General features: G+C 38.6%; 2 protein-coding genes and 1 pseudogene across 2 annotated transcripts; 2 read left to right on the forward strand and 1 right to left on the reverse strand.

Moving 5' to 3' along the window:
- Positions 1-24,579: 24,579 nt before the first annotated feature.
- On the forward strand, positions 24,580-28,487 carry LOC140007212 (uncharacterized). The gene is made up of 5 exons (XM_072049909.1): positions 24,580-25,518; positions 25,610-26,077; positions 26,287-26,470; positions 26,671-27,331; positions 28,076-28,487. Exons 1-5 carry the CDS (start codon positions 24,580-24,582, stop codon positions 28,485-28,487), a joined length of 2,664 nt encoding a protein of 887 aa, XP_071906010.1.
- A 284-nt stretch (positions 28,488-28,771) lies between these two features.
- LOC113689189 (acetylserotonin O-methyltransferase-like) lies at positions 28,772-33,999 on the forward strand (annotated as a pseudogene).
- A 12,722-nt stretch (positions 34,000-46,721) lies between these two features.
- LOC140007213 (uncharacterized) lies at positions 46,722-49,603 on the reverse strand. Its single transcript, XM_072049910.1, has 5 exons — positions 49,480-49,603; positions 49,095-49,261; positions 47,937-48,221; positions 47,606-47,864; positions 46,722-47,008 (listed from the first exon to the last, which is right to left on the reverse strand). Exons 1-5 carry the CDS (start codon positions 49,601-49,603, stop codon positions 46,722-46,724), a joined length of 1,122 nt encoding a protein of 373 aa, XP_071906011.1.
- Positions 49,604-72,089: the final 22,486 nt, after the last annotated feature.

Below are 72,089 nucleotides of genomic sequence, written 5' to 3' on the forward strand. Positions count from 1 at the left end.
GCTTTCTGTGTTAGTTTTTGAGACCAAGACCAAAAACAACTAACATTCAATTCCTAGGATTTTTTTTTTCTTTTGCGTTAATTGAGATGTTCAATTGTGATTTGACCTGCCATATATAAATTTCAGGTAAAGTAAGTGGAGACAAATTTGTACCTTACACCCCATTTTATAGTAAGCAACCTTACCTTTTTTTTTGTCTTAGTACATAACTTTTCACGGAACATAAGACCTGCCAAACAATGCACGAATTTTGCACTTGTTTATTTTTATTAATGGCATGCCATGTACTTCGTATTGCATGTTGTTTAAAACTATCTATACAAGCAGCTGTTTCAAACTATCTACACAAGCAATTGTGTCGTCCCTCTAGAAATCCATAAATTGCTATAGGAGTGTGCCACACATCAATCACGTAATCTAAGGTCAAGACTAGAGAAAATCCATGATTGAGTGTCTCTACAAAATGAAAAAGAATAATTGCTGTTTTTAAACCTGCTGTTTAAATGTATACTCTTCCACCATATTGTTTACTAATAATTGTGGGAACCCGCGATCCGATTCCCTACCCTTCAATACTGATTATAGGTGATAAGCAAATTCATTTAACTAAATTTATCCATGTCTGCCCATGAATCGATGGACATGGGTATTTTAAATTTTTGTATATGGATATAAATGAGTTACCCAATAATATCCATTTAATCCATTTAAAATTGTCTCCCCCAAACCTCCTCTCTCCCCCCACTCATTTAGAAGAAATCTGAGGCCTACGTTTAATTATTGAACTCATTGTTGGAGACTTTCATGCATTAATATTGCTGAAACCTTGTATATAGTAGAATGTTTTATTTTTTTAAACATTTGATGTATTTTTGACGCAGATAGATATCCTTCTTTTTTTCAAATTATTTATTATGCCACGATGTTAACCACTTTGTTTCATTATTATTATTATTTGTTCATTTTATCTTATCATTTTATTTTCTCATAACTTGTTAACTTGTTCATTTTTCATCATTACCAATCTATGAGAAGTTTTAGCCTCCTTTGCTACATTTCCAAAATGAATTTCAAATTTACATACGAAAAAATGCTAGGACTTCAAAGTTTTTAGATTAAGTTTTTATATTAACTTTCATAGTACTTAGCTCAAATATTTATATTCTTATTGTTCAATTATTAAATAGTATGTAATTTGTGACATAGAACACAGAAGGGAAAAAATTGGTAAATAGACTTATTAAACATTATGAGTAAATATTTAAAACTAATGATGAGTACAAAGGGTGGTACAAATTGATAATTTAATTTGCAAAAAATGAATTTAAATGAGTTTACAAAAAGTTAAAATAAATGGGTTATAAATGGGTAATTGGGTTATTCAACTCATTTTTTGACTTACATATTTATACGCATCTAATTAAATGAATATAAATAGATTGACTCACCTATACCCAATACCCATTTCAACCCACCTAAACTCGCCCTTACACCCCATTTGGCACCTCTAATACTGATTAAGCCAGTTCATTTCTGGTCCCACACTTGACGACAAAGTCTTAGGTGGTATTAATATTGGTTTATTATTTTTGGCTGCTACCTTCACAACAACTGATGAATTATGCATCCGTGCATGATAAATGACAGGAAATATCCAGCTCAAGACCATTAAAGATCCAGTAATTTGATATTGCTGTTAGTGTTGGAGAAACGTGATTATCGTGTTAATCAGCCTTTGTTTGATCGTTGTAATAAACATGAAATTAGCAATTTAATGGTAGAAGACGCAGTGTCAAATCATAGGCTCGTCTTTGGTGGTTGTCGAGCCAAATTACGTATGAAATGACACTTAAAGAAGTCTGTATTAGTCTATTCAACAACCATACCATTTTAAAAGGATTAATTTAACTTTGCAGCCTTTTATATTAGAATTTTCACTTTAGTCCCTCAGCTTTAAAATGTGGCACTTTAATCCTCAAAATATAAAATTTGTCCCATTTAAATACAATTAATGGGCAAATTGAGACAAATTTTACACTTAAATAGAACAAATTTTATACTTTAAGAACTAAAGTGAGACAGATTTTAAATTTTAGTGGTGGAAGTGAAATAAATTTTATGCCCTGTGCATTAGAGTGTATGAATTATTACTTTAAAAACTAAAACATCCCATTTTAAAATTTAAATACCACAATAAAAATTGGGGTATATCACAAGGGTACAAAGTTGAATTAACTCATTTTAAAATCCCAGTCCAACAATTTAGCAGTAGGCTAGCTACTGATTTCTTTGCTGTTATACTAGTCTTGATAATAGTATATAGAGACAATTGATTAGTGCTAAATCCTGGGAAACAAAAAAGCAATTTCAAAATTGCAGTTTTCTCCATGCATCCAAACAAATCTTCAGGCCCGGACGGTATGTCCCCTATTTTCTTTCAAAGATTCTGGAATATCATTAAAATAGATGTAGCTAGTGAACACTACACAAAGCTTCTTGCATACTGGCTTCCTTTCAAAAGCTATCAATGAGACCCTGGTCACACTCATTCCTAAAATAGACACCCCCTTGAACCTTGGCCATTTTAGGCCCATCAGCTTATGCAATGTTTTATATAAAATCATCTCGAATATTCTTGTGAATAGGCTCAAACCCCTTCTTAGCTCCTGCATTAGTTATTCCCAAGCAGCCTTTGTTCCCAATAGGCAAATCTTAGACAATGTCATGGTGGCTCATGAGTACATGCATTGGCTAAAATCAAAAAAAGAGGGGGGGGATGGATACATGGCTATAAAACTTGATTTGTCCAAAGCCTATGATAGAGTCGAATGGAAATTTCTTTATGCCATCCTCTGTAAAATGGGATTTGCCCATCTATGGATTAGATGGATTCATGGCTGTCTTTCCACTGTGTCTTATGCTTTCAATCTTACTGGAGTCAAACATGGATATGTAAGACCAGCTAGAGGGATTAGACAAGGAAATCCCCTTTCCCCTTACCTTTATTTGTTCTGTGCTGAAGGCCTTTCTAATCCCTAAATAACGCAGTCAGAAACAACCAAATTACAGGTGTAAAAATCTCAAGGCAAGGCCCCTATGTTTCTCATCTATTCTTCGCTGATGATTCTCTAATCTTCTGTAAAGCTAATGGTAATGAAGTAGGACACATAAAGGAAATTTTGGATTGCTACGGAAAAGCTTCTGGATAACAACTTAACATCAATAAATTAGCTGTCTTCTTCAGCAAAAATTCAAGTGAGAGAGAAAAGGTTGAGGTGCTGCAGAAACTAGGAGGAATCCAATAGGTTTCGCAAGGGAAGTACTTGGGCCTACCATTAGTTATTGGAAGGTCCAAAAATAGTGTGTTCAGATTCATTAAAGAAAATATGATGTCAAGGATTCAGAACTGAAAGGCAAACTACTGAGTAATGCAGGGAAAGAGGTGCTACTCAAATATGTTGCTTTGGCACTCCCCTCTTATGCTATGTCAGTTTTCAGACTGTCAAAGAGTCTCTGCAAAGAGTTAAGCAGGATGATGGCCAGATTCTGGTGGGGAAGTGACCAAGGGGAAAAAAGAATGCACTGGAAGAAATGGACAGATATAGCAGAAAGGAAAAAGAACGAGGGACTTGGGTTTAGGGATTTACTTTGTTTTAATGAAGCCTTGCTAGCCAAACAAGCATGGAGGCTCCTCACTTTTCCCGACTTGTTGGTGAGTAAGGTAATGAAAAACAAGTATTTTCCTAAATCTAATATTTTTTAGTCCAAAGTAAAGGCTGGAGCTTCTTGGATATGGCAAAGCTTGCATAGCTCACTAGAGTTACTTGAAAGTGGGGTTTGCAAGCATGTGGGGGATGGTGCATCAGTGGATATCTGGGAGGATAGGTGGGTAGAATGCTCAAAGATTGGGAAAGTCAACTCTCCCAAACCAGCTGGATGTCAAACGACCAAGGTCTGCAATTTGATCAAGGGGAAGCAATGGAACAAGTACCTCATCACAGCTTTGTTCTCAAAGGAGGAAGCAGAGGCGATTTTGCAAATACCTCTAAGCCTATTTCAAAAAAAAGACAGAAACAAATGGAGACACACTGAAAATGGGTCCTACTCCACTAAATCCGAGTATGCTAGGGCCAAAGACAGAATCAAGGAGTTGACTGAGATGAATAGACCGCAAGTAAACTCCAGCACAAACAAAGAAAGGTCCAAGGTATGGAATCAATTGTGGGGACTGAACATCAAACATAAAATCAAACACTTCCTGTGGAAATGTCTCCATTGCATCCTCCCCCACTAACGAGGAAATTTTTAAAAGGACTGGCAAGGGGAATCCATTATGTAAGTTGTAAGGATCGAAAACAACCTAAGAGGAGGGTGAATTAGGTTATAAAAAAAAAACTAGCCAAGATATGAGTCACTTCTAGAACTTGCTTTCTTTTTCTAAAGGACCTCACAAAGAAACAATTAATGGACTAGCACAAGTAGTTTGTGAGTAGAAGAAATAAACAATATATATTGCAAGACAGTAAGTAAAGGGATAGAATAGCAGACCAAGTTTCAAACTTAACTTAAGTTTGAATATCACTTTATATACCAAACTTCTTCAAGTTGATCAACTTACAACCAATCTCTTGTGTACAAAGGAAGGATCATTTCCTCCTTGCCTCAAGTCTCACTCGATCAAGCAAGGAAGTTTTACAATCACTCGGATAACTCTCACAAAACTACACTATTGAAAAAACTGAATCACACTTGAAAAGCTAAAAGAAGATTACACAACTAAGTGTACAAATCTTCTTTTTGGAGTATTCTTACACTTGAATCACTCAAGATCTAATGTAGACTTAATGTGTAAAAATTGAATTGAAACAGTTGACTATTCTCTATTTATAGGAGACCAAAAAATTTTTTAATTAATGCTGTCAACGGATAGAAAGCAGTTGAAGAGTCAACTAGCCGTTGGTGATGTCGAACGTCCGATACTCTGATTTTCTGAGTCCGAACGAAGACAGTGAGTTCAAGACATTTTCTTGAGATTCTTAGGACGTCCGGTCCTTTCATAATATGCTTCCGAATGTAAACTTGCAAATCCTTTTTCATTTCTTTCGGATGTCCGGTGCTCTCAGTGCATTGCGTCCGAAGTACCGCAACGTTCATCGGACGTCCGGTGCTGAGGTATTGTGTGTCCGATCGAGGTCAGTGATCATAGAAGATTTGGCTTATTATCTTCGAACATCCGAGTGTGAGTTCTTCATGCGTCCGAAGTTACTCGATGGTTGTCGGCCGTCCGATAGCTATTTCAGCAATTTATCAAACTTTGATCCTGTTTTGGCTCCAAGTCTTTGACCTTGTTTTTGTTCCAATTCCTGAACACAATTTCTTCAAAGATTATTAGTAACATCCAATTGTTTTGTAATCATCAAAAGTTATGGACTGACATATACAATCTCTCCCTTTTTGATGATGACAAAACATTGGATGGAGCAAAAAGAAATTTAGAATTTTGATTGCAGCTCCCCCTTTGCATAATGCGAGAGTATACGAACTCCCCCTCAAACCGACTCCCCCTTACTTATAGATTTCATATCAAGAGTACTCGCAACTCCCCCTCACTTATAAGTTCCATATCCATTTTCTCCCCCCTTTCTGTCATCATAAAACAGCCATATGATCAATAGTTGTACCAAACAGATTTGTCAACATTCAATAGGAATTAGCATCTATCCAGAATCAGCAAAATCCAAACAGGCAGTAATCAGCAAAAATCAACCAGAATCATTCACAGCAAAGGATAAAGACATTCATTCATAGAAGAAACATAAAAAAAAACAGTTAACAAAGTAGCACTAGTTTTACAAACCAATAGAGAAATATGATCCTTAATACATAGCATACTAAAGGTTTTTCAGTGCAAAAGATGAACTATTGTCCTAATGATGAAGTGCAGTGTCCTAGCAGTGCCTAGATGGTGATTTAGACGATCCAGGCCTTCTCCTGGTTAGACGAAACTGCTCAGGATCCACTAGGTCTTCTTCCTCAGTCTCTTCATCATCATCTTCAGTTGCCTCCTTAGTTACTGGAGCCTTGCCTTTATCTTTGAACTGAGAGCTGGAAGCATGTGCTTCTGAAGTGGCTTCAGTACCAGGAGTATGCTCTGTGGGCTGAGATCTTGGCTCTTTTTGATGAGCGTTTTCATTGAATTCTGGGATTGGAGGCACAAGGAGATTCATTTTTTCAATAAAAATAGACTGTTGGGCAGGGGACATGGTCATCATGAGACCATCTTCAATGAGCAGAACATGCTGTCTGAGGTTCTCAAGCAAGGAGATGACCTCAGAATTGGAAGAGAGGAACTTACTGGCTGATTTTCTAGGGTGGATGGTGAATGGAGAGACATACATGGGCTGATCACGAGGAGTCCTAGGAGAGACAGGGGTTTCGTGAAGATTCTTTCTCCTAGTCTCTGCAACTGTCTCCTTATAACACCAATGGCCCTCAAAAAATTTTAGATTCTTTCTTTCAAAATATGCTTGTGAGATAACTGTTGAGGCACTGTTTTTGGATAATTTTCTAGTAAAAGGGTTTTTAAAAAAGGCAAAGATAGGAGTCAGAAATTTTCCATAAGAGAGCTTCCTACGACTATCAGTGCTAATCTTGAGCAGAAATTTGCACATCACAAACCCAAAGTCAATTCTGATTTTTTCAATAAAATAGTAAAATAGATAAACGTCCATTTTGTTCTCATCAGTTCTGTGGCCATCAGTGGGCACCAACAGATTTGAAATGATGGTAAAAGTGATCAAGTTCTGAGAGTTAAGATCTTCTAATCTTGCCTCAGCAGGAGTGTTGAAGTGTGATCGAAAATAGGTCATGAGTTTATCAACGTGAAAATGATGATAAGCGGAAGGATATTTCTCATATGAAAAAAAATTTGTAACTTTTCCTTTAAAACCATCTTCAATACTTGTTTTCAGAATAGAGTTCATAATGTCAGGAGTTAACGTGATGTCTACAGAGTTGACTCTAGAGATGAGTTCTGTGTGTGAATAACCATTTCTGAGATTTGCAAAGAATTGATGAAGCATATCAGGGTAAAAAGTATTGGGGATGGACAGAAAATGAACCCATTTTTGGAACTCAAAAAATTTAATGATAGGTTCGAGGTCAAACTTACGAAATTCAAAAGGAGAAATAGTCCTTTGAGTGATGAATCCCTTTTGTGAGACCAATTCAAATCTGTCTCTGGCCTCATCATTAATGAATTTTGGCAGAGAAGTAGGTTCCTTGGCAGGCTGAGTCTTTGATTCCTTTGCAGAACGTTTCCTTTTTGCAGTTTGCTTAGCAGACGACTCAGTATTCTAAACCTCAGGCCTTGTCCGTGGAGATTTTATGGTAGATGGTTCAGGGGTGTGCTTATCCTCAGCATTTGATTGAGCAGTGCTTCTCTTCTGGGCAGATCTTTTTCTTCCCCCAGGTGATTTCGTGACAATTACTTCAGCATGGGTGGGTTCTTCCATTTCTTCTGCATTCCTACTAATTGGATTTTCTTTAAAGTGATGCTCTTCCATCTGCTCATCAGATGGCTTAACAGTTGGAGCATCTCGCTTCCTTTGAGCAGTTTGCTTCACCTTTCCACCACGATTTGCAGTTTTCTTTTTGGATGATTTGGTGGAGGGTTCCACAATATCAATATTCTCATCTCTAAGTCTAAAAGAGCGTCCGACCCCCGCAGAACCACCTCTAATTCTAACCATGATGTAATGTAATTGGATGTTGATGTAAGGAGTGGTGCGGAGTGTATGAGATAGATGAAGAATGCAATATGAACTAATGTTGATACACAAACCAACCACAAGGAGCAAGTTTTGAGGGTTTAGGGTTTTGGATGCGAATTGGGAATTATGAGGCAGTTGGAAGTTTGAAGAGGTTATTATGTCCGGATAACGGGCAATATGAGTGTAATGGTGTCGATTGAATCAATTTCTTGGAACTTGATTAGAGGAGAGAGTAATTTGAAATTTGAATTTTGAGAGAAAACTGAAGGGTTGCGTCCGAGACTAAGAGAGTAAATGAACTTAATGAGGTAGGTGAGTTCCTTATATGAAGCAATTTTTTAGTGTCGGACGGCCGAACGAGTGACGCATCCGTCGCAACCGTTCGAACCTGAATTTTTCTGAAAAGGGATGGAGAACACTGTCGGACATCCGTTCTAATCCATCGAACGTCCGATAAAGAGTGACCAAAGAGAAACTTAGAGAATTTTTTCTGAAACGCCTAGTTTTGTTCTCAAATACATAAATTGATCCAGTGGAAGGGCTTTGGTGAGGATATCTGCAATTTGATCTTTAGAACAGATATATTGAACAAATTTCACCCTTGTGGACAAGATCGCGAATGAAGTGATGCTTACTGTCTATGTGCTTGGTCCTAGAATATTAAATGAGATTTTGTGTCAAATTGATGGCACTTGTGTTGTCACAAAACATAGGCACACAATTATACACTAAACCAAAATCATTCAATGTGTTTTTTATCCACAACAATTAAGCACAGTAAGCACCAGCAGCAACATATTCTGTTTCGATTGTAGACAATGAAATAGCATTCTGTTTTTTGCTGAACCAGGATACTAAGCAATTTCCTAGGAAGTTACATACACCAGTTGTACCTTTTCTATCTACTCTACAGCCACCAAAATCAGCATCAGAGAATCAACACAAGCGAAGTTCATGACACTTAGGATACCAAAAGCCAAAATTCAAGATTCATTTTAAGTATCTAAAGATTCTTTTTACCGCATTTAAATGTGATTCCTTTGGACAAGACTGAAAACGAGCACACAAGCACACAACAAACATGATATCAGGCCTACTAGCTGTTAAGTAAAGCAAGCTACCAATCATACCTCTATATTTCTTTTCATCAACTTTTGTACCTTCTTCATCTTTGTCAAGCTTGGTAGATGTGCATATGGGTGTTCCAACTTGTTTTGAATCCTCCATTCCAAATCTTTTTAGCAGTTCCTTGGTGTATTTGGTTTGATTGATGAATGTTCCATCTTGGATTTATGTCACTTGAAGTCCAAGGAAGAAATTTAATTCTCCTATCATGCTCATTTCAAACTCTTTTTGCATGATTTTGGAAAAGTCCTTGCATAAACTTTCATTAGTAGCATCAAATATAATATCATCCACGTATATTTGTAGAATTAGAAGATCATGTGAACTTTGTTTAGTGAAAAGAGTGGTATCTATTATGCCTCTTTCGAAGCCATTTTCAATCAAAAAACTACTCAAACGTTCATACCATACTCTTGGAGCTTGTTTTAATCCATATAAGGCTTTTGAGAGTTTAAAAACATGATTTGGATAAATTTCATTTTCAAAATCAGGAGGTTGATCAACATAAACTTCTTGATCTATAAAGCCATTTAAGAAAGCACTTTTAACATCCATTTGAAATAATTAAAAATTCTTGAAACATGCAAAAGCCAAAAACATTCTAATAGATTCTAACCTAGCTATAGGTGCAAATGATTCATCAAAATCTATTTCTTCTTCTTAAGTATATCCCTTAACTACCAATCTGGCCTTATTTCTAACTACCTCACATTTGTCATTCATTTTGTTTCTAAAAACCCACTTAGTGCCAGTGATAGGATGATCTTGTGATCTAGCAACTAATGTCCAAATCTTGTTTCTTTCAAATTGATTTAACTCCTCTTCCATGACTAAAATCCAGATCTCATCTTTCAATGCATCAACAACATTTTTAGGCTCAAAATGTGAAACCAATGCAAAGTTATCTATTAGTTGTCTAGAAGAGGAACGTGTTCTGACCTTTTCAGATGATCACTAATGATAAGTTCCTTAGGATGGTCTTAAACAAATTTCCAAGCTCTTGGAAGATCATTAGGAATGGTAGTGTCTCTGTCATTGTCTTCCCTAGCAGGATTGTCTTGATTTTCATCTTCCTTTGAATCATTTTCTGATGAAGTTGTGCCTTGATTACTGATTGTTAGCTTCTTTAGTTTTTCTAGAACACCTGCATCATCATCTTCACCACAACTCATGGAAATGTCACCATTAGATTCATTGAAAGTAATATGTATAGTTTCCTCTATAACTAGAGTTCTACGATTATAAACTCTAAAGCCTCTCTTATTTTCACAATATCCCTAGAAGATCCCATTATCAGATTTTTTATCAAACTTATCAAAATGCTCCTTGATGTTTAGAATGAAGCATTTGTAACCAAAGACTTTAAAATAACCAACAACAGGCTTTTTATCAAACAACAGCTCATACGAAGTTTTATTCAAAATTGGTCTTAAATGGTATAGCAGGCAGTGTTTATAGTTTCAGCCCAAAAGTACTTTGATAAATTGCATTCACTAAGTATGGTTCTAGTAGCCTCTTGAAGAGTTCTATTTTTCCTTTCAACCACTCTATTTTGTTGGGGAACTCTAGTAATAGAAAACTCATGTGTAATGCCATTGTTGTCACAAAATTCTGGAAAGTCACAAAAATGAAATTCTGTGCCATTGTCACTTCGGATTTTTATGATTTTCAAACCAATCAGATTCTGAACCTTAGTGTAACGGCCCCACTTCTCCCTAGGGCGTACCCCAGGGTATCGGCGGACCGCCTGCCCAGCTCTCGCCGGGACTCAGTCAGTCACTATAAGAAAAGATAAGAAAATCCACAAAACAATCGAAATAACAATAATTCCAAACTTAAACGTAAACTTATATACATTACTGTCTCAATGGAAGTACAACTGTCAAAATATAGGTTCTCAATTCACCATACAACCAGCCCGTGCCAAGCACTAGGGCGAGAACCTTTACAAAAGAAACCAAAGTACTAAAACGGCTAATCTATTCGTAGCTTCCGTCCTCGCACGTCTTGCCCTGCTAAGGAAAACAAAAACTAAAGGGATGAGCTGGAAAGCTCAGTGAGGTTCCGTACACATAGGCAACAAGAGAAACAAATGCATGTAAACAACAATTCACGATACAAGTACAATAAAGCAATAAACACATTCATTAAAAGGATACGGGCTCACAAGGAGCCAATCATTCATTCATTCATTCATTCATTCTCCTTCCATTCTCCTTCCTTCAATCATTTGAAAATGCATTTTGTATAAGTAAAACCCCTCGTTCATTCATTCATTCATTTCATTCACCCCGTCCCTGGCTTTTGGCCAGGCTCCACCAACCGACAGGGTAATACTCGAGTATACCGGATCGTTCACCCAAGTTCCTAATCGCTCGACCGAGTCCGACTGGCTCGAGACGACCGGTAACAAGGGGCAATGGCCAGTTCAGCCCGAAGGCCTACATTCATGCACAATTAACATTTCAATCGCTCAATCATTAAAATTTCGCAATCATTTAGGCTAAGTGCGGTAAAGTACACACTCGTCTCGAAAATCATTTTAGCAATCATTGAAAGCGTTTAACACGTTATCAATCATTCAAACAAGCCATAAAATTAGGAAACATAACAAACAAGGAACACTCACCTATAACCGCAAAACAACGCCCAATTCTCAATCACCAATGAAACCTAAAATTCCACAAAGATCACATTACAATCCATCTAACATGATTTAGAGGAAATCAACCAAAACCCGACTACTCGCGAGTAAACGTATAAAAGACTTTCAAAGTGTAAAGAGGCATTTGGATCCGTAAACAAGAATAATCCTAATGCAACCCAAACCAAGAAGGTTATAAAATCTCTAAGAGGAAACACTCACTCCAAACAATTCGAAATTCCAATAGAGCTAAGAAAACATTCTTTCGGAATTACGTATGTGATTCAAAAGCATATATATACAAGTGGTCAATAACTAACCAATGCCTTGATAAAAATCGTGTGAAAAGGAGGACAAAATACTTTAACTTCCACACTTAAAACCTTGCTTAGAAACAATGCACTTATGGCCGATAAAACCCGAACTCATACCTCTATCGGTTGGAAAGGCTTAAGGACCATTTGAAGTTTGAAACGAAAAGGTATCATGTTTTCAAAAGATAAAACGGTCACATTATTTGCCAAAGACAATATACGAGTTCGAATAGAAATTTAGTCTTCGATCCTTTATTCAAAAACCCGAAGACGCTTCCAAGGAAATACGTTCAATATGATACAAAATACATTTTCGAAAACCACTTTAACTTATTCATTTTACAAGAAAATAAACGGACGGCATGTCCCTTGTGTTTACCTATTTTTCCAACCATTAATGGCTTCATTATTTTTATCAAATCAGTCCCAACATGTCATATAATATAATCTCATGTCCAAAAGCCGTTCACTAGGCTTACAATCATATAAATACCACAATAAATACAAAAGCAGGCTAGAAACATTTTTAGATAAAACAATACTTGACAACATTTTACGGAAATGGCACTAAAGGCACTACGATAATCGGATAGAGGTGTAAAATACACCGTTTTGAAGCTAAGAGATAGGGCTACAACAATGTAGAAGATCACTCAGTCCAGTTTGTAGTGCAACTAGGTCAAAAATACAAGATACCAGATCAGAGCCGCAAAAACAGGTGGACAAACCACGTTCTGGTTAACGAACTACAATTCAGTCTACCTAGGTCCAAATCCATTGATTCCAAAGCCAAAAGACAGCTAGGACATCAGGCTACATTTCATTAGAAGACCTCTACAACCAGTTCAGAATTTTTCCTAGCCAAAACAGCTAATTACAGAAGCAAGTCCCAAGTTCGGGTGAAACCAGGGCAGCAGGGGTATTTTTGACTTTTCTCACTCTACACTACTCCGATTGACCTGAAATTTTACAGGCACCTCAAACACATCAATACCTACAACTTTCATGTTTTAAGCCAAGGCCAATTCGGCCTCTAACTAGGGTGAACAGTGCCGGACAGAATTGAAGGGCGTGACACCCTAACTTTTCCAAATTTCCTTCCAAACAACATTTTCTTGCAATTAACCATCATTTACACCAAATAGCCTCATTCTATAACATTCCCCTTCATCATACATGGCCACATAGACAAAATCAAATGCAAACAGAAAAATCATAATTAAATATAAAACCTCACCATAAATTCCTTAAACCCATGAAATACTTCACAATATAGCATGTATAACCGCCACAAATCACTGCTATACCATAATCAAAGCAAGAAAGAACTTTCTTAATCATCTTACCTCACAATCTCAAGAAGACTAGCAATTCCAAGCTCCCCTTTAAAATCACTCCACCCAAAAGGTTTAACCTTCCAAGAAGCTCACTTATATCGAGGGAATTAAAAATCTATTGGTGGAGTTTCAAGATTGAAGCAAAAATCAAAGATGAAGATTGAAGAGTTTTCCTCTCTTTGCTCTCAAAGCTCACGGCTGGACAGGGAAGAAATGAGATATTTTGGACCAAAAAGGTGGGATAAGAATGAAAGAAACAGCCGGTCAAAGCCTCTGACCGGCTGTGACACGTCACAATCCGGCCAGAATCTGGCCGGATTTCCGGCCGGATTCTTGGCCGGATATGAGGCAGAGGCTAAAAATTTTTTTTTTTCAAAACTGCAGGGCAATCCGGCCAGCTATCCGGCCGGATTGGGCCACTTCATTTTTCCAAAATTTTCTCTTCTTTTTTCGAATTGGATTGCTGCGTTCAACCGCACTTCTAACACATACACATATACACATATCTCACACACAAATGCACATAACAATGAACCTTCCATTGTTTAAACAAAAGGGTTAACAAATTCTCACTAAAAATGGGAAAAGAAAATAAGCAAAAAGGCCAAGAAAGTTATGGTAGGTTAGGGTTCTCACACTCTCCCCCCCTTTGGAAATTTCGTCCTCGAAATTTTTACCTTCATTAGCCTCAGGCGAGTCTGGAACCGTTCGGTTATCTAATGCATATGCTTTGGCCGGTACATTGGTTCGGTTCCCTCTTTCTTTCACTGGTTTTGATTTCGTTCCATCTGGTGACTGAGTACTACTCTCACGTGGATGCCTCCTCGGACAATTGCTCACTTGATGCTCACTACTTCCACTAATTAAACATTTCCGCCCTTTCCGCCAACAAGCATCTTCGGTGTGGTTGGCCTTTCCACAGTAACCGCAAATCAAGGGAGAGGTCATCTTTTGACTATCTTGACAAATCTCTTTGGGTCCAATTTGACTTCCTTTAGTAGACCTCTCATCCATTGCCCTTATTGTCCATGGCGGATAGGATAACTGGCTCCCCTTTTGTACTTTAGACGGCGCCATCGTTTCACTAAACTCTTCCAATCCACTGCCCGATGCATCTCTTTTCCGAGTTTGGGAGGCCTTTATTTGTGCCTTGGCTCTCTCGATTCGTTGAGTCTTCTCAAGGGCCTCCGTAAACGTATTCACTTGCGCTGCTGCCAACGCCTCCTGAATGTCCAAGTTCAATCCCTGTATGTACCGCCTTACTCTTCTCGGTTCCGTGGCTACTAGTTCTGAGGCAAACTTAGATAGTTTGGTGAATCTCGTTTCGTATTCAGCCACACTTAATGTCCCCTGGCGTAGTCCAATAAATTCGTCCTCCCTCCTTTCTTGGACTAAAGGTGGGAGGTACTTCTCATTAAATTCTCTGGTAAAGTTCGTCCAGGTCCATATGGTCCGTTCCCTTTCCCATTTTGCTCTAATTACGTTCCACCATGATCGAGCCGGTCCTTCAAATTGAAATACTGCGAAGTTCACTTACCTTTGCTCGGTGTAGTTTAAGGCCATAAATATATTCACCATGGCCTCTAACCATTGCTCAGCGATATCCGGATCAGGCCCTCCAGCGAATTTTGGAGGTGCAAACTTCTGAAACCTCTCCAGAGCCTTATCTTCACCCATCTCAAGGTTCCGGGGTTGATTTACAGGTATTGGACCTTGTTGCTCTACTAATCTCGCCAAAATATCCGTCATTTGTTGCATTACCGTCGCCATTTGGTCTCCAGTTGCATTTCTCGGTCCTTGGTCTTGCTCGGCAGACGTTTCCCTTTCTGCTCTTGGTTCTGAGGTCCGTTTAGTTCCACGGCCTTGACCACATCCACGACTACGTCTCCCGTCCATAGATATATATTTCCCTTCTCTTTTTTTTCCAAAAGTTAATTTAATGAATAAATGCGATAAGATGACTAAAACAACAATATCGATGTACCAAGTACACAAATAACATTTACGCACATAACACCCCACATATCGAGTAAATAGAGGATCAATTTCACAAGTACATATCAAGTTAGGAAAATATTCATACGCACAATCACATCAATAGACGTCATTTAATAAGAATATACTGGCGAATCAAACGAGGAGGTAATGGTCGCCCCAGTCTCAGCTAAGGTAGCCCCGTCCGGTCTCTCACGTCACTTACTGTTCACACTGGATATCCCTTAACCTCTGGTACTCATTCTAGTTGGACAAAGCCTGTTCATGGTCCCAAAATATAAATCTCATATACTTAACATCATCTCAACTCTGGAGTACTCGGGTACGAGAATTCGAAATAAGATAATTCACCTCTCGAGCTGGCCAGTCCCAAGAGTAAACCATCTACAATCGGAATTCCTCCCAGACATACCTATCTATTGTCCTTAGATACCCCGAGAAAGATTTAAGGCCTATAACATTCACCGTTCAAAGCTTATGCTCAAACGAGCACTTAGTCCGTCATACCTATTCATCACTTAGTCCAGGCTCACTCCGCGCAGAGACCACGCGAACCTGGCTCTGATACCAACTGTAACGGCCCCACTTCTCCCTAGGGCGTACCCCAGGGTATCGGCGGACCGCCTGCCCAGCTCTCGCCGGGACTCAGTCAGTCACTATAAGAAAAGATAAGAAAATCCACAAAACAATCGAAATAACAATAATTCCAAACTTAAACGTAAACTTATATACATTACTGTCTCAATGGAAGTACAACTGTCAAAATATAGGTTCTCAATTCACCATACAACCAGCCCGTGCCAAGCACTAGGGCGAGAACCTTTACAAAAGAAACCAAAGTACTAAAACGGCTAATCTATTCGTAGCTTCCGTCCTCGCACGTCTTCCCCTGCTAAGGAAAACAAAAACTAAAGGGATGAGCTGGAAAGCTCAGTGAGGTTCCGTACACATAGGCAACAAGAGAAACAAATGCATGTAAACAACAATTCACGATACAAGTACAATAAAGCAATAAACACATTCATTAAAAGGATACGGGCTCACAAGGAGCCAATCGTTCATTCATTCATTCATTCATTCTCCTTCCATTCTCCTTCTTTCAATCATTTGAAAATGCATTTTGTATAAGTAAAACCCCTCGTTCATTCATTCATTCATTTCATTCACCCCGTCCCTGGCTTTTGGCCAGGCTCCACCAACCGACAGGGTAATACTCGAGTATACCGGATCGTTCACCCAAGTTCCTAATCGCTCGACCGAGTCCGACTGGCTCGAGACGACCGGTAACAAGGGGCAATGGCCAGTTCAGCCCAAAGGCCTACATTCATGCACAATTAACATTTCAATCGCCCAATCATTAAAATTTCGCAATCATTTAGGCTAAGTGCGGTAAAGTACACACTCGTCTCGAAAATCATTTTAGCAATCATTGAAAGCGTTTAACACGTTATCAATCATTCAAACAAGCCATAAAATCAGGAAACATAACAAACAAGGAACACTCACCTATAACCGCAAAACAACGCCCAATTCTCAATCACCAATGAAACCTAAAATTCCACAAAGATCACATTACAATCCATCTAACATGATTTAGAGGAAATCAACCAAAACCCGACTACTCGCGAGTAAACGTATAAAAGACTTTCAAAGTGTAAAGAGGCATTTGGATCCGTAAACAAGAATAATCCTAATGCAACCCAAACCAAGAAGGTTATAAAATCTCTAAGAGGAAACACTCACTCCAAACAATTCGAAATTCCAATAGAGCTAAGAAAACATTCTTTCGGAATTACGTATGTGATTCAAAAGCATATATATACAAGTGGTCAATAACTAACCAATGCCTTGATAAAAATCGTGTGAAAAGGAGGACAAAATACTTTAACTTCCACACTTAAAACCTTGCTTAGAAACAATGCACTTATGGCCGATAAAACCCGAACTCATACCTCTATCGGTTGGAAAGGCTTAAGGACCATTTGAAGTTTGAAACGAAAAGGTATCATGTTTTCAAAAGATAAAACGGTCACATTATTTGCCAAAGACAATATACGAGTTCGAATAGAAATTTAGTCTTCGATCCTTTATTCAAAAACCCGAAGACGCTTCCAAGGAAATACGTTCAATATGATACAAAATACATTTTCGAAAACCACTTTAACTTATTCATTTTACAAGAAAATAAACGGACGGCATGTCCCTTGTGTTTACCTATTTTTCCAGCCATTAATGGCTTCATTATTTTTCTCAAATCAGTCCCAACATGTCATATAATATAATCTCATGTCCAAAAGCCGTTCACTAGGCTTACAATCATATAAATACCACAATAAATACAAAAGCAGGCTAGAAACATTTTTAGATAAAACAATACTTGACAACATTTTACGGAAATGGCACTAAAGGCACTACGATTATCGGATAGAGGTGCAAAATACACCGTTTTGAAGCTAAGAGATAGGGCTACAACAATGTAGAAGATCACTCAGTCCAGTTTGTAGTGCAACTAGGTCAAAAATACAAGATACCAGATCAGAGCCGCAAAAACAGGTGGACAAACCACGTTCTGGTTAACGAACTACAATTCAGTCTACCTAGGTCCAAATCCATTGATTCCAAAGCCAAAAGACAGCTAGGACATCAGGCTACATTTCATTAGAAGACCTCTACAACCAGTTCAGAATTTTTCCTAGCCAAAACAGCTAATTACAGAAGCAAGTCCCAAGTTCGGGTGAAACCAGGGCAGCAGGGGTATTTTTGACTTTTCTCACTCTACACTACTCCGATTGACCTGAAATTTTACAGGCACCTCAAACACATCAATACCTACAACTTTCATGTTTTAAGCCAAGGCCAATTCGGCCTCTAACTAGGGTGAACAGTGCCGGACAGAATTGAAGGGCGTGACACCCTAACTTTTCCAAATTTCCTTCCAAACAACATTTTCTTGCAATTAACCATCATTTACACCAAATAGCCTCATTCTATAACATTCCCCTTCATCATACATGGCCACATAGACAAAATCAAATGCAAACAGAAAAATCATAATTAAATATAAAACCTCACCATAAATTCCTTAAACCCATGAAATACTTCACAATATAGCATGTATAACCGCCACAAATCACTGCTATACCATAATCAAAGCAAGAAAGAACTTTCTTAATCATCTTACCTCACAATCTCAAGAAGACTAGCAATTCCAAGCTCCCCTTTAAAATCACTCCACCCAAAAGCTTTAACCTTCCAAGAAGCTCACTTATATCGAGGGAATTAAAAATCTATTGGTGGAGTTTCAAGATTGAAGCAAAAATCAAAGATGAAGATTGAAGAGTTTTCCTCTCTTTGCTCTCAAAGCTCACGGCTGGACAGGGAAGAAATGAGATATTTTGGACCAAAAAGGTGGGATAAGAATGAAAGAAACAGCCGGTCAAAGCCTCTGACCGGCTGTGACACGTCACAATCCGGCCAGATTCTGGCCGGATTTCCGGCCAGATTCTTGGCCGGATATGAGGCAGAGGCTAAAAAAATTTTTTTTTTTCAAAACTGCAGGGCAATCCGGCCAGCTATCCGTCCAGAAACTAGCCGGATTTGGCCACTTCATTTTTCCAAAATTTTCTCTTCTTTTTCCGAATTGGATTGCCGCGTTCAACCGCACTTCTAACACATACACATATACACATATCTCACACACAAATGCACATAACAATGAACCTTCCATTGTTTAAACAAAAGGGTTAACAAATTCTCACTAAAAATGGGAAAAGAAAATAAGCAAAAAGGCCAAGAAAGTTATGGTAGGTTAGGGTTCTCACACTTAGCAAACAGAAAAACAAAGTTTTTGAAAGCATTATCTTTATGTGCAAGAAACATCACCCAAGTATATCTAGAATAGTCATCAACAATAACAAAACAAAATCTTTTGCCACCTAAGCTTGTGGTTTAAGTAGGACCAAAAAGATCAAAATGTAAGAGTTCTAAGGGCTTTGCAGTAGAAACATATTTCTTGGGTTTAAAAGATATCTTGACTTGTTTTCCAAATTGGCAAGCATCACAGATACGATTTTTACTAAATTTGAGTTTTGGAAGCCCTCTAACCCGTTCCTTTTTGAAAATCTCTTTAGCAAATCTATATTGAAATGACAAACCCTTCTGTGCCACAACTAGGGATCCTCATTTGCTACTTTGAGACAACTAAGGCTGGAAGAATCAACATTTTCAAGAATAACTACATAAATATTATTAGCTCTTTTTCCTTTGAAAACAATGTTGAACTTTGAGTCAAGAACAAGGCATTCATGTTTTTTAAATAATGCAAACAGGTTTCTATCACATAATTGACTAACACTTAGTAAGTTATAACTCAAGTTGTCAACTAAAAGGACATTATGAACAAAAGTTTGATCATTCTTACCAACATCACCAATTTCAATAGTTTTGGCTTTATTATCATCTCCAAAAGTTATCTTTCCATTTGCTTTTGGCTTGAGCTTGATGAATTGAGATGCATCACCGGTCATAATCCTTGAGCATCCACTATCAATGAACCATTTTGATTCTTTAACAATATTTACCAAGTTCGCCTACACAAAAATCCACAAGATAATATTTGGTACCCATTACTTTTTGGGTTCTTGAGAGTTAGCATTATGTCTAACTATCCACATGCATCTCATACCATTTCTCATGTTTTTCTAAACATAGCAGTTGTTATTCATATGACCAAATTGACAACAAAAGCTGCACATAGTTGATGGATCATTCAAATGAACAGATTTAATAAAACTGACTTGACTTCTCCTATAGATGGTAAAATCATTTGCATGATAATTTAACTTATTCTGATGAGTGCTAAAGTGAGATTTTTTAACATTCCTTTGAAAGTAATTCTGTTTCTGATGTTGAAGCTACTGGCCAAGATCATTCATTCTTCTTTTCAAACAATTTTGTTCATTTTTGAGTATGTCACAGAAATTTGTTTTTCTGTCGAGTTTAGCATGCAAATCTAATTCAATCCTTTTTAGATTCTCATTTTCATTTTTCAAGTGTTTGTTTTGTCGATAAAGATTTGCATTGTCTTGAATTAAAAAGCTGATCTTCTGTTTTAGTTCCTTGTTTCTAACATAGGATTCTTTCAAACTATTGTGTATTTTTTCTAAAATCGAATTAACATTATCATCAAATTCACTGTCACTATCAGTTAGAGAGTTACACATAGTTACTTTTTCATCACCAATGACCATGAAGGCCACTTGGGCAGATTCCTCTTCTTCTTCGACTTCACCTTCTGAATTGCAGTCATTCCAGGTGATCTGAAAATTGTTGAACTTTGGTTTTCGTTCAACCTTGCTCTCCTTCTTCCTTTTTATTGGACACTCATTTGCATACTGTCTAGGTTGGCCGCATTCAAAACACTTATCAGTTTACTTTTTGTTAACCTCTAGTTTCCCTTTATTTTTCAAGTTGTTGGACTGATTCGGGAAGGAATTCTCAGACCACCTTTTCTGAATCTCCTCTTGTTGAGTATTCTTTTGAAGTCTCTTGTGATGAGTTCAATGTCACTGTCATCACCTTCCATGTCTTCTCTATCCAGGGAGGCTGTATCCTCTTCATCTTGTGAAGCTTTCAAAGCAATACTCCTCCTCATCTTTGTGTCTTCTTTTTCCTGCACCTTGGATTTGAGTTTTGCCTCATAAGAGGTTAGAGAGTTAATAAGAGATTCAATAGGTAGGATATTTGGATCTTTAGCTTCCTCTATGGCAGTCACTTTACTCTCACAATCCTTTGATATGGCATTCAAAATTTTTCTGTTTTTCTCACCTAGAGAGTAATTCTTCTCAAGCACTTCTAAATCCTTGATAAGATCATTGAATTTGCAGTACATCTTGTCAATGTTTTCATGAGGTTCCATCATAAAGGATTCATACTTAGTGACTAGGATGGACTTCTTTTGTTCTCTCATATTCTCGCTTCCTTCATGGATTTCTCTAAATTTATCCCAAATTTCTTTTGCAGATATGCAGCCTTTGACTTTAATGGATTCATTTGAATCTAGAACACTATATAATACATTCATAGCCTTGGCATTTAGAGTAAGATGAGTTCTATTTTCAGCAGTCAACTCACTTCTTGTTTTTTGTTTCGGCCTATGAGTATTATTAGCAACAATAGAAGCATCATATGGACCCTCATTAACAATAAATCATAACTCAATATCAATAGATTGCAAGAAAATGATCATCCTCTTCTTCCAACTCACATAGTTTGACCCATTAAATATTGGAGGTCTAGTGACAGATTGTCCCTCAAAGAACATGGCATTGTTGGTTGTCATTTTTACTCCCAAGTCGATTGAACTTAATCTCTAGGAGACCAAACTCTGATACCAATTGTAAGGATCGAAGACAACTTAAGAGAGGGGTGAATTAGGTTATCAAAAAAAAATTAGCCAAGATATGAGTCACTTTTTCTAAAACTTGCTTTCTTTTTCTAAAGGACCTCACAAAGAAACAATTAATGGACTAGCACAAGTAATTTGTGAGTAGAAGAAATAAACAACATATATTGCAAGACAGTAAGTAAAGGGATAAAATAACAGACCAAGTTTCAAACTTAACTTAAGTTTGAATATCACTCTATATACCAAGCTTCTTCAAGTTGATCAACTTACAATCAATCTCTTGTGTACAAAAGAAGGATCACTTCCTCCTTGCCTCAAGTCTCACTCGATCAAGCAAGGAAGTTTTACAATCACTCGGATAACCCTCACAAAACTACACTATTGAAGAAACTGAATCATACTTGAAAAGCTAAAAGAAGATTACACAACTAAAAGTACAAATCTTCTTTTTAGAGTATTCTTACACTTGAATTACTCAAAATCTGATGTAGACTTAATGTGTAAAAATTAAATTGAGGCAATTGACTATTCTCCATTTATAGAAAATCAAAAAATTCTTCAATTAATGCTGTCAATGGATAGAAAGCAGCTGAAGAGTCAACTAGCCGTTGGTGATGTCGGACATCCAGTACTCTGATTTTCTGCGTCCGAACGAAAACAGTGAGTTCAAGACATTTTCTTGAGATTCTTAGGACGTCCGGTCCTTCCACAATATGCGTCTGAATGTAAACTTGCAAATTCTTTTTCATTTCTTTCGGACGTCCGGTGCTCTCAGTGCATTGCGTTCGAAGTATCGCAACGTTTATCGAACGTCTGGTACTGAGATATTGTGTGTCCGATCGAGATCAATGATCATAAAAGATTTGGCTTATTATCTTCGAACGTCCGAGTGTGAGTTCTTCATGCGTCCGAAGTTATTCGATGGTTGTCGGCCGTCCGATATGGTCCTTTTGTGCGTCCGACAGCTATTTCAGCAATTTGTCAAACTTTGATCCTGTTTTGGCTTCAAATCTTTGACCTTGTTTTTGTTCCAATTCCTGAAACAATCTTTTCAAAGATTATTAGCAACATCCAATTATTTTTTAATCATCAAAAGTTATGAACTGAGATACAATTGAACATGCCTTGCTGAAGTGCAAGGCAAGAGAGCAGGCTTGGGCAACCTTTCCTATTTCATGGGATGGCATCAGAGATCATAATTGGAACTTTTGGAAATGGTGGGAACAGATGTAGGAAGCTAGATCAAGGAATGATGGGAATAAACACTTGAAATCACAGCCAACTTCCTCTGGCAAATTCGAAAAACAAGGAATGTGTGAAATTTTAACCAGGCACTGAAGGAGGGGCACCAAGTATCCAAAAAAGCTATGGAGGAATGGATGGAATATGATGAGGTTGGAAGAGATATTAAGAGGGCTAATGAAGAGATTTCTCAGCCAGGAGATAGACATTGCATGCTAGTTGGACTGATGGAACAACATAGCAATATCATGTACACGGATGCTGGAATGAGCCAGGGCAAGGCTAAAGCACGAGTGGAAATTATTGCTAAAGCTAACAATGATAAGATACGTGTAACTTGGTCCATCCCACATCCAGGAGCCAAAGATGCTGCAGAAATGGAGGCTATAGCCATTCGAACAGCCTTGGGCAAGGCCATAGAGCAAAACATGACATCCTTATTGATTCTTTCTGATTGCAAAGCTGTTATGGATAGAATCAATACAGGATGTCAAGGCCTAACCTCATTGGACATGCTAATTGATGACATCAGATAGTTGAGTCACTCTTTTGGAAATGTACTTTCTTTTTCATTAGGAGAGAAATGAACACGTGTAGCCATGGTTTAGCTAAGTTAGCTATTAACCTGATTCAAGAAACTAGGTGGAAGCAATCCTTCCCTGTGTGGCTTAATAGAGAAGCCCGCATGACGTCCTGGCAGTTGCCAGTCTTCTGTAAATCTGCTGTGCAGACATAACCGTAATTATTTCTTATATATACAAGTTGACATTTGGAAAAAAAAAGGCAAAGAAGAATTAGGAATCAAGAAGTCGAGAGATGGTGGAAGAGAAAATAAAAAAAGAAGCAGAGAAAGACGCTCAGGCTGAAGTGGATATATGGAAATACGTTTTCAACTTTACTGAAATGGTTGTTGTATGTTTAACCAGCCTGAGACTACAGTAAAAAGAGTTTCTCTCTTCACTATTCTCTCACGAGTAGGGGCTGGTCTCTCTCTTGGGATGAGAGCTTCTTTCTCTTGGTGGGATCTTCATGCTTTCTGCAAAATCTTAAACAACAACAAGATCTTCAAAAAGGTTGAATCGGAGCTCAAATCCCAATTCCAATAATGTCTGGAAGATGGCCTTTCTAAATAATGTAATTAGCATTCATATGAACGCATTTATAGAAGGTGCATTTAAAGCAAGCTTGATAGTGAAGCTGGTCGGTTGGTGAAGTAGAACAATCCTTTTATAACACGGCTAGGAGAAAGGATGGGGTAGAAGGAAAGAAGGAAATTCCAGGCTAGGAATGGATCAAATTAGAGAGGGAGAGGGTAATAGTGCTAAGATTACAATCCTTTTAGGAGATGAGGTTTGCACTGAGGGGCTAGGAGTGCATAGTAGGGAGTCAGATCAGCAGGATGGGGGATGGGAGGAATACAACACGGGATGCTAGGAAGGTCTCTTGACGGTGAGGAGGGTATCAGTATGGAAACTGATGATACAAATAACAAAGCCAATCTAGGAGAGCTTAAACAACAGGGTAAGCATTTTAAGAGAGTTAAAGCAGCACCTAGGGAGTTGAGAGCTCTTCTGAAGGAGGGTAATGGAGCTAAAAGGAAGATGCATCTTAGAGACGAAGTCATGGAAGAAGGGGAGGTACAGGCCTCTTTAGGCAAAACATGTAAGGGGGTAGCGTCTGGGGGGTATAGCACTGAGCTGAATAGGGGGGAAGGGATCAGCCCTTATTGGTCCCCACTGGATCCATGAGAGCTCTGGTGTGGATTTACCAAGGTACAGGGAGCCCCTTGACAATTCCCCACCTGAAGGAGGTTCACAGCCTTCTCTCCCTAAACTTGATGTTTCTGAGCGAGACTAAGAACAAAACTAAGTATATGGAAAAGATAAAGAGTATTTTGAATTTTGATCATTGCTATGTGGTAGATGATATGAATAGATATGGGGGTATGGCCCTGTTGTGGAATGAGGAGACTAAAGTTAAGGACATTAAACACTCAGCTTTTACTATTGAGGTGTTGATTGAAGATGCTGAAGTGAAACAGGAGTGGTGGCTAGTAGGAATTTATGCAAGTTGTGACAATCAAGTGAGGAAAAATCAGTGGGAAGTCATTAGTAGAAGGAAGTCGTTGTGGGGTGATAACCAGATAATTATGGGGGACTTTAATGATGTTTGTTCAAATGAGGAGAAATGGGGTGGCAGAATGAGGGAGGAGTGGAGTTTCCATGATTTCAGGAGATTCATTCAGGAGAATCAGTTGATAGATGTTGGATTCGAAGGCAATCCCTGGACTTGGAGTAATCAGTGGCAAACTGGTGAGATAAAGCAAAGGTTGGATAGGGGTCTTAGCAGTGGAGGTTGGCATAATCTGTTTGAACATACTAGGTGTACTCATATAGAAAGCTTAGGATCTGATCATAGTATGTTGATTTTGGATACAATGCCAGGTGCTCGTACGAAGAGGAAAAAATTCTTTTTTGACAAAAGGTGGATTCAAAGAGAAGGGATTAAGGAGGTGGTAAAGAAAACCTGGGAGGAGGATGTTAGAGGATCTAGGATGTTTAGGGTGGTCAATAAGATCAAGAGGTGTAGAGTTGCTTTGCTGAAGTGGAGAAATGGCTTCATTGAGAATTCAAAAAAAAAAAAGGATTTCAGACCTGAAGCAACGATTGATGGTGGAGAAAAGGTCAGGAAATGAAGGTAGGAAAGGGAGAGTTGCAGTTCTGAAAAATAAATTGGTGGGAGCTTACAAAGATGAGTAGCAATATTGGAGCCAGAAATCTAGGCTTAGCTGGCTTAGGAAAGGAGACAAGAATACTAAATACTTCCATGCAGTGGTGAAAGGGAGGAGAAAAAGAAATAAAATAGGACACTTGCAGCGAGAGGATGGTTCTTGGGCTACAACTGATGAAGAGATTATCACTGAGGTAGATAATTATTATAAGCATCTCTTTAATTCCACTAGGATAGAATGCTTGGCGGATATTTTGGATGGCTTGCCTAGTACTATTACTGACCACATGAACGGTAATCTGACTAGACCTGTGGAGGATAACGAAATTAAGCTAGCACTCTTTTCCATGAATCCTACTAAGGCACCAGGGCCTGATGGGATGACACCACTCTTTTTTCAACATTTCTGGCCTACCATTAAGGATGAGGTGGTAAAAGCTATCAAGTCTTTCTTTCAGTCTGGTCATATGCTTAAATCATTGAACTATACCACTATTTCTCTCATCCTTAAGGTAGAACTCCCTATTGACTTGAAACTCTATAGGCCAATTCACCTCTGCAATGTTCTATATAAAGTCATCTCCAAAATCCTTGCCAACAGATTGAAACCTGTCCTTGACCATTGTATTAGCAAAAACCAGTCTGCCTTCGTTCCTAACAGACAGATTTTGGATAACAAAATTATATCACATGAATGCCTACATTTTTTTAAAAAAATAAGAGGCAAGGCAAGGATGGATATACTGCTATTAAACTGGACATGTCCAAAGCTTATGATAGGGTGGAGTGGGGTTATCTAAGAGCTGTGATGGAAAAAATGGGGTTTTGTAAGCTATGGGTGGAGTGGATAATGGAGTGTATTACTTCAGTGTCTTATTCCTTCAATATAATAGAGAGAACAAGGAGTATGTGCTACCGCCTCGAGGTATTAGGCAAGGTGACCCACTGTCACCTTACTTGTTCCTTTTATGCTCTGAAGGTCTCTCGAATATGCTTAGGAAAGCAGCTCGGCAGGGACTACTAAGTGGGCTAAGGATTAGCCGATAAGGGCCAGCTATCACACATCTTTTCTTTGCTGATGATACATTGGTATTTTGTAAAGCAGTGAAAGAGGAAACAAGGCAGCTAAGAAAAATTCTGGATCAATACAAAAGAGGGTCTGGCCAGGTAATCAATCTGGACAAATCCTCTATATACTTCAGCAACAACACTAAGGGGAAAGATAAGGTGGAAGCCTGTGAAGCACTACCAGGTGTTAGAACAGTCAATCAAGGGAAATATTTGGGACTGCCCATGGTGGTTACAAGGGCAAAAAGTCAGCTCTTTGGATTTATAAAGGACAACATCACAACTAGACTAACTAGTTGGAAGAACAAGTTTTTGAGCGCAGCAGGCAAGGAGGTGATGCTTAAAGCTGTAACATTGGTTATGCCCACTTATGCTATGTCTTGCTTTAAGTTGCCAGTTAGTGTTTGCAAGGAAATCACACGGTTGATGGCTAAGTTTTGGTGGGGTGAATCAGAAGGAAAAAAACAAGGTACACTGGTGTTCTTGGAACAAAATAATGAAGGCAAAACAGGATGGAGCTTGGGGTTCAGGAATTTGCAATGCTTCAACAAAGCATTATTGGGAAAGCATCTTTGGAGGATGATACGTTTCCCTAATCTGTTGGTCAGTAAAATTTTGAAGGCCAAATATTATCCCAAGGCACATATACTGAACTGTGAGATCCCCAAAAATTCCTCATGGTTCTGGCAAAGCATAATGTCAGCGAGAGATACAGTTGAAGGGGGCATTTGGAAGAGAGTTGGGTTGGGGACAACCATAAGCATATGGAAGGATCACTAGATACCAAACAATCCAAATGGACAACCAACAACTCCAATTCCAGCCAATGCGGATGAGCAGAAAGTTGAAGAGTTGATCTCAAACTTTAGGTGGAACAAGAGTGTCATTTCAGAAGATTTAACAGAGAGGATGCTGAGAACATTGTAAAGATACCTATTAGCCTTTCAAGGACTGGAGACCAACACTTTTGGATACATAGTAAGCATGGAGAGTACTCAGTTAAGTCTTGCTATCAAATTTTGTTGAAGGAAGAGAGGAGGGCGGAAGTAGGAGTAAGAGGGGATTTAGGTTCTAGTTATGATGACTCTAGCACCCAAATTTGGAGAACTCTTTGGGGTCTGAATATCAAGCATAAGATTAAGCTATTCATTTGGAGATGTATTACTAACACATTAACAACAAGGGAAACAATATTCAGGAGAACGAAACAAGGCTCACCATGCTGCTTGAGATGTGGAGACAAGATAGAAACGGTGGAACACATTCTGTTTCATTGTGCACAGGCTTAGAAGGTATGGAAGCTTGCACCAGTTCAATGGGACGGCATTCAAACTCAAACTAGTTGTTTTAAGCAGTGGTGGGCAGCTTTAACTCAAGCTAGGAGTAGGAAGGAAGGCAAACAGCATTTAGCTTTGACTGCTAACATACTTTGGGAAGGATAGGAATGAGCTGGAATTTGAAGGGAAAGAGAATGATGGAATTAAAGTAGTGCAAAAGGCAAGTATTGAATGGATGGAGTTTGAGGAAGCTGGTACAGGAAAGGAAACTAGGAGTACATCAGAAACAGATGCAGCAGATGCAAGGCAAAGGGAGGAAGGAATGGAGGTAAAGGACTTGGTGGAACTTCACATTGCAACACAGAAAGCAACCGAGGGACACAAGATGGGAATTGGCGTTGTGGCCAAGCTGAATGGAACAAGAATTATAGCTGACTGGGCGCTAGTGGACAGAACTTCGCAACTGGCAATACAAGATGAAGCTGCAGCAATGCGATTGGCACTCATCAAAGTATTGCAGCTTCGTTGGCACAGGATAAAGTCATACACGCCAATCACCATCTTATTGCTATGCTGAAAAGTGGGAAAGGAAACAATCCGAACACAGTCACGTTAGTGGATGATATACTTGCTCTGGCTAATCTGTTTTAAATGTGCTTTTTTGAAGTAGGAAAAAATAGTAATATGTCTTTATGTCAAAGCATTAGTCGTTATGCTCTAAGCATATTTTTGGATGAAGAGAGAATTTTTGTCTCTTCTTAGTGTCATAGTACACTTTGTATAGGTGGTTGATCCGTTGCTTATATATTGTAAAGTTTGATTTGCTATAAAATTCATCTATCATTTCCGAAAAAAAAAGAAATGGCTGTTGTGAAATGTGTCATTGAGCTTGGGATTCCGGACTTGCTGGAAGGCTAGGATGGCCAAGCCATGACACTTGATGGGCTGTCTGCTGCCCTTGGTTGTTCGCCTTCTTCCCTTTAGCGAATCATAAGGTTCTTAACCAACCGTGGCATCTTTAGACAAGTTAATCAAGGACATGGCTGCTCCTCACAAAATAGTACTAGCAATGCTATTGCTAGTAGTAGTATTACCTATGTACAGATGCCACTCTCTCGTCTTTTGGCTAGAAATGGAGAGAAAAGCTACTATTCTGCTACTGGAAAGCAGCCCTGTGATGCTTTCGCCATGGCTTGGCTTGGGGCGACGTGTCTTGGCAAATAGCCCTCCACCATTTGACACTTATCACGGCCACGACATATGGCGTTACGCACAAAACAATCCTGCTCATAGCAAGCTGATCAACGATGCCATGGCTTGCGATGCTCGAGTTGCAGTTTTGGCCATGATCTACAGGTGCCCGCAGGTGTTCGAGGGGATTTCTTCGTTGGTGGATGTCGGCAGAGGCGACGAAACGGCTCTCCGCACATTGCTCAAGGCTTGCCCTTGGATCCACGGGATCAATTTTGATCTTCCACATGTTGTCTCTATTGCCCCTCGTTCTGATGGCGTGAAGCATGTTGGAGGCGACATGTTTCACAGCTTTCCAAATGCTGACACTGCTTTTATCATGGTTAGTACGGTAAGGTAACTGTAAAAAGCTATCAATTACATGAAAGTATTAACTAATAACTATTTAGACTGTTGGCCACCACCAAAGACTTTAAGGGTGGGAGATCAAGAGTTTAAATTTTATCTTTCATCATTTATCGTAATATGTGATTTCCTCAAACGCGAGTAGAAGTAGGGTTGATTCCCCTGTAGGCTCAGTTGAGCCTTATAGTACGAGTAGAAATAGGATTGATAAGAGACGAATAACCAAAAAAAAAAAGTATTACCCATTGTGGATGCAGGGCCTCACAAGTTGTCAAGTTCCATTTTACTCCATGTCAAGGTAAATGGACATTTCAACTTTTAATACACACAATATTTTTACCTAGTTACATCATATCTAAATTTTTGTTACACTATTTTTCAATTATGTTATACTCAAGGGTAAACTTATCAGAAATAAAACTTATATGGGCCTGTCCACGGACTGCAAAGACTATCATAGCATCACAGGATCATTGTTTTGAAAAAGAAAGTGACATTCACATAGACTGTTCCCTCACACATTTTGGTAGCATTTTATTGAGTGAGTAGGCTGGAGTATGAGAGGCAGATGTAGGAGTACAAATATAACTAACCTTTTGAAAATCACATATCCTTGATATAAAAGACTATGTGAATGTCAATATATAGGGGTGAAAATTTAAGGATAATTTCTATTTTCCTGCCTATAGGTATGTCATAGAAATATGATGCAATGTCCAAGTGCCAGGCTAATTTGCAAATATTTATCTTATAAATTTAGTTAAATACTGAGCGACTAGAGACTTGAGAGTGCATGCATCAAGTTAACAATTTGGCAATTGGGAAAATATATTGACTTTAGTGTGTCTAATTAAGCTACCTAGATAATTGGCTGCTGAGCTTACCATAATTCTAGTAACTCCTTAATTTATGCCTAAAAATTGTAGCACTGTTGTAACAGCCCCACTTTCCCCTAAGGCGAACCAAAGAGGTTAGCGGACTGCCTGCCCAGCTCTCGCCAGGACTACGGATCGGTTTACATCGATCTATTACGTTCCGGAGCATACCGAAGCACGCAAACAAGTCAAAATCGCAAAATAAAAAAAATGAAAATCAAAGCCGAAGATGAACAGTAACGGACACGTCAGAATCCGGCCGGAATCTGGCCGGATACAAGGCCGAGAGCAATCCAAAATTTTTCCAAAATCCTTCCCAATCCGGCCGGCAATCCGGCCAGTTTCTGGCCGGATTCCTGGCCGGATTCGGTCCTGTTCATTCCCGCCAAATTTTTTCCTTCTCCGTTTGAAATGCGTCTAGATCCGAAATCATCCAATCATCAACCAAACATATATATACATTGAAATTCAACTTTTACAACCATAGTGTCATGCCAAAAACCCTCTATCATGAATATACATACTCGGTTTGCCAATCAAAGAAAATGAACCCAATACACAATAGGGTTTCATTCGACAAGCTAAACAAAAGCCATTTACACTAGCTCAACTTGGCAATCGACTATCCAAATCAGTCCCAAAAGTAATTATATCCCTGTAAGGAAAACAAATGGAACGGGATGAGCTAAAGCCCAGTGAGTTACTACCACATAAGCAACTAAAAGCATATAGCATAACCTTTCATTTCAAGTACACAATTAAGGAATGAAACACATCGATAAAAGGATACGGACGGCTCTCAAGAGCCCATTTCCACGCTTCCATTCTTGATCCAACCACATTGACCCTCCGTCAATGTTGAAGAGTAACCAACCGTAGACTCCTCTTCTCTCCCATTCCTTCCACCAAACATCCCCCTACCGGGCCCGCACTCCAAACACTTGCACTGTGGTATTACTCGAGTATACCGGAATCAAGAGTCTCTCATACTACAAGATTCCTTATAACTTTACCCAAGGCTCATTAATTGTCACGACCAAACCCTTGTCGGCTCGATTCAATCAACTACCAATGGGGTTGAGCTCAATGATAACATTTGTAGTCGTTGGATACTTGTCCAATCGATACCAAGTCATGTATTTCATTTCATATAACAGTTCATATAACTTTCCAATAACTTTTCAATAACATGTGAAACAATAAGTGAGAGTGATAAAGTACACTCTCACATCAATCCATTAACATACAACATCTCAAGTTCAAATATCAAAGCCATATAATAGCACACAATTGAGTAGTACACTCACCAATCAATTAAGTGCTATTTCATGCACTTCCGTCAGGAGAATGTCGTGAACCACCGTCACGCCCTAGAACACGTAAACAAATGCAATGAGACTCGATAGCGAGTCACAAAACAATGCCAATCACAACCCCAATAGGGTTTTGCAAACATATATAAGCATCATAGGAAACCAGAAATTAGGAAAAGGCTTTAACTTAGGCCTTGATAAGAAAACCGGTTTTGACGTCATAATGCGGTAATCGCACAACTCTCACTACAATTATCGGATGGGGGTGTAAGACCCACCATTTCGAAGCTATGGGACAGGGCTACAACAATGTAGAAGGTCACTCAATCCAGTTCCTGACCCAACTAGGTCAAAATTGCCAAACACTAAACCAGAATCACCAAAACAGGTTTGCAAAACACAGAAAACTGTAATCGGTATATCTCAGTCCATACAAGTCCAAATGCCGAAATTCCAAAGGCATAAGTTAGCTAAGACATCCAGCTACATTTCATCAGAAGACACCATCTCCAAAATCCAAACCAATTCCAGTCAAAATGGCCAATTACTATCGCAGTTTTCGCATTCTGACCAAAGCAGAACAGCTACAGTAATTTCGTCATATCTCACTCTACACTAATCCAAATGACCTGAAATTTTGTAGGCATCTCAATCACATCAATAACTACAACTTTCATGTTTTGAGCAAAGTCAAATTCGGCCTCTAACCCTATGATCCAAAACCGGACAGAATTGGGGATTTAAGAACCCTAACTTTTCAAATTTCACACCAAATCCAAAATTGATTGCATTTCACCACAATTCACACTCACTAGAGTCATTTCCAACCATTACAATTCATCATACAAGCCCCCAACATCAAGATCATATTAAACCAGAAAAATTCCCAATAAAATAAAAACTTCACCAAAACTCTTCAAATCAAGAAACAAATCATATATTTCAACACTCATGCCACCATTAAGCACAAAATAACCATCATTAGGTGTAGTAGAAAGGTTGAAGCATCACTCACCTAACAACAAGAGAGAGGAAGATGATGGACACCTTAGCTCTTCCAAAAAGTTTCAATAAACAACTTACTAACACTAGAAGGAAAGTTTTTATGGAGTGAAATCAACTCTAGGCTTTGGTTTGTGGTAGATTGGACCAAGTGGAAGCTTGCAAAATGAAGAAGTTCCCTTCCTTCTTGAGCTAAGGAGAGCCGGCCAACAAGAGAAGAAAAATGGTGATTTTTGGTGAATTTTGGATATTTAATCCTTTGGTCAAAAAAGTCAAAATTGTGAATAGTGTTTCTTAAAAGTTCAACCAATGAGAAGGTGACATGTGTCACTCTATTAAATGCATCCTTATCATTCTTTTCTCTCTCACATCAATCACTTCACACACCCTACTTATCTCTTAATACCCGATAAACTTTTAACAGTATCCGAAACTTAACCTTATTGGCCGAATTTTTCCGAACTTATCGCACTAGTGGGTCCCACATCCAATATATATTCTTAATTTTCTAAAAATTCACCAATGCTAGAAAAATCATCTTAAAACTATAATTGCTCATAAAATCCACTGAGAAAATATTTCTAAGCCAGAAAATGCAGAAAACATGCAATTAAGGGGAAATAAACCCTAGGAATATAATTAGGGTTTTACGAGTTCTCACAACTGTGCAGCTAGCTGGGTCTGCGTGTGTATTGTTTAGCAAGAATCAAGTTAAAAAATTCATGCTCAATTGCAATTCTTCTTTTTCTTCTTCCTCTTTCTATTTTTTTTATCCAATTAATTGATTTGCAAGTATATGCATGCCTTGTTCATTATAGCTTATTTTTGGGCATGCACCACCTTTGACTTTATTGTTTTGGATATATATAGTCGGTGTTGCATGACTGGGGAGATGACAATTGTATCAGCATATTGATGAACTGCAAAGAAGCTATTCCTCAAGACACGGGGAAAGTAATCATCGTAGAGGCTGTGATAGATCATGAAGAAGGAGACGACAAGCTTAAAGACGTGGGTTTGACGTTAGATATGGTGATGATGGCTCATACAACCACAGGAAAAGAAAGAACGTCAGAGGAATGGGCACATATTCTGCACCAGGTTGGATTCAGCAGACACACTATGACACACATCCAAGCGGTTCAATCTGTCATTGAGGCCTATCTGTAACTTTGGATAGACTTGGATTTGATTGCATATTCTATGCCCTACTTTGATGTCTTTGTTGTCCTCATGCTTGCTGCTTGCCTGTGTGTGACATAATAAGGGACATTTGGCCCTCGTACTAGGAGTTTGTGTTTTAATGAGATAATAAATCATTTGGAACTTCTCATTCACTACAAATAAATGACAGGTAAATTAGGCTAATCTTACTCACAACAGATCTTTTGTCCCATCCACTATACTACTCTTTGTCCTACTTTTTATTATATTGTTATTTTTCTTCATAAATATTATATTTTAGTTAATTTTTTGTTTTCTTGAAATTCAATAACTATTAACTGAGTAATACACAAAATTTAAGAAATTCAAAATCAAAATGCGTAGAAAATTAGATTTTTTAGGAATTTTTAGCTGTATTTTTTGACTTTCTATTATATATTGCCTTTTGAAACTGTTATATTTATTTTTTATTCAGTTAATAGTTATTGGATCTTAAGAAAATAAAAAAGAACTAAAATATGATGTTGATAAAGAGGAAATAGTAATATAATAAAAAGCGATATAGAGAGTGGTATAAAAAGTGGGACAGAAGATCCGCTGTGAATCTCACCTTTTATTTGTTATTGCCAAAACAAAGTCAGATAATGAGCACCCTCTAGCCAACACATGTTAGGTTCAATTTGTAAAGATGGACCATTTTCAAAGTCAAATTTGCAAATTATTATGAATAGGGCGATGAATAAGTATGTACACATTCACTCATAGACAATGGAATCCAACCCCCATTGCATATTGTTACTTATCGAGTATAGAATAAATTTGCTTTTCTTTGTTCCTACGAAGAGAATTGTTCCATTATTTTATTACCAAGAGAATAGAACAAATATTAATCCCTATTCTAAATAATCCACCGAATAGGGTGGTCCATAGGATAGTTATAGTAGAGTCTTTTCCAATGCAATAAAGTTACGTAGTGTCTATTTAGCTATTTCCATGGGTTTGCCTTGGTATCGTGTTCATACTGTTGTATTGAATGATCCCGGCTGCTTGCTTTCTGTTCATATATTCACCTTTTATTTGTTATTACCAAAACAAAGTCAGATAATGAGCATCTTCTAGCCAACACATGTTAGGTTCAATTTGTAAGGATGGACCATTTTCATATGAAAAGTTCGTGTGTTCAAATCCTATTGTCAATTTAAGTAATTTGTTGATGAGTAATATGTAAATATCCCTATAAATAACCCATGGTCCTGGGAGCCACCCACAGAACCAGACTTACTAAAATTTTTTAGAAGTTATATGAGATTCAGGATCTTTTTTCCCATAAATAGCATACTCTAATTAGGACTCCCTTACTCATATTACATATTTTGCCTATTCCAACATTTTTTTTAAGAAAGTTATTTCTTGTCGCTTTTAGTTTCTCCCTATTCCTAACTTTTAGTTTCAACACATTTTTCCAAAGTTAGTTCTTTATCATTTAGAAAGTGGCCCCTATGAAGGATAAGGACCTTTTTACTTAAATTACGTGCTTTGTTCTCAAACAGTACTTTTGGAAAGTTGTCTCTTTTTTCTTCCCTCTAATTTTTCTTTGTACAAGTTTCATATAACGAATATGCTTTTAGTTTCAACACATTTTTTTCCAAGTTATTTCTTGTTACCTTTAAGTTCTTTCTATACAAGTCTTTTATACCATTAAACCAACTTTTGAATTTCCTTGTAAATGATAAATATAACTTAAAAGAATTTTTCTAAGTGGTGTCTAATGTCATTCGTTAACACACTTAGCTTACATTTATTTATTATATGAATACATACATTTTTTGAAGTTAATTAAACTTTTTAAAAAGAACTAATACTTGAAACCTCTTTTAATGGCCATCAACCAAACCAAACATAAAATAGAATAAGCAGACACAGGGAAATAGAAGGAAATTTAACCACTATAATAGTTTTACAAATTGAAACAGTGTTAGTTACAAAACCCAAAAAAAGCAATAATTTTTTATGTGTTTTCTAGCATCTATCTTTTTCCTAACTCCATTGTTGTGTAAGTATTTGAAGTTTTCCATACTTCAATTGCAATTTTTTTACTCCTACTTTAAAATTTTTTGTTGTATCATTAAAAATAAAGGATTGATGGTTTATAGTCTTCTTAATTTTTAGGTTTGAGTTCATCATGATCTTTGTCCCCATGAATTAAAATTCTGATTCCGTCACTGCGAAGAGCATATCCTGTAATTGTGATTGAAGTTGAGACTATCCAAATTTTAACCTTTGATAGTGCTACATATAATACTCAATCTAAAACTAACTTCAAATCTGAAAATTTACACACTTTACAAGATGAATGCAACTACAAAGTATGACAACATAATACATAAGGAAAATTACTAGAAAGTACTAATATTGTATAGATATTTAGAGGTGGGCAAAAAAACCTATCAACCCGAAAACTCGAGTGATCCGATCCGATCCACACCGAAATTTAGGATATCTTATCCGAATTTCATCAGTGCAGTAGATGAGGGCTGGGTAGCCATAATATTTGGATACAAATACAGATCATAAAAATAAAAGCCCATGGGTACCTGACCCCAGGTATATTATATAAATTTTAAAAAATATAGGGGCAATTTTACAATTTTCTTAAGTTACTAAAGCCTAAATGAGTCCATCGGTTTCATTTCACTTTCCAAAACTTTCTCTCTGTACTCTTCAGCCGCGAGCCGACAACCGACACATCCTCTCCTAGTCTCCTTCTCTTCAATTTTTGTTTCACCTCAACTTGAGCTCAAAAGAGCTGCAAAAGATTCTCAAAACTCAAGCAGGTAAATGGGATGAATCTTTCAAGAAATTTGTTTTGACCAGAGACCTTTACCTGCAGAAGATTCAATAAAGACCTTCAATTCCTCAAGCCTCAAGCAGAAGCATTATTGATGTTGGTTGAAATCCAGCTCTTTTTTCCTCATTTTGAGAGTTTGTCCATGGCGGCGTTCATAAGAAAACTTGCTACAAGATTTGCCACAAATATCCCAAGTAAGGAAAGAGTGGAAGATACTCTTGACATGCTTCTTGGAAACTTAGAACAATATAACTTATTTTGTGCAGTTGCATTTGCAGCTGCAGCTGCGCCGATCAGGAAAAATTGGGGAAGAAGCCAAAGTACTGAGATGTCCACCGCTGCATCTGAATCATCTGAATATCCTTCCCTGATAGCCAGACTACGTCGTTTAGCCTTCACTGTTGCTGCCACTATCATGCCTAGAAAAGACAAGGCCATTCCAATTCCCATTCTTTCCCTTTCGGGAGATGAACAGGCCTCCCCAAAATTCTTAATGCAACAGGCAGGATTATCTGAAGATAAATAGGTATCCATAGTACTGCACTGACAACGGCAAACACACTACAAGATACTCCATAGTTTTTATGATTAGGTTGTTTAATGCCAGTTTTGATGGCTTACCCTTCGAGCTCTAGAAAATTCTGAAACTGAATTTCCTTTTCTCTTAAGTCATGACTAGTATTGAAGTAGGATATGTAATCCTGCTTTGTAACAATTGCGAAGGGCCATGCATTTGATGCCCAAAGAATTTCTTAAACCCAGGACGTCTTTGGATTTAGTGCTATGTTTCTTAGTAAGCTGTCATTTTTTTCATTGGTATTAGGGGCGGGTACCCTTTCAGGTACCCGAGGATTGAGTATTCGAAGACAAGCAGAGCGGTTTAGGGCCAAAAAAATAGTGATCCGATATATTAGGATGCCGTTCGGAGCGAGTACCCGACTCATACCCACCCCTATAGATATTGAGTTGAATGGAGGTCAAGGAAGCCCAATTACTAGAAGATTACTCTGATATAGGCCAACTATACTTTCATTTAGGGCAATGTTATTGCCAGAGTTAATCATGGATCCCTTTGAATGGGGTGTGTCTAAAATTTTATACTGTAGTTTATTATAGAATTTTTAAAAAATAATGTTTGTATATTTAGAAGTATTTGGAAGATATTTGTAAAATTCCAACACATTTCACGTGCCACCTATAATGCTACTCATCTCGGATGTGACACCTACCAGTAACCACCACTACCCTCGTCGCTTGTTACCACCTCTCTCCCACACCCCCACCCTTGGCCACCCCTCCTCTTCCTCCTTCTTTTGCTCGCCACCCACTTCCCCTTCCCCTTCTCTCTCCCATTGCCACTACCACCACCCCCTTCCGTCTCCTATTTTTCCCTCCTTCTCCTTCTCTCTCTTTCCCCTTCTGCTCCTCCCTCCCCTACATGCCACCTACGCCTATTCTTCCCTGCCACCCCCTCCCTCTCTCTTCCTCTCTCCCATTTATTTTCCTTTCCTCTCTCCCCTTCCCTTCACCCTCCTCTCATGATTTGATCTTGGATGGAAAGAGGGGAAAGATGCAATGGGAATGGGGAAAGGAAAAGAGGATGAGGGAGAGATTGGAATAGGAAGGGGGACGAAAGTGGGAGAGAGTGGCAGGTGGTGGTGAAGAAGGGGGTAGTGATGAGGAGGAGGAGGAGGAGGGAAAGAGAGTGTGGTGATAGCAGTGGTGGGATTAGTTGGGGACAATGATAGTGAGAATGGAAATGGTTAAGGATGGTGGTGGTAGAAAAAAAAAAAGAAATGAGCATATTTTAGGATGTATATATTTTTATAAAACTTAGACTGCGTATGAATTGGGTATTTTTGGGAGTGTTCTTTTTCTTTTAAGAAACTTTACTATAATGATATATTTTAAAAACTTCCTAATATATATCTATTATCACAACATGAACATCTTGTCATATTATCATTAGTAGCGGATAATGTTGAATGAAGATAAATATCAACATAAGGATGGTTTGGCAATTCAATGGAATATTTCAAAAATTTTGCTGCTTCTAATGGGCCTACAATCTCTCTCTCTTCTTCTTACTGCTTTGAAATTTGAATTTTGAACACTAAAAATCCGCCGCCCATGGCGGCTCTTTAGTCACCTGGAGATCAGTCGTTGACTGAACAACCACCTACACTAGGAAAACGATCTTTTGCTCCTGTGCTTTTAGGTCTTTCTTCATCATCTGATCCTGTTGGTGTCGGGTGCATTGCAATGTACAGAGGTGAACCATCTTTATGACTTTCTCGTTAGGATGTGCTTGCAATTTCACAGCCTTTTAAACTCTTTAGTAGGAAGATTTGCGGCTGGAAAACCATCGATGGTGATAATCCAAAACTTCATTACCTCATTAGGCCTTTGACAGGTGTCGAACCTATGCAATAATAATAAAAAAATCTAATTACCACCAAAAGTAGTCAATAATTAATTTTAGGTATTGGAGCAGGGACTCTAGGTGTGCAATGGGTTACTTGATTCACCCTGTTCCGGAAGAGTTTGCTTAATTCGAAATACCCAAATTAATTATCTGACTTAATTCACTAACTAGTAGACAGTGGCAAACAGGGTCGTCTCCTCAGGGACTGGAGAGAAATTTATTTCCTTCCGAGTCAAAACAAATGGGGGTTTTCAAGATTAAATGCTAACTAAATAAATTATATACAGAAAATAATTAATTAAAAGAAATAATTGTGAGAACTCTAGCCAAGGGTACACTTTAGAATTGGTTCATACACTGATCATCGATTCACGGTTAATTTCAACATTTATTAATAGATTGGTTATAGTTGTCATGCATGCGATAAACAACCAACCATTCCTTAGTTTCTTGATAGTTAAGGTACGACCGTTAACTATTTCTCTAATCCGAAAACAACCCTAGGTACGACTGTAGGATTTAATTTCTAGATTGCATTAATAATTAGAAAGGTCCAATCCTAACTAACAAACACGCTACGAGGGTTTGTTTAACTTAGATCATATGCTCCCCTGACATAAACTCAATTACGCCAGTTGCTACTGAGATAGAGATAATCGAACAATTACGGATTCAATTACGCCTATTTAGCAAAATAGCCTATGTGAATAATTAATTATTATGCACTGATCAATCATACACAAGAGCTATAACAATTAAAAGTAGGAAACATATAAATACCAATAAATGAGGAAGCGATTAAAATAAATTCGATCTCACAGTAATTGCAGAACCAAATCTTCAGTTGTCCCCTTGACTAGAATTAGAGAATTAGCTCTCCATTAATGGAGGACAAACCACGCGTGGAGAATTGGGAAAATTGCCAAATCGGATCTCTCAACTTCGGTCAACAATAGAAGAAAAGAACAAGGAATTCGATTGCTTTCAATTGTCTCCAAGAGCCAAACGTACAACAGAGTCTGATTGTTCTCTCCAATTGTATCCAACAAAAGTAAAAAGCAAGAGCTAATAAGTCAACAATGGCGGCTGGCCTCACAAGCATACAAGAAAGGTTTTCTTTTTGTTCCTTCAATTTGGTCAAGCCTAAATTAGAAAAAGCAATTCAAAAAGGTCAACAATGGTGGCTTTCTCCTGGTAGTTTTTTGCATAGCAAAGCCAAACGAAAAAATTCCCCCAAAAGCCAAGTAGACCTCCTAGGAGTCTATTTCCTTCTCACGTTTGTAGCCCCGAGAATGAAGGAAGTGATTTTCTTCTTATCGGCTGGCCCTACCAGAGAGGAAAACAAAACGGTTTCCCCCAATTCTCCTCTTTCCAGAAATTGGTATTCAAAAATCAAAATTTCCTAAATAAAATAAAATCTATTACAATTTAATTTCTTCAGCTACATAAGCGGACCCCACTGCTTGAAGTGCCCCACGTGCGATGAATCCTCTGAATTTTGATTTTAAGCACTTTTTAACATCAATTCTTACAATTAGCACCAAAACCACATCTGAATAGAATCCACCCAATTAATGCAATATTTAGTCAAATAATTGTGCAATATTACCCAAAATATCCCACTAAAATGCACCCTACCAATCTCCCCCACACCTAAACTATGCTTGCCCTCAAGCATAATTAACTCAGAAGTGCAATCAAGATACCAAGCAATTCACAGCAGTTCATACTAAAAATGGCATTCTAAACTCCCCAATAACCTCATCGAAATCAAAATATAACAAATCGACAATTCTCACATTTTAAAGTGCATTCATTCACTCCAAAGGGTATAGGATATGGATATAAGATGCCTCACAAATTAACACAATAGAATGACATTATCATAAGCTTGCTCATATATCATATCGCCACCACTTACTTATGAATTTAAATGCAACAATCAAGGGACTTTGCAAGGTTGTAATGGGGCTGGGGTGAGAGGGTAGGATAAAATGGATTTTAAGGGTGTAAAAATGTTGAAGAAAATGCTCAGAACTTCATTGCACAGATTCTTGCACCTTTGAACCTTCAAGGCACCTTAACAGTCCAACAAGTGAAGTAAAATTCGGCACTTGTCACAACTTTCGGCTTCTTTTCTTTCTCTCTTTTTTTTTCATCTATTTCTCCTCTCTTTTTCTCCTTTTTCTTTTCCACTTTTTTTTTGAATAAATACCAACACCATAAAAATCAACTTCACTAGTTGATTACTTGCATTTTCTCTTTTTTTCTTTCTCATTTTCTTCTTTTTTTTCATATATAAATATGTAATGCCTCTCAAATAATACTCCAAATTTCTATGCAATGAAATCAAAGCACTTCTTTACACGAGGTTCAAAAAGAAAGTCTAAGAAGAGGTTTTACAGCTAAAAACGAGGGTATCAAGCGAAGAATAAGGTGTAAGGCTCAACTTGGCTCCCTAATGGTAAATACACTAAAGGTTGGTTTTTAAGAAAGTCCAAGAATGGTTAAATCCTAGGTGCCCTATCATTTTAATGCATTAAACTCATTTAAATGTGGTCTTGACACGCATAACCGAGCAAGTTCTAGAATGACAAACCATGTGCACTAACCACTCAACAAATGAAATATTAGGCTCAAAAATTGCACAAGTGGTCAAATTCATGTCAAGTTCAGCATATTCATCAATCAATTCATTATCGAGAAAAAGTAGAACACCCCATGGCATGAACTTACTACTTATACTCATATCTCAAGTGCATTCATCACTGTTTAAGGCAAAGAACTACTAAAGTAAGGAAAAATCAAATCAAACAACTAAAAACACCACTAAAAGCATAGTTAACCCTTCCCCACACCTAAACCTTACATTGCCCCCAATATAAGCAAATAAAGAATAGGACAGAGGTAAAGGGACAACGACACTTTCCTGAACCTGGAGGAGGGCAGCAATGAACTAAGGCTCTGGAGGAAAAGGTGGGCGGAAACCCACATGGTGGAAGTACTGAGCTAAGTTCTGTGCCATTCCAGCCATTTGACGCTCCATTCGCTCCAATCGAGTATCCATGTGGTGCAGCTGGAAGCGAAGGGCTGAAAACTGGCTATCGGCGGAGAAAGATGGTGGAGGTGCCGAAGAGGAAGATCCAGGGGCATCCATCGAAGGACCACCGGCCTCTGAGGTGGTGGATTTGGAAGCTCTGCGCTTCGGAGGAACCTGGATCGGCCCCGGTGGAGCAAATTGGAAAACTCCATTTACCTGTTGCACTAAGCCCATCTTTTCCAAACAAATCAAATCAAGGGGTCCCATAGTACAAGCTCGATGCAGAATATGATTATTCAAGTCCAAAACCCCAAGATTTATAGCCAATTGAGTGATATATGAACCCAAGATTAATGGCTTATTTTTCTTACTTAAGACAGTTCGGAGGTGAGAGGCAAACCAGCAACCCAAGTTGACCTTAATCTGAGCAATCATGTACCAAATGAAAAAGAACTCGGATTTGGTCAAAGTACCCGAACTATCCTTTCTTCCAGAGAAACTGTAAGCCATAAATCTATGCAAATAACGGTAGGCGGGGCTCTTAAGAAAAGATGCCTTAGACTGGCTCGGATCATAGTTTTGTCGATCAACCGACAATTCTTTCCAATAACCAGTGTTGTGAAATAAAAATGGTTCCGTGTATTCGCATGGACTGGCCATATATTCCTCACTCTGAGAGTAGGGAATGTCAATGAACCCAAGGGCCAAATTAAATTCAGTGATAGATTGGGTGAGCTCTCTACCCATTAATCTAAACCGCACTACCCCCGGAGTATTAACGGAGAATTCGTCAAGGACATTAAATTGAAAAGTGGCATAGAATTCTCAAGTTAACTTAGTAAAAGCAGGTAAAATAATAGCAGCATAACGGGTCCAGCCTATGGCAGCTAATTGCTTAGCAACCTCATCCCTAAGATTCAGGAGATCAAGTGTAGAGCCATGGATATATTTACAAGAAATTATTTTTCTTGTTCAGGCAGTGGCGTACCTTTCTCTATCGGCGGCCCTAGTAAAGGTCAAAGGGCCGCCGAAATGAGCCGGAGAGGAGATGTGAACCTCCCTATTCTGCCCAAGACGAGTCCGGAGTTCCCCCGGAGCAGTCGCTGAGGAAGGCCCACTCCAAGGCACGGTAGGCTGTGGGGTGGAGATGGAAGGTCTATTCTTGTCTTTAGTTTTTGGTTTAGTCATTGTATATCAGAAAACAGGGCAAAGGCAAGGTAAAGTTGATCAAAAGAAGTCAACAGACAGCCACTAAGCAAGGGGTCCCAAACACAGCTCCCAAACACAGACAATTGTAGAAACAGACTATAAACTCACCCAGAAAAAACTAATTAAACAGGTAAACAGCAAAAGTCCCCCAAATACTACCGATTTAACCCCAAAATTGAACAAATAGTCCACAATAGCCACAGGCAAAATCACAGCACCCAAATTAAGCATAAAATGTCTGTCATTAGCTAGCAAATTCAAAAATCTGGCCTCAGCTGCGAAATGAAAATCTGTCCTCAGCTAATAAAAAATTAGTAATCTGGCCTCAACTAAAGTGACAAAAAATTAAAGAAAGAAATCACCGGAGTTTGGAGGCAAGCAGTGGGTACAGCGGAGCAACAGAGACGACACGGTGATGGAAAAAAGTGACGCGCATGGCTCTCACACGCGTGGGCAGAGGCGCAGAAGGGCAAGCGCCTAGGCTGGTGCGTACTAGGGCTGGAGCTCAGGCTCGCCTTGGTACGAGCTGGGTTGCAGACTGGAGGCTGGAGTGCGGAGCGCGAGGGGACGCGTGCAAGAAGGTCACATGCTTGGAGTGGGTAGTACGCGCTTGGCGCTGCTAGGATTCGCTCACGGTGAGCATAGGCACGCAGGTCTCGCGCGCGATGAGAGAGCGCGCCTGGGACTGGTCGCGTTGGAGTGTGCACTTTGCGTGCACGCTAGGCTCGCAGCTGGCTTCGCGAGCTGGGGTGCGTACACGATAAGCACAGCGTGCTGCTAGTCTGCTGCTGTTGGGTCTGTTCGCGACGAAGCGCGAGCTGGGCCTGAAGCATGCTGGGTCCTGCGTTGAGCTGCTAGGCTCGCTTATGCACGAGCTACTAGTGTGCACGGAGGTCGCGCCTAGCTCGCGCGGGAGAGAAGAAGGGCATGCGCGGCTGATGTGACGCACGAAGCGCGACGGCGGATTGGCGAGCAGCGGCGTGCGGTGAACAGGCTCGGCGGCGGACGAAGCGGGGCATACGTGTGGTTGGCGGCCAAGGAAGAAGAAGAAAGAAAAGAAAGAAAAGAAAGAAGAATGAAGAAGAAGAAGAAGAAGAAAAAGAAAGAAGGAGGAACAAAAAAAAGTAGGTCAACTGTTTTATTTTTTTTATTTTTTTATTTTTTTATTTTTATTTATTTATTTATTTTGAATTGAGGGTAATTTCATCTTTTCGGGCCCTTTTTTTTTTAAACCGAGAACCCCTATAGTAGGCGTAGGCACGCCTAACTTCCTACTAGTCTTCTGATCATCCGTCGAAATTTTTGATCTTTAAGCGTGACCACCTGGCGTGGACATGCCTAACTGCTACAGACTCTTCTGAACACCCTTCGAAAATTGAGTTCCTTAGGTGTGACCACCTGGCGTGGGCACACCTAACTACTCTAGAGTCTTCTGACTGCGGACGAGAATTTTCTTCCCTTAAACGTGACCACTTGGCGTGGGCACGCTTAACTGCTATAGAGTCTTCTGACCGTCGCCTTCCAACTCTTTTCCTTAGACGTGACCACTTAGCGTGGGCACGTCTAACTGCCAACTTCTTGCCACAAAACAACAAACTACTAAATGACACCAACACTTAACAAAAACTCCAAAAATATACGAAAATTAAAACAAATAGCCTTGGGTTGCCTCCCAAGTAGTGCCTTTCTTTAACGTCTTTGGGTAGACATGGCCGGAACCCTCAAGCAAGATAAATTGGATCATTGAGATGTACAACTTCTACTTCTTCAACAGAGAATCCTTCATAATAAGGTTTGAGATGATGACCATTCACCACAAATTTCTTCTCCGCCTTTAAACTTTGGATCTCCACTGCACCATATTGAAACACATTAGAAACGACAAATGGACCGATCCAACGAGAATGCAACTTACCGGAAAAAAGTTTAAGCCTCGAGTGATACAAGAGGACTTTTTGCCCAATTACAAACGATTTCCTTGAGACTTGCTGATCATGCAAGATTTTGCTCTTCTCCTTGTAAATCGTGGCATTCTCGTATGCCTCATTCCTAATCTCCCTAATTCTTGTAGCTGTAATTTTCTTTGGATCCCTGCTTCTTCAAGATCCATGTTACACTGTTTCACTGCCCAGAACGCCTTATATTCGAACTCCACAGGAAGATGACAAGCTTTACCGAAACTAGTCTATACGGGGACATCCTAATTGACGTCTTATATGCGGTGCGGTATGCCCATAGTGCATTTTCTAACTTTAAGTTCTAATCTTTTCTATCAGGGCATACCATCTTCTCCAAAATTGACTTGATCTCCCTGTTCGACACTTCGGTTTGACCTTTTGTCTGCGGATGATACGGCGCTGATACTTTGTGGAGTACGTCATATTTTCGGAACAGAGCAGCAATAGTCTTATTACAAAAGTACGTGCCCCTATCACTTACCACAACTCTCAACATTTCGAAACGGATAAAAATATTAGACTTTAGAAATTCTGCAACTACTCTAGAATCGTTAGTATGGGTGACTTTTGCTTTCACCCACTTAGAGACATAATCAACAGCAAGTAAGATATATACGAAACCAAAAGATAAGGGAAAAGGACCCATAAAATCTATCCTCCAAACATCAAAAATTTCAACAAACAACATGGGGGTTAGAAGCATTTGATCTCTACGAAAAATATTTCTCACCCTTTGATACCTATCACAGGATTTGTAAAATATGTACGCATCTTTAAAAAGGGTGGGCCAATAAAAGCCACTTTCCAACACCTTACGAGCTGTTCGCTTAGGCACAAAATGCCCTCCACATGCAAACGAATGACAGAAATTTAAAATAGAGTGGAATTCACCTGCACTTACATATCTTCTTAGTGCCTGATCCGAGTATTGTCTCTAAAGGTATGGGTCATCCCAAATGTAGTATTTGGCATCATTTTTTAACTTGTCTCTCCTAGCCTTTGACCAACCTGCAGGCAATTGATTAGTTACTAAGAAATTTACTATATCAGCATACCAGGGTGCCGACGAATCGACGGCAAGCAGTTGCTCCACTGGAAATGCCTCTCTCAATGGTTGCTCTTGCTTATGTGCAAGCAAGCTGCTCAAGTGATCAGCCACCAAGTTCTCTGCCCCACTTTTATCTTTAATCTCTAAGTTGAACTCTTGAAGGAGCAGGATCCATCTGATGAGCCTTGGTTTCGCATCCTTCTTTGTCATCAAGTACCTTAAGGCTGCATGATTAGAGAAAACTATTACTTTTGTACCCAATAAATAAGGCCTCAACTTTTCTAATGCAAAAACAACAGCTAGTAATTCTTTCTCCGTTGTAGAGTAGTTAAGCTAAGCTCCGTTCAATGCCTTCGATGCGTAGTAGATCGCATGTGCTGCCCTGCCAATTCTTTCCTCCGACACCGCTTCCACTGCGTAGTCACTCGCGTCACACATTATTTTGAATGGGAGGCTCCAGTCTGGCTGTTGGATGACGGACGGTGGTGTCAATGACTCCTTCAATTTATCAAAGGCCACTTTGCACTCATTGGTGAAGTCAAATGCTACATCCTTCTGCAATAATTTGAATAAGGGTGCTCCAATATTCGAAAAGTCCTTGATAAATCTCCTATAGAACCCTGCATGATCCAAAAAAGAACGCACTTCCCGTACACTTACGGGGTAAGGTAAAGCAGAAATAAGGTCGACTTTTGCTTTATCTACTTTTGTTCTCCTAGCCGACACTACATGTCCTAAAACAATACCATACTCCACCATAAAGAGACATTTCTCCTAATTAAGGATTAAATTTGTTTCTATGCATCTTTTCAAAATTAAAGCTAAATTATCAAGGCATTCTTCAAAACTATCCCTATATACACTAAAATCATCCATAAACACTTCAATAATTTTTTCTACATATTTGGAGAATATACTTACCATATACCTCTGGAAAGTTGTTGGAGCATTACAAAGGCCGAAAAGCATCTTTCGGTAGGCAAACGTGTCAAATGGGCAGGTGAATGTAGTTTTCTCCTAGTCCTTCGGTGTTATTGCAATCTAGAAATACCCTAAAAAGCCATCAAGAAAACAATAGTAAACACGACCAGCCAATCTTTCTATCATCTGATCAATAAAAGGGAGAGGGAAGTGATCCTTTTTCGTCACTGCATTCAATTGCCGGTAGTCAATGCACTGGCGCCATCCTGTGGGTTTCCTCACTAGGACCATCTCACCTTCCTGGTTCTCTTCTACCGTTACTCCCGCCTTTTTCGGAACTATTTGAACTGGACTCACCCATGGACTATCTAAGATGGGGAAGATGGTTCCCACTTCTAGGAGTTTATGTATCTCCTTCTTTACCACTTCCATCATTAGTGGGTTCAATCTCCGCTGCGCCTGTCTTACCAGCTTTGCATCATCCTCAAGCCATATTCGGTGCATGCATAAGGATGGGCTGATTCCTTTGATGTCTGGTGTGCTCCACCTAATTGCCTGCTTATGATCTCAAAGAAAACGAACCAGATTGTCTTCTTGGCTCAGTGACAGGTGTGTAGAAATTATCACCGGTAGTGTCTCCTTGTCCCCAAGAAATGCATATTTCAAGTGCTTTGGAAGAGGTTTAAACTCCAGCTCGGGTGCTTGCACAATAGAAGGCAACAATTTCATCTGAGTTTCAGGTACAAATACAGAAGGGATCTCAAACCTTGAGAAAATTAGTGGAAGTAAGTGTAGTGCTTCAATCGCACGATACAACTCATCACTTATTTTTACACTGAGAGTTTCTCCCAACTCAAGGTGCTTTGCCAAAGTCACTTCCAATGTGTCCTCCCTATCCAGTTCAAATGTTTCCTGTACAAGAGGCTCAATAACACTCAACGTAAAAACAGGGTTAGATTCCTCTGGGTGTTTCATTACATCAAAAATATTGAAATTTACAATTTATCCATCAAATTTCATCGACAAAGTACCCTCATTCACATCTATTTTTATCCTAGCAGTGCTTAAAAATGGTCTACCTAACAAAATAGGTGACGAATTTAATGACCTCTCATTCCCCATATTTAGGACATAAAAATCTGCTGGGAAGACTAATTCATTGACCTGTACCAAAACAACTTCAACTAACCCTTCTGGATAAGCATTGGTACGGTCTGCTAATTGGATTATAATGTCTGTGCCTTTTAATGACCCAAAATTAAGAGACGCATAAATAGTCTTAGACATTACATTTATCGACGCCCCTAAATCCAACATTACTTTTTTAATTGGAGTACATCCTATTTTATATGGAATTGTGAACACACCTGGGTACCCACACTTTGATGGGAGTTTCCTTTGGAGTATAGCTGACACATTTTCTCCCACCGCCACTCTTTCGTCACCCCGTAGCTTTCTTTTGTGGGTGCACAAATACTTTAAAAACTTGGCATACTTTGGTATCTGCTTGATTGCATCCAACAAGGGGATGTTGATCTCCACTTTTTGGAACACAATCAAAAGCTCTTTTTCCTTCTCTACTTTCTTTATCTTTTCCAACCTGCAAGGAAAAGGAGGTAAGTTAGATTTAATAGGGGGTAAAGGAGTGAATGTTATCTTAGGGTCCTCGCGAATACGTCCTTCCTCTTCAATCTCCTTTTCTATTTCCTCCTCACTTTTACTTTTCAAATTTTTCAAATTAGGTCCCTCCACTTCCTTGGCACTCCTCAGTGTCATGACACTTACATTCTTGGGATTTGCCTCGGGTTGTGATGGCAATTTTCCATAAAAGTGGGACTCCATGCGATTAATGGCAGTTGCTATTTGACTCATTCGAGTCTCCATATCTGTCATGCTCGTTCTGGTGTCCTGCTGAACAGAGTAGTGCTCATGGCCAAGGATCTGGTTTCTTGCTGGAGTTGAGCCGTAGTCGTGATCAAGGATTTAGTCTCTTGCTAGAGTTGAGTGGTACTCGTGGCCAAACTCTTGACAATTTTCTCTAAAGAGCTTCCAGAGTTGGAGGACGAGGGTTGAGACTTTGGTTGTCATGGTTGCTGAAACCCTGGTGGACGATTTGAGAAAGAATTTTGTAGCCTATTCCCATAACTGAAATTGGGATGGTCTCTCTAACCTGGGTTGTATGTATTGGAGTACAGGTCATACTGCTTACGGGGCACGGGCACATCTCTGGCCATGTTCACCTGTTCCGTCCCATCCTCTTGCAAAAAGGGACAAGTGTCCATACAGTGGTCCATGCTTGTACAAATTCCACATACTTTCACTCACTGCATATTCCCCATGGCTAATTGCCTAACAACCAACGTCAATTCTGACAGTTGCTGCTGTATGGATGACATCTCTACCTCGTTGACTCTACGGGTGCGATTGCTCTCATGGAAACCAATTTGTTGAGAGTTTTCTGCCATGGCTTCAATAAACTCCCACGCTTCCTTCGATGTCTTGTTTGCCAGTGCTCCTCCACTCACAGCGTCAATGATACTCCTGTCAGTTGACTGGAGCCCTTCATAGAAGTACTGGATCAATAGTTATTCACTAATTTGATACCGCGGGCATCTAGTGCACAACTTATTGAACCTTTCCTAATAGTCATACAAGGACTCCCCGAGATACTGCTTAATGCTGCATATCTCCTTCCTCAAACTCGCGGTGCAGGATGCAGGGAAGAGTTTTTCTAAAAATTTCTTTTTCAACTGTGCCCATGTGGTAATACTACGTGCGGGTAGGTAGTATAGCCAATCTTTAGCTGCATCCTTGAGAGAGAATGGGAAGGCTCTTAATCTAATTTGCTCCTCAGTGACCCCAGGAGATTTCATGTTAGAACAAACTATTTCGAACTCCTTGACATGCTTATGGGGTTCTTCACCAGAGAGACCATGGAACGAGGGTAGGAGGTGAATCAATCCCGACTTTAGCTTGAAAGCTGTATTCTCAGCCAAAGTTGGGAATGTGATATACAAGAGCTGGTGAGTCAACTCCAGGGCAACTAGCTCCCTTAGTGTTTGGTTGTTTGCCATGCTATATTCGTCCTCTACTGACTCGTTTGCAGTAGATGATTGCCCTTCTTTTCGTCTCCCGGTCTCTTACCATCGCCTACGCGCTGCCTTCTCTACCTCAGGGTCGTATATCAATTCACCTGTGCGAGAAGAACGAGGCATAAACTAGCAAAAATACCAAGAAGAAATTTAACTCAAAAAGAAATAAATAAGTCAAATGCCAGTCCCCGGCAATGGCGTCAAAAATTGACAGGTGCTGAACCTGTGCAATAATAATAAATAAAACTAACTACCACCAAAAGTAGTCAATAATTAATTTTAGATACTGGAGCAGGGACTCTAGGTGTGCAATGAGTTACTTGATTCACCCTGTTTCAGAAGAGTTTACTTAATATGATATACCCAAATTAATTATCTAACTAAATTCATGAACTAGTAAATAATGGCAAGCAGGGTGGTCTCCTCAGGGACTGGAGAGAAATTTATTTCCTTCCGAGTCAAGACAAATGGGAGGTTTCAAGATTAAATGCTAACTAAATAAATTAAATGTAGAAAATAATTAATTAAAAGAAATAATTGTGAGAATTCTAGCCAAGGGTAAACTTTAGAATTCGTTCATACACTAATAATCGATTCACAGTTAATTCCAACATTTATTAATAGATTGGTTATAGCTATCACACACGCGATAAACAACCAACCCTTCCTTAATTTCTCGATAGTTAAGGTACGATCGTTAACTATTTCTCTAACCCGGAAACAACCCTAGGTACGACGGTAAGATTTAATTTCTAGATTGCATTAATAATTAAAAAGACCCAATCCTAACTAACAAACAAGTTACGAGGGTTTGTTTAAGTTAGATCATATGCTCCCCTGACATAAACCCAATTACGCCAATTATTACTGAGATAGAGATAATCGAAAAATTACGGATTCAATTACCCCTATTTAGCAAAATAGCCTATGTGAATAATTAATTATTGTGCATTGATCAATCATACATAAGAGTTATAACAATTAAAAGCAGGAAACATATAAATACCAATAAATAAGGAAGCGATTAAAATAAATTCGATCTCACAGTAATTGCAGAACCAAATCTTCAGTTGTCCCCTTGACTAGAATTAGAGAATTGGCTCTCCATTAATGGAGGATAAACCGCACGTGGAGAATTGGGAAAAATTGCCGAATCGGATCTCTCAACTTCGGTCAACAATAGAAGAAAAGAACAAGGAATTCGATTGCTTTCAATTGTCTCCAAGAGCCAAACGTACAAGAGAGTCTGATTGTTCTCTCCAATTGTATCCAACAAAAGTAAAAAGCAAGAGCCAATAAGTCAATAATGGCGGCTGGCCTCACAAGCATACGAGAAAGGTTTTCTTTTTGTTCCTTCAATTTGGTCAAGCCTAAATTATAAAAAGTAATTCAAAAAGGTCAACAATGGTGGCTTTCTCCTAATGGTTTTTTGCATAGCAAAGCCAAACGAAAAAATTCCCCCAAAAGCCAAGCAGACCTCCTAGGAGTCTAATTCCTTCTCACGTTTGTAGCCCTGAGAATGAAGGAAGTGATTTTCTTCTTATCGGCTGGCCCCACCAGAGAGGAAAACAAAACGGTTTCCCCCAATTCTTCTCTTTCCAGAAATTGGTATTCAAAAATCAAAGCTCCCTAAATAAAATAAAATCTATTACAATTTAATTTCTTCAGCTACTTAAGCGGACCCCACTGCTTGAAGTGCCCCACGTGCGACGAATCCTCTGAATTTTGATTTTAAGCACTTTTCAGCATCAATTCCTGCAAGTAGCACCAAAACCACATCTGAATAGAATCCACCCAATTAATGCAATATTTAGTCAAACAATTGTGCAATATTACCCAAAATATCCCACTAAAATGCACCCTATCAGCCTTAAGGGTGATTGCCCTGTGGACTTGTTAGATCAAAAACATATTCTTCTTCAGCCTATCTTGGTAGAAGATTTTACTAGACTTGGTGCCTCGATCTTGGTGCATCGACAATATGCCCATGGTTTTCTCAAAATGGACAATTGATTTCCGTCTAGACCAAGACTCTTCGCTAGTGCTAGTATGATTTCCGACAATATGCCCAGGTTTACTTTTGCCTTTCTTCTCTCCTAAATACTTACACAAATTGGGGAGTCTCTTTGATAGGCTACTCAAAATTGATGATGTAACTTTGTCCCTCAAATACCTATCTGTTACTCGCATTCTAGTGGAAATTGATATTAAGATGGAGCAAAAGACAAAGAATTTGGATTGGTGATGATAATTGGGGGTCGTGGCAACCCGTTGAATTTGAAAATGTGCCAGTTTTTTGTCATTTCTGTTGTCGTATTGGCCATAATGAGCCTTGTTGTCAAAAAAACTTCCAGAGACGAGGGTTCCAAAGCCTCAAAAAAAGGTTTCTGAATGGCGACATGGAATCCAGAAAATTTATATTCCAAAGGTTGATCAGGCAAAGGATGCCAAATTAGATCAACAAGATGATGTCCCTTTGTTAAACCCTAGTGGCCGCTTGGAGACGAATGAGTTTTTGATATTAAAGGGTAAATCTCCTATTGTAAATTCGGGCTCTCGCTCGGATCTTGTGTTACTGGAGGATATTATGCCTAAACAAGGTTCTATGTGTGACAAGAATGTTGGTTTAGATTTGGTGGAACAATTTAAAATAGTTAAGCGTGAAGACATCCATGTGTCCCAATCTCATCGTTAACATCAGTCTCTTTGTCTTTGGAGCATATTCCATCCCACAATAATTTGTCTTATCGAGTAAATGATGATCATTACATTGACAGTCGGTCCAAGCCTTTTATGAATTTTGTAGGAGATTTGTTTTCAGATTTAGATGAGATGCTAAATCAAGCTTCAGTTTCACCCTCCTTGCTAGAGATTTTTAAAGCTTTCCAAGATGAAATATCCGGGAGAATTCCATCAATTAAGTATGATTAGCCGCTTCGCTCCACAGCTAAAAAACCTTGGCAAATGAGGTATTTAAATTTGCCAGGAACGGTCCTTACTCGTCAAGCCTCTAAGGCTCCTCAAGAACTTACCTTTTTCTTGTCTTAATGATTAGTAGTTGTGAGGCCCTGAAATTTTACTTGTCTTTATAGCTCTTGTTTGAAATTACTTTCCTTAAATTCTTGATTGCTTTTATGGTTGAATCATGATTTTTCCCTTATTGTATTATTTAACTTGGTGCATGTTAAGTTTCATAGTGCATTACACTAGTGTGATCGACTAGTGAGGTGCGTATCATAAATTGGGAGGATTAGAAGGAGTTTTGCGCAAAAGAAATTATATGACAAGAGGTGTTAAGAGTTAATTAGATGAGCATTAGATATATTAGTGATTGGAGATAAATAGAGAGACAAAAAGATAGACAATACATCTTTCCTTGACATTTGTCAATTAACCAACCAAGCTTGACCAACCAATTTTGACCAAGACCAAGCCTTTTTCTTACTTTTCTTGACCAAGCCTTCTTGTCTTCATCATTTTCTTCTTCTTGCACACATGATGGACGAAATTTTGAGACAAGAAAGGGAGAGAAAACACAAAAAATCCAGCCTTGATCTCTTGCTTGAATCATGAAGAATCTAAAGAAAAACCCTAATCCACTCCATAAAACCTTGAATGAATCTTAGAAGGAAGCTATTGGAGAAGTTTTTGGGGAAGAAAGCCTTACAACCTTCTTGATTTGTTTGCTATCCTTGGGTTTGGAGATAAATAGGTGAACTTTGCTAGAAATCTTCCCTTATTATTGAGTTTAATTGATATACGATGTTATAGAAGCTAAAGGAAGGACTTGTATAGTGGATTTCATGATTTTCAGATTATGTTGAGAAATTTTCAGCTTTTGTTTTGTGAGGAAAAGGGAGGTCAAAATTGCTATAAAACCTTTCATTTCTCCATTACTTTTGGGAATTCTGGTTGTATGCTAAATTTAAGCCAAAAGGTAGGAGTTTTGTGGAAGAAAAATCACTTTTCTAAGTTATAGGTTGCTGAAAATTCGATTTAGGGGCATGTGATGGATAGTGTTTATTTGCAACCTTGTAATTGGAATTTAATGGATTTCTGTGACGACCCCACCCCCCTAAGGCGTATGAAAGAGTTCGACGGACCGCCTGCCTAGCTCCCGCTAGGACTCACTCACTCGTATTTCACGCGTACATCCATAGACAATAAATGACATTGCAAATCAAACTTATAATGTACATCGATGCACAAATCCAGATGCAAATCTTCTATACATCCAAAGTACTTCAAAGTGTATACAATCCAAGTACAAAGCATCCTAAGCGAGTGATAGCGTGAGTACAAATCAAAAGTCAAAACAACTAGTCTATGCTAGTATGTACACGTCTCACACCTCGCTTGTACCCCTGTAAGGAAAACAAAACTAATGGAGTGAACTAGAGTTCAGTGAGGTTCCAAATATCAAATTGTCCATCCAAATAAAGTAAAAGTAGCATAATATTGAAACAACGAGCAAAACAAGTCAAAAAGTGAGTAACAACACTTCATATAGCCAAATAATAAACATTCCGCATTTCACATATAAGGATACAGTTGCTCATATACCGACTTCACCATAGCGTGATCGATTGGTAGTTGACACTCCGTCAACTTTCAAGGAAGAAACTAGTCCAGTAGAACACCACTTAACTCCAATCTCCGTCCACCGACCAAACCCCTTACCGGGCCCGAACTCCACAATAAACACTGGTGGTAATACTCGAGTATACCGATTAATCGAGGAGACAACACTCCGCTCGACATCACTAACTACCCAGGGTTCGTTATCTAATCGACCAGACCCTTGCCAGCTCAACTCGACTAATTAGCCACAGGGTTTCTGGAATTCCAGGCAAGATACAATTCATATGCATGTGTAGCAAGTCAATTGCAATTGATGACAAGAACAAATCACATTAGGGCAAGTGCGATAAAGTACACTCTTGCCCTAGCAGTTTACCTATGTTTCATGTAATCACATTGGACAAGTGTTAAACACAAATGTCAAGTTCAATCAGATATGTGGATGCACTCACCAAAATGTAGTGCCTCTAGTGATCACGTCTGGGTTGTATTCCGAGTTTGGAGTTCAAATTTACGATAAAACTTTGTTTAAGAACTTTGAAAAGCGACTAAGGTTCGAAACTTAAACGTTTCGTTCAATAAGAATCAAGTAATTGAAATTCATTTGGAGAATATTCGTGAAACACTTACTCGCTTTTCAAACTGTGCAGTGTTGTAGCAATTATACTTGAAAATACCATTTGAGTCAAAAGAACGAGGAAGACGTATTTCTAGTAGTCGTTATTTCATTTCCCAAGGGTACAAGTTCGGTCAAATTTTAACTTATATATCTCGATAAAAGAGGATGCCAATATCCTAGATGATTCAAGTGATATTCGCTCTCAAGCCTTACTTAAGTCGCAAGTATATCTACCTAGCCCTCGAGCGTAAATTTGGGCGGCACGCCCTTTGTATTTACCTATTTTCCAGCCATTTATGGCTTCATTCTTTTCCTCAATCAGTCCCAAAGTCACACACAAAATCATCTCATTTTAATAGCCGTTCAATAGGCTCAATGTCGTACAAATACAAAATCAAGCTAGGAAAAATGTCCGGAAATGAAGTTTAAGTCCTAAAACAAAAGATAGATTTGATGTCGCTTAGCGTATCAGACACAACCGAAGCTATGCTTATCGACTTGGTGTACAATTTATACTGTTTCGAAGCTAAGAGAAAGGACTACAACTTTGATGAAGACCACTCAGTCCAGTTCGTAGTGTATCCAGGTCAAAATTTCAAATTATAGAACCAGAATCTCACAATCAGGCTAGTTAACCGCACTATGCCTAAATGACAATAACTCAGGCTACTGAAGTCCGATTGAGGCGTTTTCAGGGCCGTTGGAAAGCTAAGACACATCACTACAACTTATGTGTTTTTCCTAATGCTAATTTAGTATGGATTAGGGTGAACAAATGCAGTCAGATTGGTGATATGTCAAAACTGTCCATGAAGCTCTACCTATGGTACAATGCTCAGATTGAGCTGTAATATTGTAAACAGCTATAAAACATCATTCTCTACAACTTTTATGTTTTGTACTAAGCTTAATTCAACCTCCCTCATGGTCAAACAGAACCGGTCAGAATAGGGCAGTGAAGAGTTTCATTTCTGGAATTTAAGGAGTTCAAGGTATAACTTGACCTTTCTAGCTTAAACTGTAACATCCCGAATATTAGGAGGTTGTTTGTGAAGAAAATATTAAAGTGTATTTCTTTGGGGTTTGATTTAAAATCTTATTTTGTTTTAAAAGACTAGAAACCCTAATTTTTTAAGTCAAAAACCCTAGTTTACTTGTGACTAACCGGTTTTCCTAAATCTCTCCTATTTTAATTGAAACCCTAATTTTAATTACTGGAATTGGAAAAAATTCCTCACGTTTTCTTAAAAAAATTTCCTTTTAGTTGAAAATTATCATTTATTAAAGCCCTACTATCCAATTATTCCATAATAAGTGCAAATGAATCTAGAAAGTAGGGTTTTATTCTTCGGTTTCAAGATTTGAGTAAAAATTAGGGTTTCGCGATTTTTCCACCGGATGAATTTTCGGTACTGGCCGAGGATCAATTTGATGAGTAAAAGTGACTTTTAAGTGAGAAATAATATGTAAGTAGCGGCAATGAGATAAGGTTAGTGAATGGAAAGTAAAAACCCTAGTACGTGAGTTTTTAAGAAAAAACGGCGCGAACCGGCGGGTCCCGCGCACTACCGTTTGAACGCACCACTTGACCACCACATTCTTACCCTACAAGCTCATTGATAATTGAGCAAAATATCCTCTCACTACCAGCTAAGTCTGACCGAAAATTGTGGCTCAAAGGCAAGGAAAGAAAGAGAAAAATTAGTGGCCAAGATTAGGCCAAGTGTTGGGCAATTTGTGGACACCATTAGTTCTAATCCTTTTGGCTTTATTATAAGACAAACTTAGCTCCATTTCTCTTCATTTTCTGCCAAGGGAGCCGAGAGAGAGAGAGGAGAAGAACAAGAGTGAACTTTCTTCATTTCTTCTTGATTCAAGCTAGAAAGTGAGAAATCCAAAGAATTAAACCGATTAATCTTGTCCTTGAGTGGTTAGTTAGTGTTTGGTGGTGAAAGTTTGGAAAGGGAAGGCTTGGGCTGCTCTTTGTAACCTCTATTCAAGGTAAGAGAGCTTATCTCTCTAAGTGTTGCTTTCAATTTTGTTAAATTAAGTTTAGTAGTTTGATTATAGTGGTGGAATCATGGATGATTAGCATGTTTTAGAGGTTTTTCTCCAATTTATTTGATGAACTAGGGCTTATGGAAATTCTGCCCAAATTGTTGTAAGATGCTTATATGTTGCAATTGAGGTTTCATAAGGTGTTGTGGGAGTGATTAGACCAAGAAATTAAGGAAAGTTCCACTAAAAACTAAAGATTTCAGATTTCTGGAAATTCTTGCTTACATTCTGTCCGAATTTTTATTTGTGTGTTAGAGGCCGAATTGGCCTTAGGTCAAAGAAGAAACGTTGTAGAGAATGACATTTTATAGGTTCCTACAAAATTTCAGCTCAATCGGAGACACGTAGGATGTGAAAAGTTCAAAATACCCTTACTGTTTTAAATATTTCCTAGCAGTCCGTTTCATCAGTTAAGTCCAGTTTATCACGTTTTTTGACTAGGATTCGTACTGATTTAGCTCTGGGCCAAAACATGAAAGTTTTAGTGTTCTGAAGTAGATTTAAAATGCCTCAAAGAACACCTGAATTGGACTTTTGTACACTGAGTTATGACCATTACAGTGTTCTGCATTTAAACAGCCGACGAATTGGTTTCTGGTTTAGTAATTCGAGAATTTGACTGAGTTACATTAGGAACTGGACTAAGTGACCTTCATGAATATTGTAGCTCTGTGTCTTAGCTTCGAAACGGCGTAGGTTTCATTTTAATCCGATAAGCGTAGCCTCGGATATGTTATTTCCGCATTTGTACGTCAAATCTGTTTTGAACTAAATTGAATTTCTGCACTTGTACTTAATACGATTCTTGTTATTATGATATTGTGAGCCTATGGAACGGCTCTTGACATGAATTGCTGATATGTATAATGTTGGGTTGTGTTTGAGAAAAACAATGAAGCCTAAAAGGCTGGAAAATTAGGTAAACACAAAGGGCATGCTGCCCGAATTTTTACTCGAGGACTAGAAAACTATATTAGCGACTTGAGTGAAGGTTAAGTACTTATTACTTGAACTAGCGAGAACCTTGGCCACTATGTTTCTTGAGTGTTATACGTTAGGACTTGGACGAATTTGTACCCTTGAGAAATGAAATAATGATTGCTCGAAGTATGTTTTCCTTGTACTTTCAACTCGCAAGACAATTTCAAGTATAAATATTACAAAGTTTTACTGTTTAAAAAGGCGAGCAAGTGTTTCACGACTACTGTCCGAGTGAATTTCAATTTCTTGATTCTTATTGAACGAAACGTCTAAGTTTCGAACTCTAGTCATGTTTCAAAGTTCTCAAATTGAGTTTTATCGCAGATTTGGACTCCGAACTCGGAGTATAACCTGAAAGTGACCAGTAAAAGCATTATATATTTTGGTGAGTGCTTTCAAATACTGAATTGAACTTGATACTTGTACTTGATACGTGCCAATATGATTACATGCCACATGCGTGAATTGTTAGGGCAAGAATGTACTTTATCGCACTTGCCCTTACATGATATATACTTGTTTATTGTTGCAATTGACTTGACATACTTGTTATGATGCGTGCACTTCCTGGAATTCCAGAAACCCTGTGGCAAGTTACTCTAGTCGAGTCGGCAGGGGCTTGGTCGGTTGGGTAACGAGCCCTGGGTCTCTTGCTTGTCGAGTGGAGTGATATCTCCTCGACTAATTGGTATACTCGAGTATTACCACCCGTGTTTATTGAGGATTTTGGGCCCAGTAGGGGGTGTGAATGGTGGACGGAGAGTAGTGTAAGTGGTGTTCTACTGGATTGGCTCCTTTACTTGAAAGTTGACGGAGTGTCAACTACTATGTGATCAAGCCCTGATGATGAATGGAAGTTGGCTCCTGAGAGCCATCCGTATCCTTATGCTTTGGAATGATTATTGTTTATTGGATTATTGTTTCTTCTGAAAACTTTTACACTCGCTCATTTTGAGATTGCTCACTTTTATGAACTCTTCATGCTCGTTACTTTGCTATATCGAAAACTAGTACTTATAAATAATGGTCAATTTGCTATTTGGAACCTCACTGGGCTTTAGCTCACACCACGCTATTTGTTTTCCTTACAGGGGGTACGAGTGACGCGTGAGACTTGTAAAAGACTAGCGTAGCCTTTTGTTTTGACTTTTGACTTTTGGTCTTGTACTCGCGCTATTCCTCGAATGGAACATGTTGTGGATTGTATACGTTTTGAACTAGTTTGGTGTATTGAGGCTTTGTACCTCGATTTCTATCAATGTAAATTATAAGCTTGAGTTGCGGATATTATTTATGGTTCATGGATGTGTGTACATGACTCGATCGAGATAGTGAGTGAGTCCTGGCAAGAGCTGGGCAGGCGGTCCGCCGAACCCTTTGGTACGCCTTAGGGGGAGGTGGGGTCGTCACATAAACCACTACTACAACCTCCTATACAAGATTATATACACTATATACCATCCAAACAACAAGAATTATAAGTGAACCATTCAAAACCCTAACTCAAAATTCATCACCACAATCATTGTCGCGCCCCATTTTTTATAAGAAAAATAAATAAATGGTTTTAAAAGGTGAATTTTTGTTTTGGAAAATGAATTTTGATTTACAAAGGAAAATGAAGAAAAATATGGGTCTAATAGGACATGAAAATGCGACGATTTGACCCAAAATATAGTTTAAAAAGGGTTTTTTGAAATAAAAATCGGAGTCGCCACTTGATATAGAGTTAAGGTGTACCAAGTCAACTAAAATGAATTTTTTAAAGGAAAAGGTAGAAAGAAACACCTTTTAAACGACTCCTAGTCTACGTAAACCAACGAAAAAGGTTCGGGAGTCACATTTGACGAAGGGGAAGGCAAAGATAAAAATCCAAGGCACCCTTTTGACCTAGCCAAGGCTAGTTGCGTGATTTAGTCAAAGATTTTCTTGTTTTAACCAAAGAATTTATCACATTTGGATAGACTATATGAATGCAAACCCTTAGACCTAAGAGGGTCGAAATGTATCTTCAAAGCTTATTTGGTACCAATGACATTAATTGTAACGCCCAATAAAGACTCTTCGAAGAAGTCACTAATAATGCAAGTCATGAGACTCGAGAGAAAGAAAAAATAAAGAAGAAAATAATATACAAATGTGTATGACCTAAAGGAATGCATCATAATGGGTGCGGGGAACTTCTACTCGTGACTTCAATGTTCCCTTTAACAGAGGGAATACGAGCGTGCTAAGGCTAGAGAAGTCAAACTCGTCCATATCCCATATCCAAGGGGGTTATCTCTAGTCTAATCAGGCAAAAATGCACTAATCTACCCCTAATTTCCTAAATGAGATGCAAATCTAAATGTTATATATACATAGGGGTAAGGGATATTTTATTAGGGGGAAATATTATGTGAAAATGGTAAAGATCCTAAAAAATGGAAAAACATGCATGAAGTGTAATGTAATCATACAATTATGATCTAGCGCTCGAGGGGCTCCTAAGGGTCTAGCGTTGGACTAGCCCATGTCTACAATTTCCCACTAGCATTGGACTAGTGAGAAAAGTCGGAACAAAGCGCCACAACTAGCGTTGGACTAGTGTGGATTCGAGAAATTGACCACAACTAGCATTGGACTAGTGTGGTGTCGTCACACATCGGTTACGATCAAATAAATCATGTAAGACTTAATAAAAGCATGTAAACACATAAATCACATATAACACATAACACATAAGCATGATATCTAGATGCAAGACTCTAGGAAAGCGGTAACATATAGAACATAGACATGCAAAACACACGTAAGGCAAACAAGGCAAATAAAGCCCTAACTATTACATTCGGGGGAAGCCTACTACAATCTAAGAGGGGAAACGGAATGAAATAATAACCTAGCTATTACAACTTTGGCATCCAAGTGCCTTTCAAATGATCGAAATTGAAAATAACTATATAAAACTAAAACAAATAAAGTGGATAAATAAATACATAAATAAAGTGAAAAAATTCAAAAGGCATGCAATTAAGCATATAAATCACATAGACACATAGGGTCAAGTAAAGTGAGAAATAAGGGATCAGGTGTACCTCCCTTGAGTTGGAGCCCTAATGGAGTGAAATTACTTATTTACCCTCCAAAATAAAAGAAAAAGCCAAGGCATCACTTTAATTAACAAATATTAAAGAAAATATGCAAACACAAGCTCACTTGATCATAAAGCCCTTAAAATCATGAATTAAGTGCAATTTAAACAAAGCATGGTAATTAATTGAAGCAAACAAGCAATGAAAAATTGTAAAATTAAAGCTGTCAAGGACCAAGTTGAGGAAATTATTCAATTGGTTGGGTCATAGTGAAACAAGGGAGACTTGGGGGCCAAAGTACAATTTTCAGAAAGTTTTCATGCAAGTTCATGCAACGTTATGAAGCTTATGCTTCTGCAAATTTTCCAGCCACCATTCTTTCTGCAACCTTTTTCATTTAGCCCAGATGCACTCGTACAAAGCAGCCCAATGGATTCAACCACTCAACTTGAACACAACAACTTGGGAGAAGGGGGAGAGGAAGAAGATGAAAAACCGCAATGGAGTGCCATGATCATTTGCTTAAAGCTTCGACCAGATTTCCAATGAGACAAACCAAAATAAGATAAAGAAAACTGACGGCTCCCTATCCTTGAGTTCTCAAACATATGCATGCTTTGTGAAAAGGAAAACAGCAATCAAAATCTCACTTAAAGTTAACACATCCCAAAATCTTTCAAACAAGCTATTAAACAACCCCCAGGACTACACAGAAATGCAAGGAAGACGGCTACTGGAACAAATATTAAAAAACAGTCGCAAACATTGAAACCATTCCTGCGTTTTCCTGTTGCAGCTTTTGCCGCCAACTCCCCAGATGTTTTTGGGGTTTTAACCAGTTCATGCACCAGCCATTGACACAAGATTGATCATGCAAACAAAATGATGAAACCCAGCTTTGTGAGCTGTTGCGGGAAGAAAGAAAATCAGCAAAAACATGAGAATGAAATGCAGCTTTTCTCGTACATTTGGAGAACTGGACACTAACATGATGAAACAGAGGAACGGAACACTAAATATGAGGACACAATCACAACCCAAATGAATGTTTAACCAATGCTAACAAATGCAAATAAGTGTGAGGCTTATGAATTGCTGTATAACAGCTTTGGGAAGTGCGGACTTCATGAGCTGCGAATCGTGGTGCAGCATCTTGACAAAAAATGGTTCCAGCTAATCATGGAACTCACGGTTTCATGCAACAAAAGAAGATACCTTGAGGCACGAGAGACAGACTCATAACAACACAAGCAGAATGCTAACAAAAAAAACAATATGGACAGAAATGTGGACATATAAATAACCAACAAAGAAATGGAAAAATACATCAACGAATGCAAGTGCCAACTAGCAAACTTTTTTGTTTTTGTTGTTGTACGCGTTCCGGGCATGACTCACATCCATCAAAAGAATCTCAGCATCCAACAAGTAAATCAAAGAAAGGCATGAAACAAAGGAACCCATCAACAAAAATCACATAAAGCTCAAAACTTTCATTCCCCTCAAACCAGCCCAAACCCACGGATTTCTTCACCATAAGCCGAAAGAGCAGAAAACAACGGGAAAACAAGAACTAAACATGGATGGAACTTCAACAAGAACCAAAGAAACTTAACAGGAAAAAAGCAAAGAAACCCCTCCTTAACACACAATCATGGATCAAAGGCCTTCTTTTTCCCCCCAAACCCAACCAAATTCATGGTAGGATGTACAAAAAGGAAAAAAAAACATAAACAGGCATGACTCTCAATGCAGATCCAACAGTCTGCTATCAAATAAGGTAGAAAACATCACCTTTAACCCTTTAAAGGCAAAGCAAGGCGTGAAATGGTCGAAAAGAGCAAGTCTTGTGCTGGAAACAACTCAACTCCGGTGCTGATGATGCCGTGGGTTCCTCCAGAAACGTTCGCTGTCTTTCTCCTTCAGCCCGTTGTCCCCCCTGTTTTTCTCAGGTCTCAGCCGTCGTCTGGATTCCTACTCCCCAGATCTCTCAGTCGCCAACAGATTCTTGCTTCCCAAAACCTTCGGTTCACCCCCCTTTCTTCTTTCCCAGTTTTGTTCCTTGTTCTCGGTACCTCGCCAGTAGGTTCCCTCAGTCTCTCAGGAATCCTTCTTGCGTTTTCCTTTTCTCTCCACCCTCAAAACTTTTCTAGATTTTCAGCCGTCATCCGTTCTCTTTGTTTCTTTCTTTTGCCGTTCCCAAAACTCTCAAAGCTCTCCCCTTTTTAGCCGTCGCCACTCTCAGCCCTTTAAACCCTCTTGCGTTTTCTCTTTTATATCAAGTGATCCCCTTTAAACCCTTATTTGGATGGTAGAAGAAAAACTGATTGCCGCTGCATTCTTTTTTAGAGCCCTTGATTCTCATGGATGAGATCTTTGAGTGAGCTGCCCTTGTACTGAAAGTACTTGGAAAAAAGAAAATGCCACGGAAAAATGGAAAGAATAGGTAGCTGCAATTTTGCTTATGAAATTCTTGCTGCAACGTGGCCCCCCTTTTCTTTTTCTTTTTCCGAAGCTTTCTCAACCCTTTTTGTTCCTTTAGCCGCCATTTCTCTTATTATCTTTTTTGTATATTTTCTCTTTTTTTTCGATAAAGTTTAATACTAAAACTTTAGAATAAAAATTAATGACTAATGAGCAAAAGGATAATAAAAAATAATAAAAAAATAAAAAAAAATAAAAAAAATAAACATAAAAATAAAAATTTGGTGTCTACAGTTTGCCCCTCTTTGTCTGAGTTTTGGAAAAATTGAGACAAACAAATAGACACCAAATACTTACCTGCGTTATTCGGCGGTGAACGTCTCGAACGATGAATGCTTTAGAAATGAAGACTGACCCCTTTGACAAAATTTTAAAATAAGACTGACCCAGACAAGAAATTTAAAATGTGGGACTGCCCTAAACCAGAAATTTAAAATGGGACTGACCCACACAAAATTTAAATCATGGGACTGACCCGAACAAAATTTAAATCATGGGACTGACCCGAACAAAATTTAAAATCATGGGACTGACCCGAATAAAACTTAAAATCATGGGACTGGCCCGAACAAAATTTAAAATCGTGGGACTGACCCGAATAAAACTTAAAATCATGGGACTGGCCCGAATAAAACTTAAAATCATGAGATTGGCCCGAATAAACTTAAAATCATGGGACTGACCCGAATAAAACTTAAAATCATGGGACTGGTCCGAATAATACTTAAAATCATGGGACTGACCCGAATAAAACTTAAAATTATGGGACTGACCCGAATAAAATTTAAAATCATGTGACTGATCCGAATAAACTTAAAATCATGGGACTGACCCGAATAAAATTTAAAATCATGGGACTGATCCGAATAAAACTCAAAATTATAGGACTGGCCCGAATAAAACTAAAAAACATGGGACTGGCCCGAATAAAACTTAAAATCATGGGACTGACCCGAATAAAATTTAAAATCATGGGACTAACCCGAATAAAACTTAAAATCATGGGACTGACCCGAACAAAACTTAAAATCATGGGACTGACCCGAATAAAATGAAATACACACTAGTGGGACTGACCCATGTTTAGTGGCAATGAGAATGAAATGCTCTGACAATCGGTCAGTGGGATTAAACCCGAGCCTGCCGTGATGAAAATTGATTTGATTTTTGATTTTTAATTTTTTTTCCGCACGAATCGCCTACGTTTCACAGATATGGATGAACTAGAGTCTTCCTCAGTCAGTTAATTCAGATACATGCAAGAAATTTCGCATTTATGAAAGTTTCCTTTCAGAGTTATTGTAAGAAACGGAGTAAAAGTCAGGCTCTCTTCTTTTCCAATCAGACATTTTATCCCTAGTTATCTTTTTTGAGCCTTCAGAATAAATTATTTCGTTTGGCAACCCCCGAGAATCGCAAACCCCACACTGGGGCAAGTTTGAGTTGAAAAGGGAAAAGTTTCAAGAAGTGAAAAGTGATAATGCAACAAAATCAAAAGACAAAAGAATAAATGAGAACCTCAGTTCAAAAATAAACTGGGGCAAATTTTATGAAAGTTCAAAAGAATGGCAGAAGGCCGAAAAATCAAAAGAAGAAAGAAAATGAAAGAGAAAAAGGCTCAATTGAGCATAAATTGGGGCAAATTCTGATTTAACCCTAAAATAGGGTTGGCGCAACAATGCAATCTTGGATTCTTCAAACCGTTTTTGAAATCCGCTTTCAAACCTTAACTTTTCTAAGCACCCCACCTGACCCCATTACAAAAGCCGAAAGTCCTGACTTTTGTTCTTTGCAATATCTCTGCCAAGAAATTTTCTAATTGGCAAGTGATGCTTCTATACTGATGCCAAGAAATTTTTAGATGTATTTCTGAATTGGTTAGCTATAAAGTTCACAATCATCTGAAAATCCGCCAGGGCACCTTTGGAAAGAAAAGGAAAGGAAAAAATGAAAATGAATGAAAAAGATTTGATGGTGAAGTCCCCGTGAAGTGATGATGAAAGTCACCAAATCTGATATCTTTGAGTTCAAAATAGGGGCAATTTTGGAATAATGCGATCTTCGGTGCAATGTCCTTGAAAGTTTTATTCTTTAACTATCGTTTTCAAGCCACATTACAAGCTCATAAAGTCCATCGCTAACTTATCCTTCATGACAACCCAAAGTGAGGATTATGATCATAAGAAGTCCATCAATCATTTGTGATTATAAGGGTATAACCAGTTTTCACAGGTTTAGCTATCGTTTCTACCCATTTTGTTGCAAGCCTATAAAGCTTATATGTTGACTAAGTTTTCTTAAGAAATAAGGGTGACAAACTCTTTGCTTTCACTAAGATGTGGTATTGAAGGGATTACATACAATTTTGAGCACAAGAATAAGACAAATCCTGACCTCTCATTTTCCTTAGCCACCTCAAAATCAGAAATACCCACTTGATTGGTTTTGAAAGATGAGCTAATAAGACGTGGTAACCCATTACCCTGAGCATCAATGCTAAAGTGATGAAGGAATCACTTGTAATTTGGTATTATTTTGAGAAATTTTCTGTATAAGTTTAAGCAAGACACTTAGATTTTTCTTCGCATTATATGTTAGGAAACACAGTTTCTTACTTTGATAGTGTGAGAACCCGTAAAACTCTAATTATATTCCTAGGGTTTATTTCCCCTTAATAGCATATTTTCTGCATTTTCTGGCTTAGAAATATTTTCTTAATGGATTTTATGAGCAATTATAATTTTAAGATGATTTTTCTAGCATTGGTGAATTTTTAGAAAATTAAGAATATATATTGGATGTGGGACCCACTAGTGCGATAAGTTCGGAAAAATTCGGCCAATAAGGTTAAGTTTCGGATACTGTTAAAAGTTTATCGGGTATTAAGAGATAAGTAGGGTGTGTGAAGTGATTGATGTGAGAGAGAAAAGAATGATAAGGATGCATTTAATAGAGTGACACATGTCACCTTTTCATTGGTTGAACTTTTAAGAAACACTATTCACAATTTTGACTTTTTTGACCAAAGGATTAAATATCCAAAATTCACCAAAAATCACCATTTTCTTCTCCTCATATGGCCGGCTCTCTCCTCTCTCTCTTTCTCTCTCTCTTGCTCCAAGTACAAAGAAGAAACACTTCAATCTTGTTCCAAATCATCAAACCAACCATCCAACCTTGATTTTGCTCCATAAAACATCTTCAAGTGGTGGTTGTGAGTTGTTTTGTGGATTTGTTTGGAAGAGCTAAGGTGTCCATCATCTTCCTCTCTCTTGTTGTTAGGTGAGTGATGCTTCAACCTTTCTACTACACCTAATGATGGTTATTTTGTGCTTAATGGTGGCATGAGTGTTGAAATATATGATTTGTTTCTTGATTTGAAGAGTTTTGGTGGAGTTTTTATTTTATTGGGAATTTTTCTGGTTTAATATGATCTTGATGTTGGGGGCTTGTATGATGAATTGCAATGGTTGGAAATGACTCTAGTGAGTGTGAATTGTGGTGAAATGCAATCAATTTTGGATTTGGTGTGAAATTTGAAAAGTTAGGGTTCTTAAATCCCCAATTCTGTCCGGTTTTGGATCATAGGGTTAGAGGCCGAATTTGACTTTGCTCAAAACATGAAAGTTGTAGGTATTGATGTGATTGGGATGCCTGCAAAATTTCAGGTCATTTGGATGAGTGTAGAGTGAGTTATACCGTTTTTACTGTAGCTGTTCTGCTTTGATCAGAATGCGAAAACTGCGATAGTAATTGGCCATTTTGACTGGAATTGGTTTCGATTTTGAAGTTGGTGTCTTCTGATGAAATGTAGTTGGATGACTTAGCTAACTTATGCCTTTGGAATTTCGGCATTTGGACTTGTATGGACTGAGATATACCGATTACAGTTTTTTGTGTTTTGTGAACCTGTTTTAGGAATTCTGGATTAGTATTTGGCATTTTCGACCTAGTTAAGCTAGGAACTGGATTGAGTGGTCTTCTACATTATTGTAGCCCTGTTCCATAGCTTCGAAATGGTGGCTCTTACAGCCCCGTCCGATAATTGTAGTGAGAGTTGTGCCATTACCGCATTATGACGTCAAAACCGGTTTTCTTATCAAGGCCTAAGTTAAAGCCTTTTTCCTAATTTCTGGTTTCCTATGATGTTTATATATGTTTGCAAAACCCTATTGGGGTTGTGATTGGCATTGTTTTGTGACTCGCTATCGAGTCTCATTGCATTTGTTTACGTGTTCTAGGGCGTGACGGTGGTTCACGACATTCTCCTGACGGAAGTGCATGAAATAGCACTTAATTGATTGGTGAGTGTACTACTCACTTGTGTGCTATTATATGGCTTTGATATTTGAACTCGAGATGTTGTATGTTAATGGATTGATGTGGGAGTGTACTTTATCCCTCTCACTTATTGTTTCATATGTTATTGAAAAGTTATTGGAAAGTTATATGGACTGTTATATGAAATGAAATACATGACTTAGTATCGATTGGACAAGTATCCAACGACTACAAATGTTATCATTGAGCTCAACCCCATTGGTAGTTGATTGAATCGAGCCGACAAGGGTTTGGTCGTGACAATTAATGAGCCTTGGGTAAAGTTATAAGGAATCTTGTAGTATGAGAGACTCTTGATTCCGGTATACTCGAGTAATACCACAGTGTAAGTGTTTGGAGTGCGGGCCCGGTAGGGGGATGTTTGGTGGAAGGAATGGGAGAGAAGAGGAGTCTACGGTTGGTTACTCTTCAACATTGACGGAGGGTCAATGAGGTTGGATCAAGAATGGAAGCGTGGAAATGGGCTCTTGAGAGCCGTCCGTATCCTTTTATCGATGTGTTTCATTCCTTAATTGTGTACTTGAAATGAAAGGTTATGCTATATGCTCTTAGTTGCTTATGTGGTAGTAACTCACTGGGCTTTAGCTCATCCCGTTCCATTTGTTTTCCTTACAGGGATATAATTACTTTTGGGGCTGATTTGGATAGTCGATTGCCAAGTTGAGCTAGTGTAAATGGCTTTTGTTTAGCTTATCGAATGAAACTCTATTGTGTATTGGGTTCATTTTCTTTGATTGGCAAACCGAGTATGTATATTCATGATAGATGGTTTTTGGCATGACACTATGGTTGTAAAAGTTGAATTTCAATGTATATATATGATTGGTTGATGATTGGATGGATTTCGGATCTAGACGCATTTCAAACGGAGAAGGAAAAAAATTTGGCGGGAATGAACAGGACCGAATCCGGCTAGGAATCCGGCAAGAAACTGGCCGGATTGCTGGCCGGATTGGGAAGGATTTTGGAAAAATTTTGGATTGCTCTCGGCCTTGTATCCGGCCAGATTCCGGCCGGATTCTGACGTGTCCGTTACTGTTCATCTTCGGCTTTGATTTTTTCGTTTTTTTTATTTTGCGATTTTGACTTGTTTGCGTGCTTCGGTATGCTCCGGAACGTAATAGATCGATGTAAACCGATCCGTAGTCCTGGCGAGAGCTGGGCAGGCAGTCCGCTAACCTCTTTGGTTCGCCTTAGGGGAAAGTGGGGCTGTTACAAGTGGTATCAGAGCCACGTCGCGTGGTCTCTGCGCGAAGTGAGACTGGGCCAAGTGGTGTTGTGGTCCTAATTTCATGAATATGTTTAAGTGCTCGTTTGAGCATAAGCTATGAACCTTGAAGTGTTATAGGCCTTTAATCTTTCTCATGGTATTTAAGGACCCTAGATAAGTATGTCGGACAAGAATTTTGATTTGTAGATGGTTTACTCTTGGGACTGGCCAGCTCGAGATGTGAACTATCTTATTTCGGATTCTCGTGCCCGAGTACCCCAGAATTGAGGTGATGCAAGCTACTAGGTATTTGAACCCTGTGTTTTGGAAACGAGCCTTGTATTTTGGAAACGTGAACAGGCTTTGTCTGACTAAAATGAGCACAAGAGATCAATGGACATCTAGTTTGGATAGTAAGTGACGTGAGAGACCAGACGGGCTGGTGCTAGGATGACTTTTCGACCGTATATTACTAAGTCTATATTTGCTTACTTGCTTATCCGTCTTTTAATATAACGTGTTATATGCGATATGTTATTGGTATGATAGATTTTGTTATGTTAGTCAATTTATTGCATTCATGCATGGAAGTATCCTTTTGGAAAGAGAAAAGAAAAGAGAAAAAAAAAAAAAAAAAAAAACCCGCGGACATGGTCATAGCAGTGACACAAAACGAGACCAAGAGTCAAAGAGAAGAAAGGGAGGAAACAACACCTGAACCGAACATGGACCAAGAGTGCTACTTGTATTCAAGACTTTCTTATGACCCATTGTTTTGCCGACAGGCTACCATCTGAGGTCCAGCAACTCTGTAAAATGGCACGTAGGGTTGAGATGTATAATGAAATCGGGGGTCTTCGAGACGAAATAGAAGTCCAAAAGAACCTAGTTGCATACTGGGAAGGGCGCTGGAAGCACGAGTATACAGAGAAAATTGAGCTCCTGCACAAAAACTTAGAGCTAAAAAGGAAATATGAAGGGATTTCTGAGGAGGCCCTGGAAAAGGCTCAATGCATCAAGAATGCAAAGGTGCAAGTGAAAGCTTCCCAAATACGGAAAAGGGGTGCAGCGGGTAGCGTGAGTGAGGAACCTAGCGAAGCAATGACACCTTCTAAAGTACAGAAAGTGAACCAGTTATTCGGGCCGCCGTGGACAATGGGGGCGGTAGATAAAAGATTTGTCAATGAAAGCCAAACCAGACAGGGTGAGATTTCTCCGAAAAGCAAAAAGATGACTTTCCACTTGACTTGTGACTATTGCGGAAAGGTCAATCACACTGAGAATGATTGTTGGAGAAAGGGGAGGAGATGTCTGCGCTGTGGGAGCATCGAGCATCGAATTGCATATTGCCCGATTAAAGTGCGGAAAAAGAAAAGAACTCAACAACCAACCCAGACCGACCCTGCACCGTCAAGCGGAGAAGGGACTGGAATGAAGAACCCCGTTTCTTCTGACTCTGAAGACGGAGAAGGTACAGGCCATTGGTTACTTTAAATTTGAAGGAAAATTTCGAGGACGAAATTCTTTTAAGGGGGGGAGAGTGTGAGAACCCGTAAAACCCTAATTATATTCCTAGGGTTTATTTCCCCTTAATAGCATATTTTCTGCATTTTCTGGCTTAGAAATATTTTCTTAATGGATTTTATGAGCAATTATAGTTTTAAGATGATTTTTCTAGCATTGGTGAATTTTTAGAAAATTAAGAATATATATTGGATGTGGGACCCACTAGTGCGATAAGTTCGGAAAAATTCGGCCAATAAGGTTAAGTTTCGGATACTGTTAAAAGTTTATCGGGTATTAAGAGATAAGTAGGGTGTGTGAAGTGATTGATGTGAGAGAGAAAAGAATGATAAGGATGCATTTAATAGAGTGACACATGTCACCTTTTCATTGGTTGAACTTTTAAGAAACACTATTCACAATTTTGACTTTTTTGACCAAAGGATTAAATATCCAAAATTCACCAAAAATCACCATTTTCTTCTCCTCATATGGCCGGCTCTCTCCTCTCTCTCTTTCTCTCTCTCTTGCTCCAAGTACAAAGAAGAAACACTTCAATCTTGTTCCAAATCATCAAACCAACCATCCAACCTTGATTTTGCTCCATAAAACATCTTCAAGTGGTGGTTGTGAGTTGTTTTGTGGATTTGTTTGGAAGAGCTAAGGTGTCCATCATCTTCCTCTCTCTTGTTGTTAGGTGAGTGATGCTTCAACCTTTCTACTACACCTAATGATGGTTATTTTGTGCTTAATGGTGGCATGAGTGTTGAAATATATGATTTGTTTCTTGATTTGAAGAGTTTTGGTGGAGTTTTTATTTTATTGGGAATTTTTCTG

The sequence above is a fragment of the Coffea arabica genome, chromosome 5c (assembly GCF_036785885.1).
Source record: "Coffea arabica cultivar ET-39 chromosome 5c, Coffea Arabica ET-39 HiFi, whole genome shotgun sequence".
In the NCBI taxonomy this organism is placed as follows: Eukaryota; Viridiplantae; Streptophyta; class Magnoliopsida; order Gentianales; family Rubiaceae; genus Coffea; species Coffea arabica.

Bases quoted from the DNA above. Each gene is read 5' to 3' on its own strand.
- LOC140007212 (XM_072049909.1), top strand. From the start codon at position 24,580: ATGAGAGCTCTGGTGTGGATTTACCAAGGTACAGGGAGCCCCTTGACA. The intron at 26,471-26,670 runs GTATGTGCTACC...TTTGTAAAGCAG, and splicing joins TATAATAGAGAGAACAAGGA to TGAAAGAGGAAACAAGGCAG. The intron at 27,332-28,075 runs GTCAGCGAGAGA...TGGGAAGGATAG, and splicing joins TGGTTCTGGCAAAGCATAAT to GAATGAGCTGGAATTTGAAG.
- LOC140007213 (XM_072049910.1), bottom strand. From the start codon at position 49,603: ATGGACCACTGTATGGACACTTGTCCCTTTTTGCAAGAGGATGGGACG. The intron at 49,262-49,479 runs GTTAGAGAGACC...GCTCAACTCCAG, and splicing joins CTCCAATACATACAACCCAG to CAAGAAACCAGATCCTTGGC. The intron at 48,222-49,094 runs GTAAGTGTCATG...CCTCTTGTACAG, and splicing joins CCGAGGCAAATCCCAAGAAT to GAAACATTTGAACTGGATAG.